A 72,089-nucleotide genomic window follows, 5' to 3' on the forward strand; every position below is an offset into this window, starting at 1 on the left:
TACTTCTCCCCATTCTTCCTCACCTCTCCTCCATAATACATAACTGAGTATTTAAGTTCTAAAGAAGTTGGGTTAAAATAGTCAATTTGAAAATGAAAAACAAAACTATGAGTATAACATTCTGTAAAGACCCAAGAAAACTTTAAATTTAAAAATATAATATCCCCAAGTGTTTTAGGATACAAGGTTAAAGCATTGGAGCTATCATGAGAGTCTTTATTTCATTTTTAAATTTAGGTAGATGCAATATTAAAGATATGGATGTGCATTCAGTGGGGAGAAAATCTTTAAATGATACAATATTAAAACATTTAATATGAATATGATAATTAAATTTAATATCCACACGCCTTTTCTGGAATTTGTTTTGTTTTAAATTTTTGAGCATCTAAATAAAAAAGTATAATATTAAAATAAATTTTATATATTCTCGTTTGAATATTTCTTCTTTGTGATAAAACAAAAATATAGCTCATTTTCTCCATCCCAAGAAAAGAGTATTATTAGTTCGATAATTTAGATGACAAATAGAGAAGTCCAGAGGTTATGGCTCAGGCCACTAATATAATCAGTGGTAAATTCACAATGAGGGGTAAATTCACTGGCACCTTTGTTCAAAAGCCATAGGTCAAGGCTATGAGACTCTCCATCATTTCCCTTCTTTTGAATTATCTAAAGTTTTAAAGGAGAAGTATACAATTATGGTTCAAGGGAGGGTTTAAAATTTATAAAAAGAGACAAAACTGTATGCTGTATTTTCAGAGTTTTGCCAAACTTTTAAATAACTTAAGTATAATTTTTGCTGGGATATCATTGAATATGGTTTATATAACTCTTTTAATTGATATTTTAGCAGTAAAAGTATCAAGTAGAAATGAAATTTTAATGTTGTTTGTAAACACACATAATATCCCTTATAGATTATGGCTGTTTAGTTTCCAAATAATGTAATTATGTTAAACCCTCCATCAGTGCTTCAAAATATGATTTCTTTAAAAGAAAATATGTTCAATATAGTGTCAAAGGAAAAATTATTTTAAATATTTATTAGTAAAATGCAGTGACAAATTCTTCCAAAAATATTTAAGGGCTATCTAAAGAGAGGAATCAAAATAAAACAGTGATTTAAAAGATTGGATGAAAATGACCATTTTCATAAAAACCTGGAATGTCTCTAAAAATTGCTTCTGTGGAATAGGATGCCCAGTTGGTAGAAGACTTGTAGATTACTAGCATCATTTTCCATCATTATTCCCAAAAATCATCATTGGTTCTAGATGGTGAAACATGAAATCACTTAAGGGGCCGTCATTTACAATGTCCGGGATGAAATTAGTAAGTTGAAGATAAGTAACTCAAATAATTATGCAGACACTTTTCTCTTTTTGCAAAACTACAGCATACCTCTTGTTCACATGCAAACATGATCAGCTTCACTTCCACAAGAAGTATATCCAAGAGTCCCAAACTAGACTTCAAATCTGTGTCTATGCCAAAACATGGTATAATTCTCTCCAACGAATATAAACACACCTTTCTTAATGTCGAAGCCAAAGATTTAAAAGGACACATTTAAAATGTATAGGCCCATTCCCTCCAATGGGGCACCATTATCTAAAAGTTCTAGAAATTTCCCAAGAAGAAATTTTAGTTAGGGAATGAGTATTCAACCTCTTGAGCATGTGCTGTATATTTCAGGGTGAACTAACAATTTCTTCCCCTGAGTTACTTTTGATCACTTAAAAGAACTTAATGAAAACTGTCTTAAAATTTTCCTTAAAGGAAACCATGGTCTTAGTCACAAATTTGGTGTCATTCCATTATTGTGCATAGAACACATATCAGTTTCATTTTAATGTATCATGTTGCTCATACTTGGAAATCCCAAAATTTTAATCAGGACATTTTATTTAATCATCTCTATAAATGATTTCTTTTTCCAAATGCCTATTGCAAAAATATATGGCTGTCTCCTGAGAGGTTCTGCCAGGGGCTTACTGATGCAAATGAGGGTGCTCAGCACAGGGACCCCAATGGAGGAGTTAGAGAAAGGACTGAAGGAGCTGAGGGGTTTGCAGCCCCATAGGAAGAACAAAAATATCAACCAACCAGACCCCTAGAGAGCTCTCTGGGACTAAACCACTAGGCCAAGAGTACACATGGAGGGACCCATGGCTCCAGCCGCATATGTAGCAGAGGATGGCACTGTCTGGCATCAGTAGGAGGAGAAGCCCTCCACGTCCTGTGAAGGCTTGTTGAGGTGGGAGTACACAGGTGGGAGTGAGAACATCTTCATAGAAGCAGGGGGAGGGGCAGAGGCAGCATGAGAGAGGACAGAAAGGGGATAACATTTGAAATGTAAATACATAAAATATCCATTTAAAAACATATCAACTCTGTATCAAAATGAAGTTTATACACAGCAAGTATAAGAACATATACTGACCAACATACCCAGTCTTCTCTAAGTGGTTCATGTTTATTCTCAGTCCTCTATGGTAAATGTTTTCATAAAAATTAATCAAATTTTATTTATTAATTGTTATATAGGATAAAATAGTTATATATTATATTTTGCCTTTGAAATATATAATAAAAGAGAGTAGAAACAATCAAAGCATTTAATGCAAAGCCAGAGAGAGTTAGTATTCCTAATATATTTGAGAGTTCATTTAGCCAGATTAAAAAACCAAATTTATCGTATTTGTCTTGTTCTTGTTTCTTTATTTTATATCAGAAATGCAAAACGTTATACTTAGTTATCAAGAAAAGAAATATAATTTATCTCCTGAATTTTATATAATCATTTCTTTAGAATAACTATTCTCTGTTTTAAGAAATTCTTAATCACAAGGTAACTGCTGAATGGTTCACTGCCTAACTTGACTGGTTTTATCTCAATATTAAAAATGATTTTATATTATAAAAATGATTTATGAATTAAGTGTTGTTTTGTTTTGTTTCTCTTTACATCTGCTGCATTTGAGACAGGCTTTCTCTATGCAACCATTTTGTCCCCTCAGCTTTGGAGCCACGCTTCATGTCCTTGCAGATGGTATTATGAACACCAGCATCCTCAGATGTGCATCTTGGAGGAACAGAAGTATTTGTCACAATTAGTAACTTGCATTGAATACTAATAATGTGTTTATTCATATGAGATTAAATTTTAACTTCTAGAAGGAATTCATTTTACTCCATCATTTAAACATTATCAATGTGCAAAGCGTCTCTTTCTCCATTCATCAAACACAAGGACAGCACTACACATAGCAAGATGTGTATTCATATATTCACACAATTCAGCCCCAGCTGCTGAGACTGGACATCTACCCAACACAAAACCCTCACCCTACAAGAGGTTCTTCATGCAAGATGTGCTGAGTCAAACAAGCTATAGAACATGTACATGTAGCTAACCAGTGTTAGCTACAACAAGGCTCACTCCATGAGAGGCAGTCCAGGACCGACACTGACTAGGTGACCAGGAGCCAGATTTGATGACCCAGAGACCTGGGTAGAACCAACCATGAATGGAAAACACAACAATAAAAAAAGACGAAAAATAATTGGTAATGATATTCTTATACTCATAGATTAATGTTTTGTCCAGTTATCATTAGAGAGGCTTCCTTTTGCTGGGAGCATGTACAGAGACCCAGAGCCAAACATTATGAAGAGAGAGAGAATCTAAATTGGAGATATCCTTAATGTCCCTCCTCTCAGAGTTTGGAAATTCCATGGAAAAGGGGGAAGAAAATTGATAGGAATCAGGGGGGATAGAGGATATCAGGAGACCATGATCTATAAAATCAACTAAGCTCATATGGACTCTCAGAGACTAAAGTAGCAAGCAATGAACTTCTATGGGTATACATCCAGTTCTCTGCATATGTTATGGGTAGTTTGGTGGTTTTAGTGGGACTCTGAAGAGTGGGACTGGTGTATCTCTCACTCTAACACTTCCATTTGGTCTTCTATCATCATATTGGATTGCCTTGCCTGAGCTTGATGGCTTTATGGCTTTTACCGATCTTTTTGTGCCTTGGTTTTTGTTTGTTTGTTTGTTTGTTTGTTTGTTTGTTTTCCCTGTTTAGCTGCCATCTCTAGGAGGTCTGCTCTTTCCTGAAGGAAAAATGAGGAGAGTGGATCTGGGGAAGAGAAAACTGGGGTGAGAAGTTAGAGGAGTGGAATGGGAAACTGGTTGGGATGTATTGTATAAGAGAAGAACTTATTTTCAATAAATAAAACAAAATCAGATTCAAGACGATTCGAGGCATTGTAAAGGTGGTGGAGATTCATTGTAAGTGAGGATTTTCTGACTACATTGCATATGTAATTGCTGAAAATCATTTTTGTAATCCAGTCCACATTTTATTTATTACCCTGCCCATGCTGAAAGAAACCACAATAAATCTGCAAGGAAAGAGCTACAGAGATGGCAAGTTTAAAACATAACAACAGCGTTGGAATAACTGCTTTGAGATTTCAAGATTTCCAACCATTGAGCCACTAAAATTAGGAGTTACTTCACATTGCCACTTACATGATTTCATTTGCAGCAGAATCGCTCAAGTGTATATTATGGGTAGGCTCTAGTCTCTGGTAACAGGCAGGGAAAAGGAACTACATAAAGTAAATGCATTACCAGGGAGAGAAGTCTAGCTGTAGAACATACTTTTATGCATATGAACGTGTAACTGTACTTTTAAGTAGTGGTATTTAACGAGCCAAAAAGATAGGGTTTTTTTTTTTTTTTTTTAATGTTAGGAATCTACAGTTTATATTCTCTTCCCAAAATGTTTACTTTGCCCCTTTGTGGCATTTCCTTGACTTTTGTTTCAGCTCTGTGGTTATTAAGCTTGTACTTCTTGTTCTTGTTCTCAGAATATTTCTCAGGTAAACCCACTCAAGAAAACCTATTGTGCTTTCTGATCAAAGAAGAAAGTGATGCTAGGCTATAATAAGCAATTTAATTTTTAATGAGCGTATTCGTGCCCAAGGTCATAACAATCGTGAAAGAAAAAAGTTAAAATAAACTACGGCAACTCACTAATGATAATGTCTGAAATATGACTAAGGCAAGATAATATTTGCCAGGGTGTACTTTCACAAGGCTCTCTGGAGTTCTGTTTCATTGTATACGAAAAAGAAACTTAGCTCAAGTAATATATAGCACATTAAATAAAGAGCAGATTAAAAGAAATAAGGCATCTCTTCTAAAGGAAGTACACCAAGCTGTGGTAAATTTAAATCCTTGAGGTAAAAGATTAAAATGTTTACCAGCAAAACCTGCATTGAGAAAACACTGCCATTTCCCAGTTTGTGTCACTGTTTATGTATATTTTCCAGAATACATTTCAACTTAGGGCAACGAGGATATAGTGTAATCAACTTGGCTTATAATTTGATTAGTGAAAAAGACAGAAAATTTATGTTTATGTTCAACCTACTTTTTTTCCTTTTTTTTTTTTTTCTTCGGAGCTGGGGACCGAACCCAGGGCCTTGCGCTTCCGAGGCAAGCGCTCTACCACTGAGCTAAATCCCCAACCCCTTGTTCAACCTACTTTTATTACTAGAATAAACTAGATAATTTTTTAATTACTTCTTTTTATGATAAAGGTTTTGAGTCTGTGTTTTTGTTGCTATTTTAGGACAAATGTATTAAAGAATGACAATAGACTCTCATTAAAAGTGTTTCTCACAAATGATTTATGCATAATAGATATTTTAAGCTATAGGTTTTTATCAGGTTTCTCTAGAAAACATTTAATTACTGTATTGTGATTAATCATGTGTGATAGGAAATACGTTATTGCATCCTTGAACGGAATAATCTGCTACATTGTCTTTAGGTTTCCACTGACAAATAATGAAACTAAGTAAAAGTGTAGATAATGAAATTAGATCAAAAACAATTTAGCTGATATAATACACATTTTATGCTCCAGAATCTACAAACATAGAAGTCTATGTCTTCTCAGTGTAGATTTATATCTAACAATATTAGTTATGAAAATCTATGGGTCTAATGCTCTTACACTTTAATAACTTGTTATATATTTCATACACAACAAAAAAACTAAAAGCAAATATAGATCATTCACTGGAAACCATCAAATCCTTGTAAAAACCACAAACTACATGGGAAGTGAGATTCTGTTTTTTGTATTGATAATTTTATTATTTTACATTACAAATGTTATCCCTCTTCCCGGTTTCCCCTCTGCAAATACCTTATGCCATCCCTCCCTCCCCCTGTTTCTATGAGGGTGCTCCACCACCCACCCATCCATGCACTCCTACCTCACCACCCTAGTATTCCCCTACACTGGGGCATTGAGCCTTCAGAGGACCAAGGGCCTCCTCTCCCATTGGTAAGGCAATCCTCAGCTACATATTCAGATGAAGCCATGGGTTCCCAAATGTGCAATCTTTGGTTGGTAGTTTAGTCCTTGGGAGCTCTGGAGGGTCTGGTTGGTTGACATTGTTTTTCTTCCTAGTGGGTTGCAAACTCTCCTTCAGCTCCTTCAGTTCTTGCACTGACTTCTCCATTGGCGACTCTTCTCAGTCCGAAGGTTGACTGCAAGCATCCTCATCTGTATTGGCCAGGCTCTGGCAGAGTCTCTGAGGGGATAGCTATACCAGGTTCTGTCAGCAAGTGCTTCTTGACATCAGCAAGAAACAGGGTTTGGTGTCTACAGATGAGATGGATTCCACCAGGAGGGGCAGTCTCTGGATGGAGGGCCTTTCCTCCAATCTCTGCTCCTCCCTTTATTCCGGCACCTCATTTTGGTAGGAAGAATTCTGAATTATTATTTTTGAGGTCGGTGGGTGAACCCATCCCTCAACTGGGGGGCAATGCCTTTACACTGGATAGGGTCTCTACAGGATCGACTTGATATTTGGGGGGTATATTGGCCAGTGTCCTTTCTGTTGGGTCCTAGAAACCTCTTGGTTCCCTAGCATCTGGAACTTTCTAGTGGCTTCCACACATTTCCCCCCTCCCTCCACTGCTACATAACTTTCAAATTCCTGAACCTTTGTTTCTCCTCCCTATCTGGACTGCCCCCTTTCCCTCTGCCCTTTTCTCTCCTCTGCCAGATGTCTCTTTCTACCGTCTGAGATTATTTTCTTACCCCTCTGCAGAGGATTTTAGTATCCACACTTTGGTGTGGTCTTCCTTCATTTTGGGTTTCAAATGGTCTGTGAGTTGTATCATGGGTATTCTGAGTTTTGTTTGTTTGTTTTGTTTTGTTTTGTTTTGTTTCGTTTTGTTTTCTTACACTCCAGATTCTAATCCCTCCTGGTCCAACACCTGAGAGTTCCATATCCAATACCTCCTACCCAGAGCCCACATTCCGTCCCCATCTCCACAAGTATGTCCCCAAACTCCCACCCCATCAGACCTCTAAACTTCCTAGGGCCTCCAGTCTCTTGAGGGTTAGGTGCATATTCTCTGACCGAACCCTGGCCCGGGAGACTTCTGCTGTTTTTGTGTTGGAGGCCTGATCTCAGCTGATGTGTGCTGTCTGGTTGGTGATCAAGTGTCTAAGAGATCTCATGTGTCCAGGTTAATCTAGACTGCTGTTCCTCCTGCAGGCTTGCTCTCCTTTTCAGCTTCCACCAGCTTTTCCCTAACAGCAAGGGTCATCAGCTTCTGTTCAATGGTTGAGTATACATATTTGTATCTGACTCTTTTAGCTGCTTGTTGGGTCTTTTGGAAAGCAGTCATAGTAGGTCCCTTTTTGTGAATACCCCATAGATTCAGTGATGGTGTCAGGTCTTAGGGTCTCCCGTTGAGCTGGAACTCACATTGGGCAGGTCGCTAGACCTTCTTTTCCTCAGGATTTTCTTCATTTCTATCCGTGCATTTCTTTCAGACAGGAAGAATTATGGGTCAGAGCTTTGGTTGTGGGATAGCAACCCCATTCCTCACTTGATACCCTGTCTTTCTGCTGGAGTGGATTCAGTAAGTTCCCTCTCCCCACTGTAGGGCCTTTTATCTAGCCCCCCCACCCCCAACCCCACACTTTGAGTCCTGAGAGTCTCTCACTTCCCAGGTCTCTGGTACATTCTAGAGGATCTTTCCAACCTCCTTCTTCCAGAGGTCATCTGTTTTCATTTTTTTCTGCTGGCCCTCAGAGCTTCAGTCCTTTCCTGATACCCAATGCCAGATCATGTTCCCTCCCCACTTATGGTAGCTTTCTTCTCCCACCCAAGTGGAACTGAGGCATCCTCACTGGGACCCTACAGCTTATTGAACTTTTGAGTTCTGTGGATTCTATCTTGGGTATTCTATACTTTATTTTGGGGATTGTGCAATATCCACCTAGTGAGAACATACTGTGCATGTCCTTTTGGGTCTGAGTTACCTCATTCAGGATGACATTTTCTAGTTCCATCAATTTTCCTGCAAAACGTAGGATATCCTTGTTCTTAACAGCTGAGTAGTATTCAATTTTGTAAATGAACCACATTTTCTACATCCATTCTTCTGTCGTGGAATGTTTGGGATGTTTCCAGCTCCTGGTTATAATACATAAGACTGCTACAACAGGAGAACATGGGTCCCTGTTGCATGGTGGAGCATCTTTGGGGTATATTTCAAGAGTGGTATTGCTGGGTCTTTAAGTAGGTCTATTTCTAATTTTCTGAGGAACCTCCAAATTGATTTCCAGAGTGGTTGTACCAGTTTGCAATCCCACCAGCAAAGGAGGAGTGTTCTTGTTTCTCCACATCCTTCCCAACATGTGTTGTCACCTGAGGGTTTGATCTTAGCCATTCTGACTGATATAAGGTGGAATATATGACTCTTTTTTATTTGCATTTCTCTGATCACTAAGGATTTGAACATTTCTTTAGGTGTTTCTCAGCCACTTGTGATTTCTGTATTGTGAATTCTCATTTAGCTCTACCTCATTTTTTGATTGGGCTGTTTGGTTTTTTGGGTGGTAAGCTTTTTGAGTTATTTATATATTTTGGATAGGAGCCTCTATTAGATATGGGGTTAGTGAAGATTATTTTTTCTCAGTTTGTAGGATGCCAATATGTCTTATTGACTCTGTCCTTTGCCTTACAGAAACCATCCAGTTTCATGAGGTCTGGCTCATCAATTCTTGATTTTAGAGCATGAACTATTGTGGTTCTGTTTAGGAAATTGCTGCCTGTGCCAATGAGTTCAAGGCTCTTTCCCACTTTCTCTTCTATTAGATTGAGACTATCTGGCTTTATGTTGAGGTCCTTGATTCACTTGGACTTGAGCTTTTGCATGGTGAATAATATAGGTCTATTTTCATTTTTCTACATACAGACATCCAGTTAGACAAGAACCATTTATTGAAGATGCTTTCTTTTCTCCATTGTATAGTTTTGGCTCCTTTGTCAAAGTTCAACTCTGTGTAAGTGTGAGGTTTTATTTCTGGTTCTTTAATTCGATTCCATTGATCAACCCTGTCTGTCTCTGTACCAATACCATGCAGTTTTTATCACTATTGCTCTGTAGTATAACTTGAGGTCAGAGATGGTGATTCCCTCAGCCATTCTTTTATTATTATTAATTATTTTTTGCTGTTCTGAGTTTTTTTGCCTGTCCAGATGAATTTGAGAATTGTTCTTGCCAAGTTTTTGAAGAATTGTGTTAGGACTTTGATGGGGATTGCATTGAATCTGTAGATTGCCTTTGGTAGGATGGCCATTTTTACTATGTTAATTCTGCTAAGCCACGAGCATGGGAAATCTCTACATTTTCTGAGATCTTCGATTTCTTTCTTAAGATTCTTGAAATTCTTATCATAAATATGTTTCATTTGTTTGGTTACCCCAAGATATTTTATATTATCATGTGTGTGTGTGTGTGTTTGTGTGTATGTGTGTGTTTGTGTGTGTGTGTGTGTTTGTGTGTGTGTGTGTGTGTGTTTGTGTGTATGTGTGTGTGAGTGAATGCATTGGGTTACCTCACCCAGGATGGTATTATCTAGTTCCATACATTTGCCTATGAATTTCATGAAGTCATTGTTTTTAATAGCTGAGTAGTATTCATTGTGTAAATGTACCACATTTTCTGTATCCATTCCTCTGTTGCAGGACATTTGTTTTGTTTCCAGCTTTTGCCTATTATAAATAAGGCTGCTATGAGCATAGTGGAGCTCTTTGTTGTATGTTGGAGCATCTTTTGGGTATATGCCCAGGAGTGGTATAGCTGGGTCCTCAAAAAGTACAATGTCCAATTTTCTGAGGAAACCCCAGACTGATTTCCAGAGTGGTTATACCAGCTTGCAATCCCCCCAAAAGTGGTAGACTGTTCTTTCTCCACATCCTCACCAGCATATGTTGTCACCTGAGTTTCTGATCTTAGCCATTGTGACTGGTGTGAGGTGAAATCTCAGGGGCGTTTTGATTTGCATTTCCCTGATGACTAAGGATGTTGAAAAATTCTTTAGGTACTTCTCAGCCTTTTGATATTCCTCACTTGATAATTCTTTGTTTAGCTCTGTACCTCAATTTTAATAAGGTCATTTGGCTCTCTGTAGTCTAACTTCTAATATATACATATTAGATATTAGCCCTCTATCAGATATAGGATTAGTAAAGATCTTTTCCCAATATATTGGTTGCTGTTTTGTCCTACTGTCAGTGTTCTTTGCCTTACAGAATCTTTGCAATTTTGTGAGGTCCCATTTGTTGATTCTGGATCTTAGAGCATAAGCCATTGGTGTTCTGTTCTGGAATTTTCCCCTGTGCCCATCTGTTCAAGGTTCTTTACTGGTTTCAATTCTATACTGTTAGATTCAGATTCATTGTATCTGCTATAAGCAGCACATTTTTTTTTTTGATTAGGAGAATTTGAAGGGCTCTTTATACAGCTTATTGGAAGGTGTTTTCTATGAGTTGTAGAACTCCACTCCTATTTTCTCTTAAAGCAAAGGCCATGAACTGTTCTCAAATCCTCTCTTGGGTGTTTGAATTTTGGTCCATCTGTCTTTATAGCCATTAGTGACAGGGTTTCCCTCTGGATGAATTTCTATCAGGTGACTTATCTATATCATCTATAATCAATTTCTCTATTATGAGCTAGAAACCTCAAAACCTTTAAAATGTTCATTTGCTCAGGAAAGAAAATATATGTTCTAGAAATTCTCTTGAGGTCAACTGTGTCACATGACATTAGTTGATCATGGGAACATAACCAGTCTCATTTTGTCCATGCCTCCTGGTAGGATTTGTACACATTAGTATGGAAATGAGAGGATTGAAGAATTCTAAAATATATTTTGTGTTTTAGTTATCTTACACTTGTTAACATTCTAGCTCATTAGAAAAATATACCATAATATTGTGACTTATTTAGGCTGTAAGTAATTAAAACAAAATCTTATTTACTATGCATCTACAAATGTGAGTGTATCTTTCTTTGCATCAGCACTCAAATGTTTGAGTGTGGCTCATACATTTTCATTATGTTTGATTATGAAAAACAACAAAATTAAAATACAAGCAAGTTAGAAGTGAAGATAAACCTACAGGAGGGATTACACGTAATTTTGTCACAATCCATCTGTTAAAATAACATATAATACAGTACTTGAGAAAATAAGCTAATGGACTAATGAATTTTTAGTCATAGACTCAAGGTTTCAATCCATGGCTGCTTGACACTCTTGCTTTGAGTTCATGAAAAGGACATGTATTATGGAAAGAGCACATATCATGGTAAGGATCATCTCATGAATGAAGCTGTTTACCCTATGGATGATAAAATGGAAGGACAGGGTACCCATTAGTCTCTCAATGATATTGCTTACTTCCCTGGATTCCATCCCTTGTTTCTTATTTTATTTTTGTTTTTCAAGATTATAATATATTTAAATCTTTTCCCTTTTCATAAATTCCTTCTTCCCACAAAATCCATTCTTGCTACCAAGTACAATAGGTAAAAAGTAAGGAAATTAGAATATCAGTACTCAAAGTTAAATAGTAAATTACACAAACAAGAATTTGAAAGATTTTTTTTTAAATAAACCCATAGGAAAAGAACACAAGGTAAAGGGAGGATACTATTAGAAGAAAAAAGAAACTTTGATAAATGGGTATAGAACTAGCATGCTAAAAGTTTTTCTCTCTACTTCCTAATAAATGTGCCTTTAGCCTGTGTATTTGGAGATATATAAAACCCAATACCAAGGGTTCAGTTCACAGAAATAATTAGTAATTACTTTATCAAATATAGAAATTTATATTAATAAATAAAGCAATATTGTGTGTTCGTGGTCAAGGTTTTATATCCTCATTGAAGTTTTGCAAAATTTCCAAATTTTATGAAACCTAATACTCTTAAACCATAAGCCTATACATTGGCTTATGGTTTTTAAAATATTTATGTTTATCAAAATAGAACTCCCTATCTGTGTGCTTAAGTGTAACATTGCTAATGAATCAACATTGCGATTCATTCTCCACAGATAATTCAAGGCTCCTTGAAGAGTAAATAAAATTTAATTATCAAAATGTAGCTCATGATTTGAAGTGCTAAGATCAATGCAAAATAAAACTTGTTTTATAAAGCACATAATACACATATCAGCAAAAGAATGACAATGTTTTCTCCTGCATAGTTTTACAGAACGTTTAATCAATTCAGCATTTTCTGGCTTTCTTAAATCATATACATTTATATACATGAGTATCCAAGTACTCAGATATGCTTTTCAATTTTGAATGAATTGTGATGTGTACTTTGTACAACCTCATAATTTTCTGTAGTCTAGTAGTATAATTTCCCAAAGCAATGACTATCAAGACCAAACCTATAATTTTACAAATGGAGAACCTGAAAATCATACACTATTTATAATTGTATATATTTAATAAATTTAGAATGATAGTGACTAATCCTAAGCCACAAGCTATGCTTCCATATTTCAGTTTCTGACACTATTGTGTTTCAAGATATATCAGAAATATGTTAGTGTTTCTTAACAGAAAAGGCAGATGTATCAATGTTAGTGCATGGCTATTTATGGACAGTGATGTGAACACACATAGGTTAACAAAGATAGTCTGCAAAATACTTGAAGAGTACTTTTTAATTCCACATCATTATTTTTCAGTTCTTGTATTTTACCTGAAATTATAGGTATATGTTCTTATCTCATGCATCACAAACAAAAGTGAACCATTTCAAAGATATTGATTAATTTAATGACAACCACAGTGCATTGGTTCACTATTTGATTATTTTAAAAATAAAGCAATCCAGCCTCAAAAACAATAACATTTCATGACAAAGCATTCAAGAAATAATGAGAGACTGAAAGAAATGGAATCCATTGACTTTTTTGACATGTAATTAACAATAATGTTCTTTATTATTGGAAAACTTTCTTTAGTGTTGGGAATATGAATTTTTATGTTTGTTTCTGTAGGATCACAGATTTCTGGAAAAGACCTGTTAGACAAATGTTCTAAGAAATAGCTGTGAACATAAAAAAGATGACAATGCGGGAAGATGGACAGAATTTACGCTGATTTATTTATTTAATGTTCTATATTTGCTTATCATAGGGTTATAAGATATTGTTGGTTTGTTTAAAAGATCAGGAGATGGTGAGAACACTATTGTGATTCTTATATAAATTCTGAGACTTATAAATATTAGTCTCTTCCGTGGAGAAACAGACTGTTTTGGGATTGCCTTGTTGCTTTTATCACATTCCCCTGACATAGCAAGAACGGCATTGAAACTGGAATCTTTTGCGTTAAGTCTACTTCTGTTCCACTTCTTCTGATTCTGTGGGTGTCTTCTTTTTCTGTTTTAATGAAGTTTTCCTTGTAGTCCTGGGATCGAGTAACTCTTTGACCTCAGCCTTCTGAGTATACCCAACTACACTTGTCTAGAAATGGGAAAATTTTAGATGCAACAATTTATGTAATGTTAAGAACAATAAATATGTAAATAACATATGCTAAAATATTTTGTTTTGCATGCAAATTAATACTTTGGAAGAAAATTAATCTCACTGAAGTAAACATCATGTCTCTTAGGTTCCAACTATTCTTAGTTCGAATTGTACCAAAAAACAAAAACAAACAAACAAAATAAAAAAAAAAAACCAAAACCCACAAAAAACAACAGTTTCTCCTCAGATCACATGAATAGTGCTCCTTTTTTTTTTTTTTTTTTTGTTCTTTAATGAAATTGAATTTGAGCCTTTACTATTATATCAGTTAATGGGCGGCTGGCTACTGGTCAGTCTACATATGGTGTGTGTTCGATGAGAAAGTAATCTATTTTCTAGAGGATAAGATTGTTTGTTTGTTTTGTTTTGTTTTGTGGAGCTACACTTTTATTTTTTAAATTTTTTATTAGTTATTTTATTTTATTACATTTCAAATGTTACCCCTTCCCAGTCTCCTCTCCACAAATCCCCTCTCCCCAGCCCTCTCCCCCTGCCACTATGGGGATGATTTCCCATTCACCCACCAACTCCTGCCTCAGCACCTTAGCAATCCCCTACCTTGGGTCACTGAACCTCCATGGGACCAAGGGCCTCGTTCCAGTGATGGTTCCAAGACCATCCTCTGCTACATGTGCAACTGGATCCATGGGTACTTCCATGTCTACTCTTTGGTTGGTGGTTTAGATGCTGGGAATTTTGGGGGTCTGGGTATTTGATACTGTTGTTCTTCCTATTGGGTTACAAACCCCTTCAGCTCCTTCAGTTCTTGCCCTATCTTTTCCACTGGGGGTCACTACACTCAGTCAGATGTTTGACTGCACGCATCCACATCTATATTGGTCAGGCTCTGGCCAAGCCTCTCAGGGTACCATGTTACACAAACATTTAGAGTTGTGACTTATTATAGAAACTAAGGCATACTTTAGTTTTAGTATGTATTATACTATTTATTTATATGTGTATTATGTCTGAATCCAAAATCATTCTTCAGCAAATTTCTATGAAATGAAATACATGCCAAGACTGGAAAATTCCAATACCATTATCACATTGACTAACAAATGAATCATACAAACATCCACTTCTTACTCTCTTTCAGAACTTGCTTTGATATGTAATAATTGTATAAAATTATAAAGTTATAAAATATAAGAAGATAAGCCAATGAATTTTTTATGTTGTAACCCACATATTTCCACAGCATAGTATAATTTTCAATAGATGTGGTTATATCTCCCAACTTAGAATTAAGTTCATGAAGAACTGTTAGAATTCAAACTCTTGACTCTCTTCTCATATCCTTACCTGAATCACTGTGACAAAACCTGCTTGGGACATATATCAGTCCTTTCTATAGGCTGCATCCCTGATAGACAGCAAAGGTAAGTATGGAATATTAATGACAGTCTAATAAGAGAAATTTCATAGGTTTGAGTGGAAGGGTTTGCATATCAAATTTCTGTTAGGGTACTATATAGCTAATGAAGTTCAAGTTCAAGTGAAGCCACTACCTCAAACATCTTACAGACTATTAACCCCACAACAGTATAATGTGGATTATAAAGTTTGGGTTAAATGCTGTAGCTGCATCACAGAGATCCAGAGAAACAAATAAAAGAGATTGAGTGTGTGTGTGTGTGTGTGTGTGTGTGTGTGTTACACTATGTTACACTACAAAAAATACTTTTGTGATAAAAAACCACAGCAGAAATCTAGAGCAAGTTTTAAGTACCAAATAAACATCACATGAAAAATGTAATAGTGGTTGTAGAGAAATGGCTCAGGCGTGAAGAGTGCTTGCTGCTTGTGCAGCAGACTTGTGGTCAGTAATCAGCACCAACATAGCAGTTCACAATCATGTGCAGCTCTGGTTCCAGGAGAGCCAGTGTCCTCCAAGGATACTAAGAAGACATTTATTTATCACACGTACATCCGTGCCGGACAAATCACTAATACACATACAGAAGTAAATAGGATAATACTGCTTTGCTATTAATGAATGTTTTTCCTCCACTCAATAACATGTTTAAAAAATCAACTACGATGATTCTGAAAACAATTGAAAATTTGAGAAGCAAATAGAGAACAAACAATAGTGAGTAACATAATGTGAGGAACATGGTATAAACATAATTATGAACATTGCTAACATTGTATGTTTGACTCTGAAAGATTATTGAACAGTTTTTTGTGTATTTTCAAGAAAACTAATTAACACCTATTAAACAAAGTCCAGTAAATGGTATTAAATTCCAACAAACATCATTTTCTGTGTTGACATAAAAGTTTGTATGTGCAAACATGTACACATAGGCATGTTGTCCAGATGTCTACTTGTGTACCTGAGTATGTATGCCTGTGATCATGTGTATCAATCCATATGCAGCCACCAACCCAGTCACGATTGCTTTTACTAAGAAGTGCTTGCTGACAGGAGCCTGATATGAATGTCTCCTAGAGGTTCTGCCAAAGCCTCACTGACACAGGTTAAGATGCTTGCAGCTAACCATCAGACTCAGCACTGGGATCCCAATGGAGGAGTTGGAGAAAGGACTGAAGGAGCTGAAGGGGTTTGCAACTCCATAGGAAGAACAACAATATCAGAAACCCCAGAGCTTCCAGTGACTAAATCACCAACCAAAGGGTACACAGGGATGGACCTGTGGCTCCAGCTGCATATGTCGCAGAGGATGGCATTGACTGGTATCAATAAGAAGGCCTTGGTCCTGTGTACAATCATTTCTCCAGTGTAGGGCAATGCCAGAGCGTTGATGTGCAAGTGTGAGTGGGAGGGGGAGCATCCTCATAGAAGCAGGAGAAGGGGCATGGGAGAGGGGAAACTGGGAAAGGGATAATATTTGAAATGTAAATACATAAACTACCCCCTGAGAAAAGAGGAGACGAAGACAAAGACGAAGACAAAGGAGAAGGAGAAGGAGAAGGAGAAGGAGAAGGAGAAGGAGAAGGAGAAGGAGAAGGAGAAGGAGAAGAAGAAGAAGAAGAAGAAGAAGAAGAAGAAGAAGAAGAAGAAGAAGAAGAAAGAAGAAGAAGAAGAAGAAGAAGAAGAAGAAGAAGAAGAAAAGATTTGGAATGCAAAGCAACATGGTGCATGTACTAGAAAAAAAATTCTTGCGCACTGAACCATCTCCCCAGCCCTGAACAAATATGCAGTGATTAATAAATCATTAGATATCTTAAAATATTGCTATTCTGTCCTAATTTGAATTGCTAATTTAATCTAAAACCTTATATTTCAAATTCTCTGTTGATATAATTAGATATTTAAGTTATGGATTTTGATACCTTTTTATTTTTGGAAAAAAATCACTCATATTTTCTTGAAATTGCCTGCTTTACCAAAGCTGTCTTCAAACTAGTGATCTTATGATCTGTAACTTTAGACATCATGGATTATCCATGTATTGAATATGGCAATAAGGTGTATAAAATATCAGAAACAGTCTCCATGAGTAAAAAGAATATTGACCTATGAGTGATGCCCTACCATTCATTTCACTAAACTGAATGCAATTTAAACTTCAAATTCTACAAGGCAAAACACAAAAGCTCCTTGAGCATTCAATTAAAGCCTCTAAATTTTTAATACAAGTCACATATCTACTTTTTAGAGGCACTTATAACATGCATGTAATTTATGATGCCCTACAAAGTTTACCAAATAGATATGGTCATCAGTAGATGATTGAAAGACTGGCATTTTATAGAACACAGAGAAAAACTTTAGTCTTTGGAGTTTGGTATTCCCTTTAGACTTTGTAATGCTAAGAAGACCTTAATAACAGCTTTTATTATATCTACAACAAACATGAACAGTATTTCCTGTAATTTAATCATAGCAATTGTGATGATTACCACTTAAGAGTTTCGATGTTCAACCTTCTTTAACTTTTGTCCATGTAAATTTCCCTGTTTCACGCCTCTGCATTACGTTCACACTATAATGCCCTCACCAAATTTTTCTCCTCCAAGTGTATCTTAAGATTCTTATTGCTGCTGTTCTTTGTGAAGAGCATCGAGGGCTCTTGTCTGCCTTGATGCTCCATCCTTGTTCAGAGTGCTTATCTGCTTTGCACAGGTGTTCCCAGTGCAAGTCTGAGCTCCCAACATGAGGCTCAGCAGGTATTTGAATACTCAATTGAATCTCTTTGTCTTCTGGGTCTATATGGAAGAAAGCTCCAAATTTCTAATTTTATTTATGAAACACACAATTAAAATGTCTGGCTATGCCCCACTAGTTGTTATTTATTTTTCCACAGTGAACTGGAGCGAGTTATTTGAACTCATGAGACAAATTCCAGTCTATCTCTACCAGGAAAATAAGTTACTGGTACATAGACGTCAATGTCTGTGTCACCCATTCTTCCTATCAAATAAAAAATTTAGTATAATTATAGGTAAAATTAGTCAGGTACGAAGAGGGAAATTTTAGCTTAATAAATAGGAGGTTATTTTATGTTTCACAATATCGCAATATGAAATATTTCAAAGGCTCAAATACTATAATCCTCAGAGTTGAGTAAGTTTTAAGCATCATATAATAATTGTGCTTGTGGTAAGATAAATGTAGACAAGAGATTAAATAGAATAAATATTAATGTTAAAGTCTATAAGCATGAAAACACTGCTTGGACTGAAAGAAAATCATTTGATTTTATTTCAAAACTGGGAGAAGTTACATAACTTTTCTTTAGTTTTTGAAACTATTTTTATATATTAACATCTGTTCCTGAACCATAGGATGTTGAACCATCCCTGTATCTCTGGAATAAAACCTACTTGATCATGGTAGATGATGTTTTTGATGCGTTCTTGGAGTCATTTGAGAGTATCTTACTGAGTAGTTTTGCATCCATATTCATAAGAAAAATTAGTCTGATGTTCCCTTGCTTTGTTGAGTCTTTGTATGGTTTAAGTCTTTGGATCCCTTGTGTGGCATCAATGGAAGATAGAGTTCTTAGTCCTGCTGGGACTTGATGTGGTTGTTACTCAATGAGTTTAGAGTAAGGGGAACTTGCCTTAGTTCTGCTGGGACTTGACTTGGTTGATGTCCATTGAGGTAGAGGAATTCCCCTTCTGTGAGAAGAAGGAAAGTGGGAGTGACTGTAAGGGGATGGGTGGATATGACTGAAAGGAGAGAAGAGAGATATTTGTGTTCAAGCTATAGAGTGATTAAATGAATTAATAAGAAAAATCTGTAAGAATGTAGATTATCATGTTGAAAGTATTTTATAGATATAGGGAAAGAAAACAGAATTAGGATAGAATTAAAGAATGGTTATACATTCATATGTTATTTATAACTTTCAAATATTCTAGAGTATATGTCACAAACAATAAGCTAATTTTATTTAACTTGTGCCGCCATTATCTTGAATTTTTCTATATTAAAATGTTGGACAAAACATAACTTGTCTCATTAAGCAATATTGCTTGCATTTGAGTAGATTCTGTCTATGTTGGTTATAATTTCTATTTTTACCTGCTCCCTCTTTTTCCTACCTTCAGGTTGCCTTGTCTGATACTTTCAAACTGATTTCCAAGAGCAATTATGACTACGCTGTACCTTACTCATGAACAAAATGTGAGAGCTTTTCTTGCCAAATACTCATCAAATTAAATTCCTGGCCATTGATGCAATTGGACAAATCTAAGACAATTACTGCCATGTGGAACAGTGTGTGCTAATTACCTGTGGAGTGTGCTTTATGTCTCTCTCAATCAGTCACTCTGAAAAAAAGAATAATACGACACTGATTGGCTTATACTGACCTCAACCAATGTTTGGCAACTTTAGTACCACTATAACCTCAGAGCTCAACTAGATAGACTATAAAAGTCATGTTGGAATATATAGATTTTGTCAAAGAAGCAGAAAAAGGGAAAGGTGCCACCTTATCAGCCATAGAATGTATTTAGCAAGGGTAAATCCTCAATACATTGAATTCATTCATCTTCTGGTCAGTCTGCTAAAAGTAAAATCCTGCAGGCAGAAACATTATCACTGTCAAAATTTAGAACTGTAAAATTTCAAGTTATACGCCAACATTACTTATTCCAAAAGAATAGACACAAGGCTTATGAGACATATCAGTGGGAAAGAGAGTTTGACATGCAAATATAAGGCGCTGATTTTGAATACTCGGACCACATGTAAAAGATTAGGTACAGACACATGGACTATAACCTAGTGCTTGGAGTGGGAGTACCAGAGAGACAGGAATATCACTCAGGGTCACTAGCAAGTCAGTCTAGAAGAAAATGGTGAGTTCCAGGTTGATGATAGGCACTGTTGCTAGGGAATTATCTTTAGATCATAAAGTAGAACACCTAACTTCTCCACTAGCCTCAACAAATATGTGTACAAACAGGAGAATATTTGTACAAATCTCCCTGCCCCTTGTAATGAGAACTTTGTTTTATAAACCCTCAAGGGTTGGTATGATACTCATTTAGTTTAAGAACTTTTTGGTTATGTCCTTGTTCCCACACACTCTTAATACTATGAAAATTTCCCATGTCGATATGATTCTGTTAATAAAATTCATTTTCACACATTCCATTATGTATAATCAATCACTTAACAGCAAAGTACAGCATTATGAGTGTTATATTCATCATTACATATGATAGATCCTCAGATATAAGTGAGCTCTACTGGAATTCTGAGTTTGAAAATTATCCATGAACTATCTCAGTACATCAGTATATTAACAGAATTAATCTGTGACATCTGGGTATTGTGGAAGATTGTTACCTCTTATCCTTAACGTTGGATAGTATTTCAATCCCATGTTTGCCGAGACCAATTAAGATTATCTTCTAATTTCCTTGAATGAAATAAAAACATCTTATTTTTGCTAAAGTCGATGGGTTTAGTTTTGGGTTTGTGCCATAAAGAAGATTCTATGAATGAACTAAAACTTTCTTCTTTTATTTGGTTTCATTTTAACTTTGATGTCAATATTATCATTTTAAAATAAATTTTGTACTTAATACTACACAACAATCTAATTATTTTTGCTGTGGATATTCTGTCCCATTATCAACAAAAGAAATGTCTATTCTTTACCAATTTAATGATTTTAGTACCATTTGATAAGAGTAATGGAAATTATCTATATCTGGGATACCAGCACTACTTCTCAGATCCTGGTGACTTTGTGGTCATCATTATGATTGTAGATTACTGCAACTATACTGTACATTTAAAATATGATCCTTGTTACTTTCATTTGTTATTATTTTTAACAGCTGAGGAATAGTGCATTGCATACATTTACCTTACTTTTTAAAACCCATATTGAGGGGTATCTAGTTTATTTTCATTTTTGTTTTACTATTACAAATAAAGTTGCTATGAACATAGTTGGTAAAGTGTTCTTGTGGTGTTGGGGAGCTTCTTTAGGGTATATAGCCAGGAGTGGTATATTTGGGTTCTGAGCTAGAATGATTCACAATTTTCTGGGAAACTTCCATATTTATTTTCAAAATGGATATACAAGTTTGCATTTCCATCAGCAAGGGAGGAGTGTTCCCCTGGCTTCACATTCTTGCCAGCATGTACTGTCTTTTGAGTTTTTGATCTTTAGCATTCTGACAGGTATAAGGTAGAATATCAGAATAATTTTTATTTGCATTTCCCTGATGACAAAGGATGTTGAACATTTCTTGAAATGCCTCTCAGCCATTTGGATACCTCTGTTGAGAATGTTCTGTACATATCTGTACCTCATTTTTCATTAGATTATTTGATTTGTTAATATCTATTTTCTTGAGTACTTTATATATTATAGATATTAACCCTCTGTCATATGTGGAGTTGATGAAATGTTTTCCCATTCTATGGGATTCCATTTTGTCCTATTAACAGTCTCCTTTGCCTTATAGGAGACCTAGTTTCATGAAGTCTCATTTATTAATCGTTCATCTTAGTGACTGTGGTATTCGTGTTCTGTTCAGAAGTTGTCACATGAGCTGAGGTCTTCAAGGCCATTCCCATCTTCTCTTCTCACATGGTTATTTTATCTTGTATTATTTTGAGGTCTTTCATTTACTTGAACTTGAGTTTTGTGCAGGGTAATAGATATGGATCTACTTGTATTTTTCTACATGTAGACATACAGAAAGACTAGTACAATAAGATGCTTTCTTTTGTATATTGCATATTTCTGTGTCCTTAGTTGTTTGAATTTATACCTGAGTATGTTATTCAATTCTATTGTTCAACGTGTTGAACTCCAGTTTTACTCCAGTAACATGAGATTTTATTACTACAGTGCTGTAGGGGAGCTCGAAAGAGAAAATCATCCTGAGTGAGATAACCCAGACCCAGAAAGATACTAGAAACCTAGAGCATCTAGAAGAATAACCTTAGCAAAGACTCCTAATAATGGGGGACAAGGGGCCTGAGCTGTCCATATTCTGTACCTAGGCAAGGTGTCATGTGGAAGTATTGGAAAGCCTACTCAGCTGCAAACCTTCGTCCTACCATTTGTTCTGCCTACAGAATATTCTAGGATGGGAAACAGGCAGACACTTCATCAAGGAGATCAGAGCTATTTCATCTAGCAACTGATGGAAGCAGATGCAGAATCACAAAGCCAAACATCAAGTAAGGCTTCAGAAGTCCTATGAAAGAATGGAGGAAAAATCAGAGGATCCAAGGGGTCAGAGACATGGCCCACAGGATCAACTAAACAGGACTCAAGGGACTCAAAGAATAGGGATCCTGTATGGGTCTGATCTAGGTTCTCTGCATATAAGTCATGGTTGTGAAGGATAGTGTTCTTCTGGGAATCCTAACAGTGAGTCAAGATTCATCTCTGACTCTTTCACCTGCTTATAGGATCCTACGGGATTGACTCCACCAGCTTCGATGTGGCGTTTGATGATTATTGGGGAATATTAAGACAAAACATTCAATTTCAAAAATTTCAATTGTTTGAAACCAGCCAAAATCACAGGGAATTTCACTCCCCTCGATACCTCCCCACTAACACATTGACCAAATGATTATTTTCCTTAGACATACTTGCTTGCATTTTCAGTGTGTGCTGATGTTTAGCATCATGGATTAGGAGAATATTTCACATATGTTAAGTTCTGTGCATATCTAGGTACCTCACTAGAAAAGGATTCCTGAATTCTTTAACCTAGTTGCTTCCAGATACTGCCTCAGGTTCCTTTGCCATCAAGACATATCTTTGATTTCTTTTATTGAAATAGATAATAACCTCAGCTGCCTTATCTTTTATTATCTTTTATCCTTTTTTCTTTCATTATGGCCTCTAGCTCTGACCTTCCACAATTAATCATTCCATTCCTACCTCCTCTCCCATCTCCAAGAGGATGTCCTGACCCTCTCCTTACCCCCTACCCAGCCAAGCCTCCCCACTCCATAGGGACTAAAGTCTCTTGAGGGTTAGTTGCATCTTCTCTCAAGAGTCCAGTCACCCCCACCTTCCCTGCCCCTCACCCCCGGGCAGTCCTCTACTGTATATGTGTTGGGGGCCTCATATCAGCTGGTTGGTGGCTGAGCATCTGAGAGATCTCCGGGATCCAGGTTAGTTGAAACTGCTGGTGTTCTTATTGGGTCACCCTCCTCCTCAGCTTCTTCAAGTTTTCCTTAATTCAACTGCAGGGGTCAGCAGCTTCTGTCCATTGATTGGGTGAAAACGTCTCCATCTGATTCTTTCAGCTGTGTGTTGAGTCTTTCATAGGGCAGTCATTATGGCCCCTTTTACGAGCGTGCACCATGGCATTAATAATAATGTAGGCTAGGGGCCTGCCCTTGAGCTGGAATCCAATATGTACTTGTTTCTGGACCTCCTTTTCCTCAGTCTCTTCTCCATTTTTGTCCCTGAAGTTCTTTTAGACAGGAACAATTCTGGGTTGGAGTTTTGGACTGTGGGATGGCAACCATATCCCTACACTTTCTCCTGAAGGTGGACTCTACAATTTCCTTCTCTCCATGGTTGGATTGGGCATTTCATCTAATGTCCCTCCCTTTGAGTCTTGACAGCCTTTCACCTCCCAGGTCTCTGATAAATTCTAGAAGGTTCCCCTCTCTCTTACCTCCCATGGTTACCTGTTTCCATTCATTTAGCTGGCCCTCAGGGCTTCACTCCTATTTCCCCACCACCAGTACCTGATCAAGTTCCCCTTTTCCTCTCTCCTCCCTTCTCCCATCCAGGTCCTTCCCTCCCTCTGCTCCCTGTGATTGCTTTCTTCTCCAACCCAAGTGGGATGGAAGCATCCTCACTTGTGCCCTTTGGCTTGTTAACCTTCTTGAGTCATGTGATTTGTGTCCTGGGTATTCTGTACTTTATTTGGATAATATCCACTTACTATTAAGTACATACAATTCATGAACTTTTGTGTCTGAGTTACCTGACTAAGAATAGTATTGTCTAGTTCCATCCATTTGCCTGCAAATAATGTTCTCATTCTTCGTAGCTGAATAACATTGTGTTGTATAATTGAACCACATTTTCAGTATCCATTTTTGTGTTTTGGAGCATCAGCTTCTGGCTATCGCAAATATAAGCATAGTGGGACATGAGCCCCTGTGGAATGGTGGGACATATTTTGGGTTCTCAGGTAGTTTTATTTCCAATTTTCTGAAGCACCTCCAGACTGATTTCCAGAGTGCTTGTTCCAGTTTGCAATCCTACCAGCAATGAAGGAGTGTTTCTCTTTCTCCACATTCTCACCAATATGTGCTGTCACTTGGGTTTTTCATCTTCGTGGCTACCTTATTTAACGGAGCTTAAAGTCCTCAATATTTATCCACACTGTTGATGCTTCATATATGTTTCCTGCATCTATTCACCTGCCAACTGTGGAGCTGGCCTGTTTAAACACTCTTAATACTGTGAATGAAAGTGTCAGGACACTATAACATTCTCATTTCAATTAGCTTTGATACAGATCTAGAATTTGAATTTCTAGGTCACCGGCCAACGGACCTTAATTTATTTTCAAGGAAATGTCATACTGTTTTCCGTGCTGGCTACATGATCATGCACTGATGGACTATAAGGGATCTAGGGTTCAGTGACACAATGTAACAACTAAAGACAACAGTACAGCATGTGGGCTTCACATTATATTATAAAGAAACCTACCTTTGTATACTTGTTCATAAACAAGTATAAATATACTTCATTGTATTTACACATTGGCACACTAACACTGACACTCTAACTAAGAGATCTAAGCAAGGTTCTAGAAGTATAGGGCATGTTCAACAACTCAGATATGATGATCTCCTCATAGATAATTGCACAAATGCTTCAAAGCTTTAATTATATCTGAGAGAAAACTAATAGAAATAAAATTGTAATATTGCTATGTGTTAAGTCTAGATCAGTAAAGATGCACTTGTTTGGTGGAGTCTCTGATATTGTAGGGTATTGAAGAGATAGATATGTGATGGATATGAAAATATATTTAAATATGAAGACATTAACCTCTTATAAGGATCGTTGAGGCAAAACATAATATGGAATTTGTAAATTTTAATTGTAAACTACTGGTGCCTTTCTGTTCTGATGTCATAGTTATATAGTTATATAGTCATAATGTGAACTGAATTGTTCATATTAACAAGTAACTTCAAATAGTCCTTTATAGGTATATCCACATGTGGATTTTTCAATAAAAAGAGAGCTCCCCTGCATGCTACCATTAGAAAAGGTTTCTTTCCATTATCTATGTTACAGAAATACTGACTGAAGGTTGTGTCTATGTTTCCAACTATCCTGAGAAATGAACCTTACACCAAGAGGAAGAGCAACATTTCAAATATACCTACATTGTAAGCTGTTTGTTTCTTTTTACATAAATTTGAAGATAAATATCTTGACAGTCACCAGAGAGAAACAGCAAGTTGTAGACTGAGAGTGTGATTTATACAGGAATTTAAATTTATTTGCAAAAAAATATAAAACAAAACAAAAGCAGAAGCAAAACTAGAAAGTAAATGTAATATGGAAGTTACTTTACCCCTTCAGTATGTTTTCTCACATATTTGTTGGAAATCACCAGGAATATTTGTTGAGCTTTAAAATGTACAAAAATGTTTCCAGTATCCGTTTTTTGCTTAGATGTCTTTAAATTTTAACATTTATGCAATATTTACTGTTGCAATTTCTCTGGATACTTGAAACAAGTTTCTCCTCCACGCATTCATGCCTTCTACCCATACCCCTTTCCCTTTTCTCATTCTGAAATAGTTTATTTTGTAAAAATAAACATGATGTAATTTGAACCTCAAGTTATAAATATCAATTGCCTTCGAATCAAATACTAACCTAAAATACACCGCCATATTACAATTTCATTGGATTTCAATTTGTCATAGGTCTACAAGTTATGGTTATATATTTTTTTATTTCATTAATAGAGCAATCATTATTTTGCCCCTAAAATATAACTTCTTTTCTAAAACGAAGTGTTCACTTGTGAAGATAGAAAAAAAGAACTTATCTTAGTGAGAGGAATAAAGAAACAAACCAACCAAAAACCTTTATTTCTCTTGCTAGAACGTTACCTACAGTGTAACACCTAACAGCACTTGCAAACTAAGCAAAATAAACTCAAAATTATTTGTACCTTGTACATTATTTTTATTTCTTTTGCCTTTGTGAACTTATTTTTCCAGTAAAATACAAATATATTTTCCGTGAAAAAAATCAAATATGTTTAAAATTTGGCAAATTTGTCAGATCTAGTTCTTTCTTGCCATTTCTTAGAAACTAGAATTCTATTTGATTGAATAGATTCATGCACCCAAAGAGACAGACGGAAACACAAAGGAAAAGTAAACAACAGTATCAACAAATGCCCTTTATAACTCTCACTCACAGTAATCTCTGTAGCCAATCTCTCGTGTTTGTATATGTGTAATCTGTACCTCAGTGTTATGGTATGTGTCTGTGTCCCAGCATATACCTTAAGGGCTCATGGAGCAGAATTCGCTATAGATGTCAAACACTTGGATAAAGTATAGGAGTTGTTTATAAGCATACATGCGAGGAATTCTTCATTATAATAATACACCACGTAAAATTATATGTGCTTTTCTTTGTCTTACATGTCATCTAGAGGAATTTAATGCCTCAAGAAAAAATGTGCCTGAGAAGAGGGTGGAAACTTATAATCTTCCTTAAATGTTCTGTAAGGTGTCTTTTTCCAATTTAACAAACAAATAATACCATCTATTGTGTTCTCTGTCAGAAGATTCAAGACAGAAGATGAAAAGGATAACTATCAGCTCCGATTTACTGATGTTATTTGGGATGCCTGGTATCACTTTATTCAAGATTGAGTTAGACCCTGGTCTTTTGTTCCATTGCTATAACTGACATGTAGTATTAGCAGAACTCTGCTTTACTCCCTTCCACGGGGACGTATTAGCTCAACATGCATTTTAGTTCAAAGCCTTGAAACAGGCTTCTCCTAAAATATATAATCCTATTGAAGCTATGACTTTCCTATTTCAGTCCCACATGATATAAGACCACAACTCAGTTATATATACACCTTAAACCTGACAGTTCCAGCTCTAATTCCGGATAAGATAGAGTAAGTACACTCGATCCAGCTCTGTCCACTAGAGCCATAAACCCTGGATGAAGCTCACAAAATAGCCATCAAAGGGGTAATAGAGAGAACTGGGAGAAACAAGATTTTCAACTACCACTCACCAAATGATGAATTTATCATTTTTTTTTACTTCCTGTGCTATCACTTGGTTGAAATCAGAGTATCAAATGATCATAAGCGAATAGGGCACAAACAGAATTGCACACTAAGAGACATAGTTCAGAATAAAGGCTGTGTGGGTGTGATTCCTTAATGCTGAAAAATCGTGTAGAACCCACCTCACATGCATCCACCTTTTCTGTGTTCATTTCTCTTTTATGACTCAGATACTAAACAATTATATCTAGAATTTGACATTGGAACTGACAGCATTTTCAGGAGATTAGAATGACCACTAGGTTTCTTGTCCCTCACCTCAGAAAAGTCACAAAATAATGGGGACTTTTGATGGACAAACGCTCTGTTTTGCCTTGCCTGATGACAGACACAGACATACAGCTGGAGATACAGAAGGAAATAGGAAACATAATGGGCTAACCAAACCTCCAGCTTTCTGTCCTAGGGAGAGTTCATAGAGCGAGAACATGCTAAGGAATCACTGGTATAGGGAGAAATGACAAAAGACAGTTACATTCAATCCTGTTATGACGTCCTTAGCTCACTGATCTTTATCTTGGGAGATGTGATGCAATCCAGCAGGCCAATGACTAAGTAATAAGTATTGAACCTACTAATCAGTGAGGCACACATAAGAGACACACAAACAGAACCCCATTATTTAAAAATTGACATAACATAGAACCACAGAGAATGACTGGAAAATATAGTATGCTAAAGATACACACACACACACACACACATATATATGTGCATACATACACATATATCTTATGCTTATGGAAATAACAATAGAATGAAGATTGTGCATGTAATGAAGAACTTTAATAATAAATTTCAGGAAGGTGTTTTCTCTCAATTGGTTTTCTTAGCATTTTGGTTTTTAGCAAATTGGTTTTTCTTAGCATCTTTATGTCTGTGTATTCCAAAAAATTGGAGAAAATCACAGTGTTATCCAGGTTTAATACAGAATAAGGTAACAAGAGGTGATAAATTGGTGTGTATATCAGGGGAGTTATTACAGTGAGTTATAGGAGGGTAGGATTATAAAGTGAGATGGAGATCAGAGAGAAAGCTAGAAAAGGGAGTGTGGAAGGGATAACTAACACTACAAACCTTTTGAAAAGGCTATATATGAAATCTACTACTGTATAAATTTTCTAAAATATATTCATAGCTCTGAAATCCTAAGCAACATGAGAAGGGTTCACTGAATGGCAACAAACATCTGATATGCTCATGACCAAGGAAACTTCAACTCTACCTAAAAACAAAGATTACAAACTCCCATTATGAAGTAAAACCTATCTGCAACAATGAATGTAAATATTGCAACAGTTTATTTCCTACTTCCTTGTGGGATGTGTGTGGGGGGTGTGGGGGATGTGGAGGTGTGCGTGCATGAGTACGTGTGTGTGTGTGTGTGTGTGTGTGTGTGCGTCTGTGTGTGTGTGTGTGTGTGTATCCCACACAGTATAAATGGTATCTCCCGAAGCTTCTAGGATACTGAGTACACATAGTCTTATAACTGTAAGGAAATAATAACTTCTCAGTCATATTAAGAGGAAAATGTATAATACATTATACTCATCCTAATCTCAACTTCTTTCCTAAATCATGACTAAATATAATAAAAGTGATCTAAAGTTAGAAGCTATAATTTTTGGATGTAAAAATGGTAAAAAAAAAAATTTGCTTCCTGATCATACAACAATTAATGTGGTTGTCAAATTCATTTTGTAAGCAATAAAATATACAGTTTGTACTTCATACCATAAACATTGTGTTGACGATATGGAAAAAGCAATAACACATAGCAATAAATAAATTGCCTTGGAAAACTGCATGCAAAATTTTACAATAAAACACCAATTTCCTACAATAAACTAACTTAACATTGCAATGGAGGTGTAAGGCTTGCAGAAAGCTAAGAAGGCAGCTTTGCTGCGAGAGGTCTTAATATACATTATTTGGTATTTCCCTCTTGTGACAGAAGTGGATGGCACAGACATGCTGTGTAAGGAGTCAGCAACAACAGGTAAACACTCCATTTCAAAAGATAGAACAAAATTGTTCGTCATTTTGATGCGGCTGTAAAAAAGGTCAGAGAGATTGAAAACTTTCACAAATTATGATTTCGCTTTGAGAGGAATGACAAATGTCAAATTGAGCCTTACATACACTCAGTGGACACGTTCACATTTTTCTATAACACCATATGTCATCATTTTGTTTAGGTACAATTTCACATTTTATTGCTACACCTAGTAAATATTTATATTTGCATCTATGTGTACCATCCTCCATGGTAAGACTCAAAATTCCTGTGTTAAAACTCGGTATATTGAGAATACCTCTATATGTGATTATGAGAGCATATCATATTATTAGCATATAGATTTACTCTCTTACATCATGGCTTAAAACACAACACTAGTTTTTAGTTATAGTTAGAATAACTTTGGGTTTTTTTTTCATCTTTATTAACTTGGGTATTTCTTATTTACATTTCGATTGTTATTCCTTTTCCCGGTTTCCAGGCCAAAATCCCCCTAGCCCCTCCTCCTCACCTTCTATATGGGTGTTCCCCTCCCCATCTTCCCTCCATTACCTCCCTCTCCCCAACAATCACGTTCCCTGGGGGTTCAGTCTTGGCAGGACTAAGGGCTTCCCATTCCACTGGTGCTCTTACTAGGCTATTCATTGCTACCTATGAGGTTGGAGCCCAGGGTCAGTCCATGTATAGTCTTTAGGTAGTGGCTTAGTCCCTGGAAGCTCTGGTTGGTTGGCATTGTTGTTCATATGGAATCTCAAGCCCCTTCAAGCTCTTTCAGTCCTTTCTAAGATTCCTTCAACAGGGGTCCCGTTCTCAGTTCAGTGGTTTCCTGCTGGCATTCGCCTATGTATTTGCTGTATTCTGTCTGTGTCTCTCAGGAGAGATCTACATCCGGTTCCTGTCGGCCTGCACTTCTTTGCTTCATCCATCTTATCAAGTTTGGTGGCTGTATATGTATGGGCAACATGTGGGGCAGGCTATGAATGGGTGTTCCTTCTGCCTCTGTTCTAAACTTTGCCTCCCTATTTCCTCCCAAGGTTATGCTTGTTCCCCTTTTAAAGAAGGAGTGAAGCATTCGCATTTTGGTCATCCTTGAGTTTCATGTGTTCTGTGCATCTAGGGTAATTCGAGCATTTGGGCTAATATCCACTTATCAAAGAGTGTATACCATGTGTGTTTTTCTGTGATTGGGTTACCTCACTCAGGATATTTCCCAGTTCCATCCATTTGCCTATGAATTTTATAAAGTCATTGTTTTTGATAGCTGAGTAATATTCCATTGTGTAGATGTACAACATTTTCTGTATCCATTCCTCTGTTGAAGGGCATCTGGATTCTTTCCAGCTCCTGGCTATTAGAATTAAGGCTGCTATGAACATAGTGGAGCATGTGTCGTTGTTATATGTTGGAGCATCTTTTGGGTATATGCCCAAGAGAGGTATAGCTAGGTCCTCAGGCAGTTCAATGTCCAATTTTCTGAGGAACCTCCAGACTGATTTCCAGAATGGTTGTACCAGTCTGCAATCCCACCAACAATGGAGGAGTGTTCCTCTTTCTCCACATCTTTGCCAGCATTTGCTGTCACCTGAGTTTTTGGTCTTAGCCATTCTCACTGGTGTGAGGTGAAATCTCAGGGTTGTTTTGATTTGCATTTCCCTTATGACTAAAGATGTTGAACATTTCTTTAGGTGTTTCTCAGCCATTTGGCATTCCTCAGCTGTGAATTCTTTGTTTAGCTCTGAACCCCATTTTTAATAGGGCTATTTGCCTCCCTGCGGTCTAACTTCTTGAGTTCTTTGTATATTTTGGATATAAGCCTTCTATCAGTTGTATGATTCGTAAAGTTCTTTTCCCAATCTGTTGGTTGCCATTTTGTCCTAACAACACTGTCCTTTGCCTTACAGAAGCTTTGCAATTGTATGAAATCCCATTTGTTTATCTTAGAGCATAAGCCATTGGTGTTCTGCTCAGGAAATTTTCTCCAGTGCCCATGTGTTCGAGATGCTTCCCCACTGTTTCTTCTATTAGTTTGATTGTATCTGGTTTGATGTGGAGGTCCTTGATCCACTTGGACTTAAGCTTTGTACAGGGTGATAAGCATGGATCGAAGGATCCTTGTTATAATTGTACCTAAATCCCTCTTTCTATCTCATAGCCTATCCTGTACTGACCAATTTTGTGTATCAACTTAAGACAAGTTAAAGTCATCAGAGATTAAGGAGCCTCCTTTGAGGAAGTGCCTCCATTTGTTCCATCTGTAAGGCATTTTCTGTAGTGTTCATTGGTGAGAGGGTCCATTGTGGGTGCTGCCACCCCTGGGTTGGTTGTCTGGGGTTCTATAAGAAAGTAAGCTAAGAAAGCCAGGAGAATCTAGACAGTAAGCAGCACCTCTCCATGGCCTCTGCATGAGCTCCTGCCTATAAGTTCCTGCCCTGTGTGACTTCCTTTGTTGATGAACAGCAATTTGAAAGCCGAATAAACCTTGTCCTCCCCAACTGGCTTCTTGGTATTGATGTTTTGTGCAGGAATAGAAACCCTGACTAAGACATTCCCCAACTTTTGATTTGGTACTATTGTTTTCTCACACCATTAAAAATCAAAGACAATCTCTATTCAAATGTCATTGAAAATGTTGTAAAAAAGAATAGTATACCTTTGGGGACCTACCTGCTCTTCTTCTTGGTATTCAGATTCATCTAGGTCCTTGTGTATTTCAGAATTATATCCTCTGTTTTCCTGAGTAGCTTCCTACAATGTGTTGTTTCAACAATTGTCTAAGCATTTACTTGTTACTGAAAATCTGGGGTGCCTGTCTACTCAGCTATTAAAGAAATAATGCCATACTAAATGGAATTGGATAGATGGGGAGGTGAAAGATCTGGTAAGAGTGGTAGGAAGAGAATCTGTGATAAATATGTTTAATTCAATCATTATTTTATAAGAACTCTGATCTGAATGCCTCACTAGAGAATTAAAAAAAAGAAAAAAAAACTCTAGAGGATCAAACTTCAAAATATAACCAAACTTCAAAAAATTAACAGGACAACCAAACCAAAAAGAAACATAAAACTAACATGTAAGTCTTGGTAAAAGTTGATACACATGATTTCAGGCATACTACTCGAAGAATATTATTTTGGATTAATCAGGGTTAGTCTTAATTTTTGTGCTTATTTATATTTTTGAGCATCCTAAGTATTCAATAATGTACTTACCATTTTATAATTGAGACGTCTGTATTTTTTTCTAAATCATTCAGAGAAAATAATACTAGGCAAATATAAATATAAAAATACCATGAGCCTTTAAATGCTCAGTAAATTTTGGGTTAATATAACAGTATTGTTTACAATATTCCACATCGATGTTATTTAAATTAAATTTAACCACTTTATACTTTGTTTAAAACTGTTTCTCTATTTTTCTAGGAAGTATTTCTGACAAAGTATGACTTGTTCTTTTTCAACTTATAAGGCTGTTTGTGAAGAATAGAAGAATTTACTTACAAATTTTAGCAGACACAGAAGCTATTTCTCATTGGCCATATAGCAGCTCTTCAGTATGTTTTAATTCATTAAAAGACAGAATAAGTTTATATCCTTATATGTCTTTTATGCATTTATTTTACATATATAAAGAAGTGTTGTAATGAGGAGAAGTCTAGAGCACTCTGTATGTGTGACAACCTCATTTGACTGATAAATTGTTGAGATTAGTTTTCTAATTCATTACAGTCAATTCTTTTGAAAATTGTAATAGATATTTCAGTGAATTAGAGGATTAATCTAGCAATCTGACAAACAAGCTAACCTGATAGTTTGAAGCTTTCCAGAGTATAATGTGATTTTAAATGAAAAGAGATCATATCCCAAGAGCAACAAATTGAGATACCCTCCATAACTTAATTTTGAATGGTAATCACATTAATGAAATAAGATTTTTAAAGTATTTTAAATCCATACATTCTTAAAAGAATTGATTAAGTATCTCTTGCAGCAGGGGTTGCTTTAAGCCTCTAAATTTCACAAAATACTCATTTTAATAATTGCTTATTAGTGACAAAGAACTAAGTCCTTCTTGATTTATTTTAAATCCACTTTAATGGAATCCTGTGTTCTTTTTAAAATCCTACAGAGGTAGGTGTGTGTGTGTGTGTGTGTGTGTGTGTGTGTGTGTGTGTGTGTGTGTGTATCTACGTGTCTATTCCTGCGTGGGTTGTCTGTATAGTGTATCTTGTAAAAAATCAAGGGGCATCTTTTCAAGTCCATGTAGAGGACACAAATCACAAAAGAAAGTTAATGCTCTGACTTTCAGTTTCATGCACTTTACACAGCATCACTTAGGTTTGTTGATGTTGATGTTGTGGTTGTTGTTGTTGTTGTTGGTGGTGGTGGTGGTGGTGCTGCTGCTGCTGCTGCTGCTTTAGAAAAACACCAACGCATTTCTTATTCAAGAAAGGAAAAATAGAAATCACAGTGGAATATAAAAATTAGCAACTTGAAGCTTATAGAAAGAAGCACATAAGTGTGTGCTTTCTGGGCAGGGGAAGAGGGACACATGAAAGAGGACCCAGGTTATTTAGGATTTCTAAGCTACTTGAAGTCTTAACATGTTTTGATGGGCTCTACAAAAGCCCCATTGTGTGAATTTAGTTTTACATAATAGTTCCATGCATATGCATTTGTGATAAACTCAAAATTCTATATCATAATCAATGATTTACTTATTAATCTTTTTAAAATCGCAAGTGTAAGAATTTTCCCTCTCTCTAAACGAATTCAGCATTCTGTACAAGACAGGCACCCCCTGGTGGATGCTGCGTGCTTGCCTAGTAAAATGCTTCAGAGCTAATGCACGAATCTCAAAACTTGTCCTGAGTTCCTTACTTTGTAATATCATACTACCAATTACTGTTTTGCTAGAGATTTTTAAGATAAGAAACTATACCTGAGGTTCATTTCTCTGGAACTGTGTAAGGACAATCTCAGCAGCCTCAGATAAAAGACAGGATTAAAAGGGTGTATAAATTTATCCAAAGTCATAAAAAGAGAAACCCGATACAAAAACCAACACATTTATAATATGAAAACAACTGATTAATATTTCTTTATTATTATTATTATTATTATTATTATTATTATTATTATTATTTATTAGCTAGTTTTCTTTACATTTATTTGAGGAAATCTTTTAACTTATACTAAATTTAATAAGAAAAGTTATTACACTTTCCCTGTATTTCTAGATGTGTGAAACATTAAGACGGCAAAACAATTCATATGTGTTATGTGGAAGACCTGGAGTGTATACAAAGAAAAGTTAATTCCAGAAGCCAAGTAATGCTACCAACTTTAGATGCTTGGATATTTATAGGTAGCATTATTTTAAAATATTATTTATTCTTTCTCATTGATAAAATTGCACGCTAAAAAGAAAGTTAAAATAGGTAGTAAGAAACCATAATTTTATATTTTTATGTGATGATGTTTAAACTCTAGAACAAAATTAATCACACAGAATACCCAAGATAGAGTCCACAGAACTCAAAAAGTTCAACAAGCTGAAGGGCCCAAATGAGGACGCAGAATCCCACTTGGGTGGGAGAAGAAAGCAACCACAAGGGGGGAAGGATGGAGGGTCCTAGGAGGGAAAGAGGACAGGGTGGCAGGGAGATGGGAACATGATCTGGTATTGGGTGGGGGAAAAGGACTGGAGCCCTGAGGACCAGCAGAAAGATTGGAAACAGTCAACCTTAGAAGAAAGGAGGTAAGGGGACACTCCAGAATGTACCTGAAACCTGGGAAGTGAGAGACTCTCAGAACTCAAAGATAGATGAAATATCCTACAATGGGGAGAGAGAACTTGCTGAGCCCACCTCCAGCAGAACGACAGGGCATCAAGTGAGGGATAGGGTTGCTATCCCACAGTCAAAGCTCTGACCCATAATTCCACCTGTCTGAAAGAACTGCACATATGGAAATGGAGAAGAGCCTGAGGAAAAGAAGGTCCAGTGACAGGCCCAAATTGGGATGCAGCTCAAGGGGAGGCCCCAAGGCCTGACACCATTACTGAAGCTATGGAGCACTCACAAAAAGGGACCTATCATGACTGCCTTCTAAAAGACCAATAAACAGAAGGTGCTGATCTCTCTGGTTGAATGAGGGAAAAATTGAAAGAAGATGAGGAGGAGGGCAACCATGTAGGAGGACCAGCAGTCTCATTTAACCTGGACCCCTGAGATCTCTCAGACACTGGACCAGCAACCAGGCAGCACACACCAGCTGATATGAAACCCCCAAAACATATATACAGCAGAGGTCTCCCGGGTCTGGGTTCACTCAGACAAGATGAACCTAACACTCAAGAGATTGGAGACCCCAGGAATTTAAAGGTCTGGTGGGGCCAGTGAGGTGAGGACATTCTCCTGAAGACAGGGGCTGGGAGGAGGTATGGGATGTGGAAGAGTCAGAATGTGGACTGAGAGGGAATAAAATCTGGATTGTAAAAAAAAAAAAAAAAAAAAAAAAAAAGAAATAAACAACAACAATAATAATAATAGAAATAGTTAGAAATCATCAAAACTATTATGTTAAAAGACTTGACAAAATTTTGTCATGAGAATGTGTTTGAACATATACATATATATATATATATATGCAGATAGATAGATAGATAGATAGATAGATAGATAGATAGATAGATAGATAGATAGATAGATAGTTAGATAGATATTCTTAAGTCTCTTGAAAGTAATACCTGACTAGTTTTACAGGACAACTGGGTGTCAGTACTATTCTTGCTGATCTTCTCAGTTCTCAAGTTTACCATTGAATGTGCTACCTAGAATAGTTTTCTAGTTCCTTGGAAGTGAAATCTAGACATCCCCCAAGTCCAACTTTTAAGACGCTCATTCTGTCGATATTCTTAGTAACAAAGCATCATTGTGGTTTTTTGGAGGTGTGCTATTTGCATAGTACTTTATAGAAAACAGTTCTATCATGTATGTGTTTTAAAAGCTAAATATGTTTAAATGACATTTAAAAGTGTTTAAAAGATTGTACTTGTTTATCTTAAATAACACTTAGAAATAGGAAAAGAAAAATCCTGTGCCTATGTTGCACTGAAGATTAGATATTTTCTCCTTAAGTAAGTATAAGAAACCTATACATTGCCAAAGATATCAGGAAAAGGGTGTTAAATATAGAGTCAAGAACAGAGAAGAACATTGAATTAAAAAAAAAGTCAAAGCTGACAAATAAACTCTAGACCATCTGATTTCCGTACTAAGCCATAATAATAATATATTCAAATTGGCACTTTCAAAACTCTAAAGGTTGTGTTTTGCCTGCTATTTTCATTACTTTATTTATTCACTTTACACACTGATCTCTGCCCTACCTCCATCCTCTCCTCCCAGTCACATCCTCACAAATTCATCTTATCATTATCCCTTTTGCTTCTCCCCAGAGAAGGGGAAGATCCCCTTGGGTTCCAGCCCGCCTGCAGTACTCCTATGGTAGAGTGAGCAATCTTTTGTATATATGCCCAGGAGAGGTATAGCTGGGTCTTTAGGTGGAACTAGTCTCAATATTCTGAGAAATTGATTCCCAAATTGGTTATACAGTTTCACTCCTGCCAGCAATGAAGGCATTTTACCTTTGCTCCATATCTTTGCCCACAGGTGCTGTCATTTGAGATTTTAATCTTAGTCATTCTGACCAGTGTCACTTTAATTTGCATTTCCCTGATGACTAAGGACTTAAACATTTCTTTAAGTTCTTCTCTGCCATGAGATATTTCTGTGATGAAAATTCTTGTTTTAGCCCTCTGCCCCATTTTTTAAAATTGTGTTACTTGATTTGCTGCTGTCTTGAGCTCTTTATATATTTTGAATAACAGCCTTCTGTCTAATGTAGGGTTTATGAACAACCTTTCCCATTCTGCAGGCTGCCATTTTGTCCTTTAAATGGTATATGTAGCCTCTCAAAAGATTTTTAGTTGCATTAAGAACCATTTATTAATTGTTGATCTTAGTAAATGAGTTATTTGCAACTGAAATCAAAATTCCAACATAATTCTTTACAACTTGGAAATGCAATTCTCAACTTCATATGAAAAAACAAAACAAAACACAAGACAAAAAAAAACAAACAACTACAACAAAAAATAGGATAACTAACCAATCATGTGCAATAAAGGAACTTCTGGAGGTATCGTCCATTCTTGATTTCACAGTGTACCACGGATTAACTGCAATGACATGGTATTGACATTAGTACAGACTGGTTGATCAATGAAACAGAAATAAAGATCCAAATATAACCCCACACATTTATGGACACTTGATTTCTGGCAAAGAAACCAAAATCATTCAATGGAAAAAAAAGCTTCTTCAGCAAATGATGCTGGTCTAAACGGATGTCAGTGTGTAGAAAAAAAATGCAAGTAGCCTCATAACTATCACTCTGAACAAAAGTGAAGTCCAAGTGGATAAAAGACATCAACATAAAACTGGACACACTAAATCTAACGGAAGAGAAATTGGGGAACTGCCTTAAACACATCAATGCAGAAAACAAATTTCTGAAGAGAACACCAATAACCCAGGCATTAAGGTTCTGTTTTTAAAGAGTTTTAAAGGCCAATGTCCATAAATGCATATTTCTCATTTTTCTTGGTATATTTAGAAGTGGTTTTCCTCAATATTGTTTGAAATAAATATGGAGTTTTGACTTTTATCACAATTAAGAAATCTCTGCTACAAGAATGCTAGGCAAAATATCTGCACATAGATAGATATAGAAAAAGGTAGCTGCCTAGTTACTGCAAAGCAGAAGGAAATGACTCAAATAGAGTTACTTCAGACATGGAAAATATATGTTAGAAGAAACAAATACAGACTCAAAAGAAGATAAACAAAGAGTAAACAGAAGAGAGAAATCAAAAAGATGTATTTCAGACCTGGAAATTAAGCAAAGACATAAAAAATAAAGGCTATAGAAACAAAGAATGTCCTGAAATACAAAAGATGTTTATTGATTTATATTTTGGGAGTACAGGTCTATGCTACATAAGTAAATCTTATATTGTATGTGAATCATATGCATGTATGTTGATCTGTATTTTCATGGAGATGAGGTTTTATTTTAAATGCATTTTATGTTAACAAACAATGAGCTTTAGTGTACACCTACTAAGACCTGGGCAGTTAACACTGTCAATAAATTTTGAACTATCTTATCACACCAAAAGTAAATATGATAAATATGACAGACACATCTTTAAATTACCAAATAAAGAAGTAAACTTAACATCATGAATTTTAAAATGTTTTTGGTTTCAAAAGCATTATCAAGAAAGCATAAACAAACAAACAGAAAAAAAATTTGCTGTCTGTATATCTAATGGATAACTGGTGTCTAGACTATAAAAAAAAACAACAAAGAAATAAATACATTCAATTCTCGACAGGGAATTAAACAGGGAGTTCTCCTAGGAAGAAACACAAATGGGGGAGAAACATTTAAAATATATTTATCATCCACGGAAACCAGAGAAATGCCAATTATATCTGTGTTGAAATTTCACCTTATCAAATCACAATTACTATGAACCCTACCCAAAAAAAAGTAGAAAGAAAGGAAATGAATGCTGATATGGTTATGGGGAAAGGGAATAATTCTTTTATTGTCAATGGGAGGGAAAACTGATATAGCTATTTTTGAAATCAGTGTGGTAGTTTTTCAAAAAGCCTAAAAATAGATCTATGATATGACCCAGCTATAACATACTGGGCATATATCCAAAGAACTCTATATCGTACTACAGGGATTATTGTTCAACTATGTTCATTTCTAATTTTCAAAATATTAAAATATTCAAAATATGTGGGAAAACAAAAATCACTATTAAGTAATGAACAATAAAACTATAAGATATATTACAATAGAATATTTTTTGTAATTAAGAAGAACATGACTATGAAATTCATGAGTCAATGCCTATAGCTATAAATATTTATTCTGATTGAGGAAACCCAGATTAGGAAAGACAAGCATTGAATGGTCTCTTTCACATGTGGATGCTAGCTTTGAATATTTAGACACATATATTTAAATTGGAATGTCCATAGAACGGAAGGAGCTAGAACAATTCCTCATAGATTAATTCATCTCTCAACCTTATCAGAGAAGGTTTTTGTTTGCTTGGTTTGTTTGTTTATTTATTTATTTTTTGTAGTAGATGTTCATTAAAGGATCATAAACATACAAGTGGTACAGAATAAGGGATAATAAAGTGCTGTTTCCTAGCTAGAGTGCCTACCTCACACACCATTCTTATAAAAATGGTGGCGATAGATCTTTGGCATGGCTTCAAAAGAAGGGTGATAGGATACAGGTAATATGACAGAGAAAGAAGAATAATGGAGTACAAAGTATTGAATTTGGGAGGGATGAGAGGGCAGGGTAGAGTAGTATATGTGATAGAAATAAAGAATACCAAAGACCTTTAAAATGGTAAATGGAAAACTGCTATTATAGATGTTTCCTAAAATATATACATGTATAATTAAATATATAAATAAAGTCACCCAGTAAAAAGGGACTATGTTTACCCTAGATAGTTGGGAGCATCCAAATAAAGAGCTATGCTAGGAATGAATCACTTCTTCACTTCCAAACACTGTAGGCTATTATCCCTTCTCTTGGTCATCATTTCATACATGATGATAAGACTTTATTGTTAAAAACATCAATTGATCATGTTGATAGACATGGAGAAATCAAGCTTTTGCCAGCCTGAGAGGATATCCATTTTGGCAAGGTTTTATAAATTAGAAGATTCGCTGTGTTTTAACAGGGGAGAAAAGAAATGAAAAGTCTTACTTAGCTATGAACTATGATGGCAATGATAATCTCTACCGTGGCAAACTGCATCTATTACAGTAATAATGACAAGAAGGTTAAAGAAGTGATACCCATTCCTTGATTAGATTTTAAGTCTGTTTCATGAGATGGAACTCAAGCATAGTATCCAGGTATAGGTCATGGATGAAAGTCTATGTTAGTTGTTGCATATCTTTCAAGATAGAATATTCCACCCTAAAACAAAAGGATATATCTTCTTCTCACCACCTCATGGTACCTTCTCCAAAACTGACCATATAATCAGTCACAAAACAGGCCTCAACAGATACAGAAAGATAGAAATAGTCCATGCATCCTATCAGAACACCTAGGACTAAGGCTGGTCTTCAATAACAACAATAATTAAAGAACACCAACATATACATGGAAGTTGAACAACGCTCTACTCAATGATAAATTGGTCAAGGAAGAAATAAAAAAGAAATTAAAGACTTCTTAGAATTTAATGAAAATGAAGGTAGAACATACACAAACTTATGAGAAACAATAAAAGCTGTGCTGAGAGGAAAACTCATAGCGCTGAGTGCCTACAAAAAGAAACTGGAGAGAACATACATCAGCAGCTTGACTGCACACCTAAAAGCTCTAGAACAAAAAGAAGCAAATACACCCAGGAGGAGTAGAAGGCAGGAAATAATCAAACTCAGAGCTGAATTCAACCAAGTAGAAATAAAGGACTATACAAAGAATCAACAGAACCAAAAGCTGGTTCATTGAGAAAATCAACAAAGTAGACAAACCCTTTGCCAGACTAAGCAGAGGGCACAGAGAGTGTATCCAAAAAATCAAAATCAGAAAGGAAAAGGGAGTTATAACAACAGAATCTGAGTAAATTCAAAAAATCATCAGAGCCTACTACAAAAGCCTATATTCAACAAAACTGGAAAATCTGGAGGAAATGGACAATTTTCTAGACAAACACCAGGTACCAAAGTTAAATCAGGAACAGATAAACCATCTAAAGAACCTCAGAGCTCCTAAAGAAATAGAAGCAGTAATTAAGTCTCCCAACCAAAAAGAGCCCAGGACCAGATGGGTTTAGTGCAGAATTCTATCAGATCGTCACAGAAGACCTCATAGCAATACTGTCCAAACTATTCCACAAAATTGAAACAGATGGAGCGCTACCAAATTGGTCCTATGCAGTCACAATTATTCTTATACCTAAACCACACAAAGACTGAACAAAGAAAGAGAACTTCAGACCACTTTCCCTTATCAATATTGAAGCAAAAATACTTAATAAAATCCGAGCAAACTGAAACCAAGAATACATCAAAGTGATCATCCATCATGATCAAATAGGCTTCATCCCAGAGAAGCAGGGATGGTTCAATATACAGAAATCCATTAATGTAATCCACTATATAAACAAACTGAAAGATAAAAAGCACAAGATCATTTCTTTAAATGCAGAAAGCATTTGACAAAATTCAACACCCCTTCATGATAAAAGTCCTGGAAAGAATAGGAATTCAAGGCCCATACCTAAACATTAAAAAAGCCATATACAGCAAACCAGTAGCTAACATTAAACTAAATGGAGAGAAACTTGAAGCAATCCCACTAAAATCAGGGACTAGGCAAGCCTGCCCACTCTATCCCTACTTAATCAATATAGTTCTCAATGTCCTAGACAGAGCAATCAGACAAGGAAAGGAGGTCAAAGAGATACACATTGGAAAGTAAGAAGTCAAAATAGCATTATTTGCAGAAGATATGTTGGTATATTTAAGTGATTTCAAAAGTTCCACCAGAGAACTACTATGCCAGATAAGCACCTTCAGCAAAGTGGTTGGGTATAAAATTAACTCAAATAAATCAGTAGTCTTCCTTTACTCAAAGGATTAAACAGGCTGAGAAAGAAATTAGGGAAATGAAACTCTTCACTCTTCACAGTATTCCCAAATAATATAAAATACCTCGGTGTACCCTTAACCAGTGAAAGATCTGTAAGAAAAGAAAAGAAAAAGAAAAAAGAAATGTCAACATCTTTAGTCATTAGTGAAATGCAAATCAAAACATTACTGTGTTTCCTCCTCACATTGTCAGAATGGTTAAAATTAAAAAAACAAAAAAAACAAACAAACAAACAAAAAAAAACTTAGGTGACAGGAGATGCTGGCGAGGATGTGGAGAAAGAACACTCCTTTATTGTTGCGATTGCAAACTTGTACAACCACTCTGGAAATCAGTCTGGAGTTTCCTCAGAAAATTGGACAGTGAACTACCTGAGGATCCAGCTATACCTCTCCTGGGAATATTCCCAAAAGATGCTTCAACATACAACAAATACACACATTCCACTATGTATATAGCAGCCTAATTTATAGTAGCCAGAAGCTGACGTGAAGCCAGATGCCCTTCAACAGAGGAATGGATACAGAAAATGTGGTACATCTACACAATGGAGTACTACTCGGCTATCAAAAACAACGACTTTATGAAATCCATAGGCAAATGGAATGAACTAGAAAATATCATCCTCTGTGAGGTAACCCAATCACAGAAAATCACACTTGGTATGAACTCACTGATAGATGCATATTAGCACAAAAGCTCGAATTACCCAAGATGCAATCAACAGAGGATATGAAGCTCAAGAAAAAGGATGACCAAAATGTGCATGCTTCACTCCTTCTTAAAAGGGGAAACAAAAATATTCATAGGAGAGTATATGGATGCAAAGTTTAGAGCAGAGACTGAAGGAAAGGACATTCAGAGCCTGCCCTACATGTGGCCCATACATATATAGCCACCAAAACTAGGTAAGATTGATGAAGCTAAGAAGTGCATGCTGATGGGAACCAGATATAGATCTCTCCTGAGAGACACAGCTAGAACATGTCAAATACAGATGTGAATGCTAGCAGCAAACCACTGAACTGAGAATGAATGGATCCCTTGTTGATAGAATTAGAGAAAGGATTGCAAGAGCTGAAGGGGCTTGCAACCCCGTAAGAACAACAATGCCAACCAACCTGAGCTTCCAGGGACTAAACCACTACCAAAAGACTATACATGGACTGACCCATGGCTCCAACTCTATATGTAGCAGAGGATGGCCTTGCTTGGCATCAATGGAAGGAGAAGCCCTTGGTTCTGCCATTGTTGGACCCCCAGTGTATGGTATTTTCCGTGTGAGGGAGCAGTAAGCGGGGGTAAGTGGGGAAGGGAACACCTTTGTAGAAGAAGGGGAGAGGGAGAGGATAGGGAGTTGATGGACAGAAAACCAGGAAAGTGAATAAGATTGAAATGTAAATAAAGTAATATTCAATAAAAATTGGCAGCAAACTAACAAAATATACATTTAATATCCAGGTAATTATATTATTTTTTCCTTCTGTAAGTTACTTACAATTCTGAGTCTACAAACTTTTGTCATGGACATCACACTGTTAACATTCTACCACTATAACATTAGACAAGGGTGACCATGTGCCTAACTTTTCTGATATTGCACTGTTGTCAAACTGCTTATTCTCATCTTCTGCTCATATACTGTCATCTGTAGGCTAACGGTGGTGGCTCATTTTCCAATTATGGCTGTTTTTCCTCCAAAGGTGTTGGCTCTGTTTATTCATTTACTATATGGTTTATTTAACATCATCTTAATTTGAGTGTTCTATTCCATATCTATCACTATGAATACTTAATTCCTATCCACAATAAACTTTTGTACCATGGACACCAAAGATTAAGTCAAGACAAGGTTGGACGTTGTTTACTGGAAGGATAAAATTTATGGACAGAACAAGACTAAGTGATGTTTACTCACCTAAAATATTTTCATATGGCTCCTATAAACAAAGTCTCCATTCAAGCTAAATATATGCTTACTTGATTCCACCTAAGATGATCAATTATTCAAGGGCTATTCCTGTGTTAGTGTGAGGAATCTTTTCCGTCATGACTTACACTGTAAGGCTTCTTCCTGCTACCACTGATGCTACTATCTGCAGCAGCTCAGCTGAAGCTTCGTGCTCCATCCCATAATTATAAATTCACCTCAAGCAAATCCCTACTATATGACATCTGTCCAGCAATTAAGGCAAGATTTAGTCCAGATGGAAGCTGATAAGTGTGTGAGTGGAGACATGTCGAATTTGACTGTTTCTCTGAAGCCTCTGGAAATATTACGTATGTTGGCACAGTCATGGCAGCAAGACTTATATGTTCCTGGACAATAAATGATGTGACACATGAAAAACTTATGACACTGTTCACCCACTGGGACTGTACAATTAACTACAATGTTACACTGTTCTGCTTGGGATCCACAGTTCTCATAGAACTATTTTACCTATTTCATTTAATCTTCATAAAGAAAGAACATTTAAATATCAATTTTTTAGTGAGATTTTAACATATAATGTAGACCTTAGTTGCATCTGGCCAGCTAATACAAGTTTAACAGAAGGTCAAGAAATGTGTCACTGAAGAATATTTAAAATGACCTAAAAGAATGTTACTTGTTTCTGAGATGGAAGAGAGAAGCTGTTGAAAGTCATGAGGAGGGTGAACATCTTCAGAACACGTTCACTGAAAGAAGTTAGGAGAAGAAAACAGAGTAAATACAGAAGCATGAAGATGGCAGAAAGCAAAAGATAGAATATGTAACTAAAAAGATGACATTGGTAGCGAATTATGAAAAAAAATTTCTCTGATTCAACCTGCTTGCACATAGCAGCAGTCCTAGAGTGGACTGGAGCAGGGATGTAGGAAAGGAACTACATGCCATTAGATACAGAATAACCTGTGCCTGTTCATCTTTCATCCACAAGTCACAGGAGTGGGATATTACAATGATTAGCTTAAATTTACATATTACACATTTTCTTTTTTAAATAAAATTGTTTCTTTCTTTCTGATTATATAAATAATTCATGCTTTTTAAAATACGTCAGGCACTGGAGGAAAATGGAAAAGGAAAGTCAAAATGCTTGAGATTTTCAATCACTAGAAAAGAAAAGCAACATTCATTTTTGGATGAGATACAAAATAAATATATGTCTATTCACATATATTACTTTGTATTTTTTCCTTTAGCAACTTTTCTTTTCTGTTATAACTTTACCATCATTTGTCTGTGTTTCTTTGTATGCTTTGAGGGGTTTCCTTCCTGTTTTCCCTGATTCATATGCATCATGCATTTTTCAGACAATCAAGTAAAGACTTTTGTGTAGGTAGCTTCCTTTTCATTTCAAGTTTTTCCTATACACATTTCTTTGCAATTTGAATTTTACCTAAAATTGGATTTAATACTGTCTTTAGGCAACCAATAAATATTAACTCAATCGTGCCAGGACTGATGATTCATAAGGTGAATATTTCATAATTGTGTTAGTAATATCCATCATTTGTGTAACAACTCATTTGGTCATCAGCCATCACAAACACTTGATATTCATGACCTTTACATAATTCACTGTATTCTCAAAGTTTTATCATGCACAATATAGATCTCCTGAAATTTTGTAAGCATTCATATGACATTGTGAGGACTGATGTGTAATATCTTTCTGAAAGTTAATATGCTAGCAACTTAATCAGTAAATTCATACGTTGACATTCATCGAGGAGGGCCTTTGGGGAGACATTAGTGTTAGATGTGTTTTTTAGAGAATTACCCAGGAGTACATCATAGACATCAGACACACACAGAGAAAGAATGGCATTATTGGGACTCCAAACTTAGACATAATGGGATGTCTTTCAAGATGTTTTGATGCATCAAGTAGAGCCTCATTACATGCAGACTTTATGCTTGTGCCATGGTGTTGGGCTGCTTTGATATATGTGACAGATAAGACTCTGTTCTTCACAAAATACCTGATGTCTAGTATGCAATTCTAAGGAAAGAAGAGGGAGTAAGATAAAATATTATGACCCCAGAGATTTTAACATCTTGATTATCTATTGCCCTTCTTTTCTCCCTGACTGCATTTTAGTCCTGCCACTGTAAATTTGTATGCACTAACTGTTCTTTACTGTTTTTTAACCTAGGTTTATTGATTTTCTTGGGGGTTCACAAAATGCACCCCAATCACATTCATTTCCAAGTCTTTCCATGTCTGCCCAATGACCTCCCTACACCAAAAACCATAATTAGAAAAAAGAGGGGGAAAAAGACACTTTATTTACTCACTGGAGTATGGTCAAATTTGCAGTGGCCTGAACAAAAAATATCATCCTGAAAGAGGTAACTCAGACCCAAAAGGGTATTCATAGTATGCTCTCACTAATAAGTGATATTAGCAAAAAAAAAAAAAAATACAGAATACCCAAGATACAGTCCACAGAACTCAAAAGGTCAACAAGCTGAAAGGCCCCAAGTGAGCGAAAACCAGTTCCACTTGGGAGGGTGAAGAAAGCAACCACAGTGGGGAGGAAGGGTTGGACAGAGGAGAGAAAGGGGATGGGTTGTAGGGAGAGGGGTATATGATCCGGTATTGGGTGGCGGAAAAGGGCTGAGTTCTGAGGGCCAGCAGAAAGATTGGAAACAGCGACCTCGGGAGGAAGGAGGAAGGAGGTTGGAAGGATCCTCTAGAATATACCAGAGACCTGGGAAGAGAGAGACACTCGGGACTCGAGGGCAGGCGACCCTAGATGAAGTGTCCTACAGTGGGGAGAGGGAACTGGTAGAGCCCAGCCTCTGCAGAAAGAAAGAGCATCAAGTGACAGATGGGTTGCTATCCCACAGTTAAAACTCTGACCCACAATTCTTCTTGTCTGAAAGAAATACAGGAATGGAAATGGAGAAGAGACTGAAGAAAAGAAGGTCCAGCGACAGATCCAAAGTGGGATCCAGCTCAAGGGCTGGCCCCAAGGCCTGACACCATTACTGAGGCTATGGGGTGTTCACAAAAAAGGAACCTATCATGACTGTGGTCCAAAAGACCCAACAAACAGCTCAAAGAGTTAGATCCAGATATATGCACCCAACCAATGGACAGAAGCTGCTGAGCCCTGTGTTGAATTAGGGAAAAGCTGGAAGAAGCTGGTGAGGAGGGTAACCCTGTAAAATAACCTACAGTGTCAATTAACCTGGACCCCCGAGATCTCTGACACTGGATCACCAACTCGGTAGCATACACCAGCTGAGATGAGGACTCCAAAACATATACAGTGGAGGACTGTTGGGTCTGGGTTCAGTCAGAGAAGATGCACCTAACACTCATGTGACTGGAGACCCCAGGAAGTTTAGAGGTTTGGTGAGGTAGGTGGGGTGGGGATATCCTTGTGGAGACTGAATCGCTAGCCTGGAGGAAGTAAGGGATATGAAACTATCAGGGGTAGGTCAGGAAGGGAATAAAACCTGGAGTGTAAAAACAAATAAATATTTTTTAATAAATAAATGAAATGTACATTGTAAGCCAACAATCAGGAAAATAAATGTAATAAAGATACTAAATTATTTATAAATTTATAAAATAAAAAATAAAATAAAAAATACTAAATTATTTTGTAACTTTCTAACAAATTACAATAAAAGTAACATATATTAAAAATTAAAAGAAGAAAAAGAAAGTCCTTCGTCTCCAAGACCACTTGCAAAAACTACTTTGGCATCTCTGTCACGTTTAAGAATTATCTCCAGTGTCTTCAAGTCTAGGCCGTTCCTTTAGAAGGGGGTGTGAGGTGTGGGGATGGTCAAAGTAGCCGCCCATGTTCATCTTCCCTGTTGGTTAGCAATGGTAAATATCACTGCACAAGTACATTTCTTGCTCCTTAGAGCCATCAGCACAGATCCTGGGGACCCACATGTTTCTGGTGACCACAAACGCAAGCAGAGCCCCCAGCTGCAGTAGGACCATGGACCCAGACAAGGCCCTCAGAGGCAACCCGTATCAAGGGCATCATCACCTTATTCTCAGGTGGCCGTACAGGCATTCATATCAATATGACCCTCAGCATCCTCTTTCCACAGTCAAAATTCATAGTTCAATTGAGACTTTCCGTTGTACGTTTTAATATATTTTTATTATCATCTTTATATTTTTGTTTTCTAAAATTTTTTTCATCAAGAATTTTAATTTAATTTTGTACATAAACATCCCTTTCCAACAGGACTGCTTCAGAGAACAATTCATATGCTTCCAAGAGCGCTGTGCTGTGACGTGCATTATTGATTTCCCTTTGACATAAACACAATGCAATTTACATATATTTGAATAATAACATAGAGTACCCTAAAGGATATTATAGAAACTGTTTCTTTGTGCAAAAAGTGAATAAATTGTATGCACTGCAAATAGTTTCCAACATATACATTTTTCTATTATTTTAATAGAACATTTCTCCCTACAATGTTACATTTCATATATTTGACACTCCATTTTTATTGTAATCAAAATTTTCCTGTCACGCCTTATTGCATTCACTGTCTTAGGCTATTCCCTTCATCCCCTAAAATCCTCCAAGATGTTTGTGATCTTGTTTTAATCTCGTATTTATTATTTATTCTGGACTGGATATTGTCATGCTGATATTTTTGAGAAAAAAATTGTCACTGGTACCAACTATAACTATCAAGTTAAAAAGTTGAAATCCATCCTTTGATATGATTTTAAGTCGTTCTTTCTACTTACCTTTTTCTACACTATTGGTCTCTCCTCTGCTCTTAACTGCTTATTATTTCCACTAGTATAATTTACAATATAGTATAGAATACAAGACAGAAAAAGTTTATTTCATAGCCAATTGTGGTACCCTCAAGAGTGTGAAATGTAGAGTGGAACAACAACAATGCTGTTTCTGTTTTCATTAGGCAGGTTTTGTAATATTTTAAACTCTTTAGAAAACCAACAGTTTTACCATTACTACTCTTAGCTTTTTGTTTCTTTCTTTTAACTTTCATTCTATGCTTTTTATGGTTTTTGTTTTGTATTTTTCCTTTGAGATAAGAGAAAATTCTCATGAAGTTGGGAGTTGCTAAATGTCTGCAAGGAGTTGAGGAAATGGCAAATTCATGATCAAAACGTATTGTATGAAAGGAAAAGTAATTTTAAAAGAAAATGTATCATTCAGTGAAAGAAAAGTTATACCTTAAAAAAATCTAGGTCCAATATTTCCAGGAAATTTAGAACTTTTAAAAGACAAACTATGATAAATATATCTAGAAGAAGGACCAAAAGAATCATCATTAATTTTAACAAATTCATAGAAGAAAATTTTCCTAAAGAATGAGATGCTCATGAATGAAAAGGAAACATGCAGAACACCAAATAGACAGGACTGGAAAGAAACCTCTCTTGCCTAGTTAAATTCAAAACAGGAAAAGTGCAGAACAACGAAATCACATGAAAGTTGCAAGAGGAGAGGATCAGGTGCATGCGAAGCCAGTCACATTAGAATAACACCTGATATTTCAGTGGAGACTTGGCAATCACCAGTAAGAACAGCAGATAACTTAGAAAGCATTCAAGTTCATTTTTCATCTGTTTGACACAACTTAGTGTACTCTGAGAGGAAGTAACCTCAATAAAGAAAATGTCGTCACCAGTTTGCGCAATATGCATATCTGTGACATATATTCTTGACTAATAATTGATGTAGGAGAGAATAGCCCAAGGTCAGCTATAATTTTCATAGTCATAGTCCTAGTGTGTATAAGAAATGTAGTTGATTTTCAAGGAATTTTGTGACATAATTTAGAACTCTAAATATATTTCCCTAATGTAAAACTTTTTTCTTTCTTTTTAAAAATGTATGGCAGGATTTCTATGTAAAACGAGCTATGCTGGAACTTACTGTATAGAGAAGACTGATCATTGTCTCATAGAGATGTGCCTCTGCTTCCCAAGTACTTAGATGAAAATTGTGTGCTGACATTGCTTTAATTTCATTAACAGTAATATAAGTGCTGATATTCCCTTTCTTTACTTACTTATGCCCAAAATTGAAGTTTCTATTTTGCTCTTTGTATAGGTGTGTCAGCAATCAATATTTGGTGCCATTGATTTTTCTTTGGTGTATGTTTGGTATTTCTTGCAGCAGAGATTATGCTATTCCTACTTAGATTTAGAAAATAAATTTTGTTTGCACATTTAGTATAGAATATCTTCATAAACTCACCCACCAAGTTTTGCCATTAAATTTCTGTCACAAACTTTGCACTGTTTTTCTTACAGTAATAAGCAAAAACTGGCATATCACTATTGACTAAAATTAATAACATTTTTGGTTGATTTTTGCGTAACACCTGCTGTCCTGACACTCATGTTGTAGAACACACTAACCCTGAATGCAGATATTCACCTGCCTCTGCCTTCCAAGAGCTAGAACTGCAGATATGGGCAACACAACATTGTAACTTGAATATAATATTATTTTATTCAAAAGTGTCCTTCAGGTGATCGGATCTTACAAATAATTCTATTTCTCTTGCTTTTAATTTCTATTATTCTTTTAGACTTCAAGTTTAGTTTTCTTTTGTTTCTTTAACTTTTTCAGGTAGTGTTTTGCATTGCTGTCTCACTTTTCTCTTTTGTTTATCCAAAGTTGTGAATTTTTAAGTATTACTTAAACTGCATTACATAATATTCATACATTTCATTGTTAAGTGAGTAATTTTGTATTTTATTTCTTTTAAGCATGCTTATGACCAAGTTAAATGTAATAGCATCCCAACATTGGCGTTTTATAATTATTTCTTGCTAATAGCTCAGAATTAACTGATTGCTGTAAATTGTGATGTTTATTTTTAGAATTCCATGGATTTTCATATAATATATGATTTTACTCTGTTGGAATTTGTGAAACTGACTTTATTAACTGTGGTTTTGATGACTATTGTAAGTCTGCATCTACAGAATGAGTTATCTACATGTTTTAAATGTAGCCTTCTTTGAATATCAGTAGGTTGATTAATTTTGCCACTAAAAGTGGCACATTTATGAAATAGTTAGAGACATGTTAAATACCTGATATGTCAGCAGACCTTCCATATTTATTTCTTATTCACTGTTGAGAATCTTTTTGGTGGGCAATGTTTTAATTATATAACAATCGTTTTATCTTTTGGGGTGTTAAAATAGCCAAATAAATGAACTTATACTATGTTTTGAGTAATTGTTCAAATACTTAGAAGATACTATTACATCATTTAGTAGAACACATAATTATTTAAAGCTTTTACATATGCACATAATATGCTTTGATCAAATGCATTTTCTTTCTCTGCTCTCCAACTCTATTTATTCCCTCTAACATTTTTCTCTCTGAAATTCATGCTCTCTCTCTCTCTCTCTCTCTCTCTCTCTGTGTGTGTGTGTGTGTGTGTGTGTGTTGGGGGGGTGGGGTGGGTGGGTGTGTGTGTTGCCACTGAATCTGTTTAATACATTATATATGTATAAATGCACTACCATCTACTGGAGCTTAGTTTCCCTTCCAGATATCATTTTAAAAAAGAGTAAGACTTGAGTACCTGGTATTAGCACATGTTGAGAAGGAGCATGTGAATGCATTCTTAAGTTAGGTAGGATATGTAAAGAATTGACAAAAACAAAAAACCTGAGTGCTGACAACACCCTTTGTAAAGAGGAGCCTTTCTGAAATAACAAAGAAAAGCTGACCCCTTCTGATGGATTGAATCACTTACCTGTCCCATGCCTCCGAATTTCATCTGTGAAGGGACCATGGGAGAAGTGAGAAAACGACATAATGTCACTCCTTGTTGATGGCATGAATGGCAAAGGAGATAACTGGAAGCTGAGGTTCTTTATATATCACTGACATTTATCACATTGATCTCCTTCTACCATTAGAAGGAGAAATCTGTTATGATTAATATAAACAGTTACTGTTATGTGAATTTCCCTATGTTTCTGGAACTTTCTCTCCCCAAACTATCACTTATGCACTGATAGTACGACTCATAATACGAGTATTATATAAATTTTTCCTTGCTAAGGAATTTACGGTTTTGAAAATCTAATTAGCTTTACAGAAATAAGTGGATTTTACTACACCTCACTCAAATCTGTCTATATTATCAATTTCAGGTATAGCTCATAGAACACTGCATTTTGTTAGGGGCCAAAGGCCTAATGTCTTTTTCAATGTCACTTCTGCTGGATGTGAATTTGTTGTTTGGTCAAATTAGAACATATTATCTGATAATACAAATTCTAAAACTAGATGTAATTTCTCTGAGTTCAAGAATATAGGTCTGGCCCATAAGTGTAGAAATCAGTCCTTTAATTTCATGATATTTGTTGTTGTTTTCTCCAGGATTCTCATAGAAAGTGTTGCCTCTTTTGGGGTCTTTTTGTATTCTGTATTCTCTAGTACAGAACCATTCACAGGGAGAAATATCAATGGTACTTTTATATTCTAAGTTAAACTTGACATCTGGCCATTAACACTGTAGTATTCTGATAACTTTGGGACAAACTTTAAAATCATATTAATTGCTTTGTTTTGTTTATTTTCTTTTTTCTGGTTTCCAGGTTTGGTTGGTACCCATGAGAAGTCAACCCTTTTCTGAAAAGAGAAGGATTGGAGGACAAGGAGGGGTTTGGGATGTAAGAAGGGAGGGGAAGCTGCTGCAGTCAGGATGTAATGTATGAGAGAAGAATAAATAAATAAATTAAAATGTAAATAAATTATATTATGTATGAATATAAATTCTAGTTTATAGCTGGAAACATATATGCTGTTATACAATTAGAGAAGAGTAACTCTTTTAGGAAACTTGCCTCTTAAACACACTAAAAGCTGATAATATGGTATACGGGTCAATGTAGTGGAATCAAGAGTAACATGGGCCACCACTCCTGTTGTTTAATTTATAAAACTGAGTAATGAACTCTTTATGAGATAAATGTAAATAAACTATATTTTGTCTTGAGATATACCATGGAGTGGGAGAACAAAGACTGTTTGAATTATGATTAACTGAAAAGTATGATGAACTATTCTGTAAGATATATATTTAATTATTTTGTTTTTAATATGGTTTCATTTAAAGCATTGGGAAATAATACAGACGCTTTGGTTTTTATGTCACACTTAAAATAATGAAACAATATGAACCAAGTAAACATCTTTTCCTCTAGTGTTTCTTGATTTACTTACTGAGGCAAGATCTCTTCAACCCAGGACGTGTTCATTCCTTTAATCTCAATAGCGAGCATACACCTGGAGATCCCCTTTTAGTTTCCTGAAGTTTGGGATAATAGGCAGGCAGGCTGCCCTATCTACCCAGCTTTTATATGGGTACTGGAAATCTAAGCTCTGGTCTTTATATTCTTATGTCAAATATTTTGGTCCCTGAGCTGTCTCCCTGGCCTCTGAAAAATTATGTTTTAACTTTCAACTTGCTTAGAGAGATGCCTCAAATGTTAGTAAAGAGGACTTCTGAGTGTGTGACTGATAGCATTTCCAGCAGAGCGTAACTAAAGAAGATATGAAAGCAAATGGTATCACACGAAATTGGGTGTCTCACATAAAGTAAAAGAAGAGTAAGCCCTTTACCACAGAGATTCTCCGAGTCATAGCTACCATGATGTAAGAGCTTTTGCCATGTGCTCCTTCCATCAGTATATCCTGCCTTATCTTCACCATAACACAATAGTAACAATCAACCATAGATGAAAAACATAAAACCAGGAGCCAAAATTATTCTGCCCTCTTTTAAATTCTTTATCTCAGGTATTTTTCATGGTGACTGAAATCTTCACAACCCAGAAAATTAGTTAAGATCAAGATGCTAATACTGAACGTGTACAGTGTTAAATACATTCAAGACATCCCAACAATACAATAATGCAAATAAAACCCAGTGAAAGACCCAGATTAGATAAATATTCTTCAAAGAAGATAGAGCAAAGAGTAATAAGAACATGAAAAGTTTCTACACTTCCTTTCTACACGGAAATGCAAATCATAATCACATAACCATGAGGAGATGTTACCTCACACGAATGTAGCTTTGAGAAAGAGAACAGAGTAGGCACAAGTACATGGGAAGATGTAGGGAAGATGGAATACTCACTCAGTGATGACAGGAATGTAAATGGCAATCTGCTTTGGAAAAAAAGTTACAGTTCCTCAGACATTAAACATGTACTTAGTATCTGTGTGGTAGCCACCACTTCCTGTGAATTTGTATACCTGGGTCAAGCTTGTGGAACTGTGTCAGGAAATTGTGGAAACTTCAGGGCTATTCCTATGCAGCAAGCAGATCTCCACGGCTGGTCCTTCAAGTCAATACCCATGTAAGGGTAAGGGTCAAAGTCAATCTCTCTGTGTGCTGATCTAATAGACAAGTGGGGAAACACCATCTTTAAGCCCTTGTCTCCATGAGTTCCATCATGCTTTTCCTGAATCTTCTCTGGAGATACTTTGGTCAGCTATTCCATCCTAGTACCAAGGAAAACCACTAATATACATATATATATATATATATATATATATATATATATATATCACACACATACACACACACACAGGCACACACACACACAGGCACACACACACACACACACACACACACACAAGAGAAAAAAGACATACCCACTTAAATTTTTCACAGTAGAATTCTGTCAACGAGGGTGCTGAGGATACCTGGAAGAGAATGGGGGACAAGAGACGCGAAGAAGGACACCAAGACAAGAGCCTGATCAAGGTGACAATTTTATTTTTTCCCAAAGCTGAATTTATACCATAACAGGGGTAACAGAGAGAGGGAGGAAGTGTGAAACATTTACGCAGGCCAAGGACACAATATCTGTGTGGTCAGGGAATCGGCTGATGTTGACAGGATGTCAGAAAGGTCACAGGTTTGTCGTATCTATTAGTCAGCAGGATGTTGGTTTTCAGAAAGTTTATAGGTCATCACATTGGGCATCTTGACGTCAGATGTATTTCTCAGCAAGGTCAGAGCTTTATCATATCATTATTCATCCTGACCACCAGATTTGTATTAGTCTTCTGCAGCTGGCTGGGGATTTTCCATGAACCCAGTCATACTTAATTCTAACCATAATAATAACACCAATAATGGAGGGTTTCAAGGGCATCACTCCCAACAGAATTCCCATTTATTTTAGATTTTAATCATAATATGGACTTTAATTTTTATTGAAAATAGGTTTTTTTCATATAGCACATTCTTAACAGTCAAAGGGATAAATAAGCCTAATATCCATCAATTAATATCCATGAGTGAAAAAATATGGTATATTCATAGTGTGGGATACTATTCAGCCATTTAAAATGATGATTTAGTATATATTGCAGCATAGATGAAGTTTGGAAACATTATCCCAAGTGAGAAAAGATCCAAAGAATACATAAGATGGTGCTTATATAACATGTCCAGGGCCAATGTATCTTTAGAGATAGAAAGTAAAATGTAGTATGTTTATGAGTGGTAGACAAGAAGGCAACGCGAATGAATGCAAGTAGGTATGCAGTTTCTTTAGGGTGATAATAAAAATGATCTTTTTTAAAATTTTTATTATTTTTAACACTCCATATTTTATTCCCCTTCTGGTCCAACCTCTGACTTTTCCCCATTACATACCTCCTCCCCAACCCCCTGTCTAGATGAGTATGTCCAGACCCTCCCCGCCCCCCACCCCCTACCCCACCAGACCTCTAAACTCCCTGGGACCTGCAGTCTCTTGAGGGTTAGGTGCGTCTTCTCTGACTGGAAGTCCTCTGCTGTATATGTGTTGGTGGCCTCATATCGGCTGGTATGTGCTGTCTGGTTGGTGGTCCAGTGTCTGAGAGATCTCAGGGGTCCAGGTTAGTTGAGACTGCTGGTCCTCCTACAAGGTTGCTGTCCTCCTCAGCTTCTTCCAGCTTTTCCCTAATTCAACCACAGGGATCAGCAGCTTCTGTCCAAATATCTGCATCTGAACTTTTCAAAAAATAAAAAAGCAGCAATTGTTGGGATCATTGCTAAGCAGGCAAAATATTTCGAGAACAACTCTGACAAAATGAGATGTGAACCTATGTACAAAGGTGGGAGTAGAGAGTTGAGTTAGCATCAGAAAATTGTCCTCGAACTCTCTTATGCAGGCTGTTGTACAAACAATACACCCTCCCCACAGACACAAATATCTCGCATCTCTCCCTATCTCTCTATCTATCTCTTTTTCTCTCTGTGTCTTCCATTTCCTTCACATAGACAATAATAATAATAATAATGATAATAATAATAATAAAACAATAGATAAATTTCAATAGTTTTCAGATACTCTTAGATGATTTTCACCTTGATTACCAGTTTCTGCTTCTGCACGGCTATTGGAAGCATTGTTATACCCTAGAATTTATGTCACAAATATAATTTTACAAATGCAGCATATTGTTAAAAGAAGCAGTAGTTTGAGATTGATGATAGCTCCAAAGTGGCAATAAGTCTGTATTATACAAATCTGATAGAAATTGAACCGTTTTAACACCTACACTAGGATTCACTGAATCAGAGTAAATTGCAAAAGAATGAATGGTGAATGAATTTTAGACAATTTACAGGCATTCATTTCTATTCTTCAATGTTTCAATAGTGTCATCAAACATTTTAATAATCTGTACTTTTATAAGAATAACATACTTAATATTTTGGTCAGAAACTCTATAGAATTGAGTCAGAAAAATAGATAGTAACCTGAATAGAAATTTATATTGCTAAGTTGGTAACAAATTCTATGCAAAGGAAATTGTTTACTTTGTTAAGAAGAAAGTGTCTCATGGACTCTATGCTCTGTCTCCATGTGAACCATCTGTTACTAGTAACACTTCCTTAGGTGTCCCACTTAATCTTATGATCTTGTAAGATGATCTCTTGCTTTTGTGAGAAAAACCGATTTAGTCCATAGTCTGAAAGAATAATTCTCAAGAGTAGCCTTTCCTGACCTTACTGTATTTACACTTCTTGACTTCTGCACTCTCTTTCTATTTGTTGACTATGAACCCACAGGATAAATCTCTACCTGCTCTGTTACTACCGTGTCTTCATTATCTAGGACAGCACTTCTTACTTTCATGTGCTTAATAAATATTTTAAAGGAGTGAATGATCGTTGAATACTGAAGAACAATTTGAATCACAATGATAAAAGGAAAAGAAGAGGATGGTTTTGTAATGACACAATGAAAGCAGATAGGAAAAATAAGAGTTTGCCTTTGACACCATCCTTTTATTCTCTTTTAATTGCAAATTTTGAATGAATTGAAGGTTCACAAAACACTTAGCAGGGAAATTCTATGCTACTTATGTTGACACACAAAAATGAAAGCTCATATGTTGTCCATAGCAGTTACAAGGAAAGTTGCAAAACTCTATTCAAATACAATTGAATACCTTAGAGCAAGTAATTGTGTCTATTTGTTCCAGTTTGAACACTGTATTCATTGTAAGACCCATTACCTACAATGAGACAAACCAGTACTTTTGTATTTATTTTCCTGTTTAACACATGCAGCTATCCAATTAAAATGTACTATTTTAAGTAGAATACCTGGCATGAATATAGCAGTGTTTATTTTTATGAAAAGTTGTCTCCAATGTTCTTCCTTCTCATCACAAAGGAGGTAAGGTTTGGAGCTAGCATTCTTACTTATATTAAAAGCACTCCATGTAGATCTATAATGTGCAAAAAATAGTTACTTCTGAAGAATGTATTATAGCCTCCAGGAAAAATGATAATTTGTTTTTTAAGTGGAATACTATGATGTCAATAGAAAAAAGTTATAGTTATTGTTAGAAAGCACATTAACACACACATATATATAATTATTATTATGATTTCTATTAATATTTTAAGCTTTTAAAGAGAAAATTATTTATGAGCACAGTGAATATCCTAAGCAACCAAATATATTACTGTTTTGTTTTGTTTTGTTTTATATAAATTAAATTGCCTGTATATTTAAAATACATTTCCTTATTCAACTATTAACTCTAATTCTTCTGTAATTTTATGAAGATCTTAATTTACAAACACAGTAAATTAATGATGATCTATTCTTGACAGTCTGATTATGAAGAATGTCTTCTGCTAAGATTTGCATATGTGACTTTGCCTTTGCAAAGCATATTAACATAGATTTTTACTCTAGATGTAGATAATAGTTTTCCTTCTTTTGTACATTGGATTGTTTTACTTACATTTCAAATGTTATCCTCTTTCCTGGTTTCCTATCCATAAACACCCATCCCATAACTCTTCTCCTTCTACTATGAAGGTGATCCCCAACCCATCCACCTACCCCTTCCCTCCTCCCGGCCTGGACATTCACTTCTACTGGGGGGATCAAACCTTAGTAGGACAAATGGATTCTTCTCTCCTTGGTGCCCAACAAGGCCATCCTCTGCTACATATGTAGCTGGAACCATGGGTCTGTTCATGTGTAGTCTTTGGATGGTGGTTTACTCTCTAGGAACTCTGGTTGGTTGTACTGTAGTTCTTATGGGGTTGCAAACACCTTCATCTCCTACAATCCTTTTTCTAACTCCTCTAATGGGGACCCTGTTCTCAGTTCAATGGTTGGCTGTTAGCATCGCCTCTGTATATATCATGCTCTGGCAGAACCTCTCAAGAGACAGCTGTATCAGGCTCCTGTCAGCATGCACTTCTTGGCATCAGCAATATTGTCTGGGTTAGGTGGCTCTCTCTCTATATATGGGCTGGATCCCTAGATGGGGCAGGCTCTGGATGGCATTTCTGTCAGTCTCTGCTCCAAACTTTGTCTCCTTATCTCCTCCTATGAAAATTTTTGTTCCTCCTTTTAAGAAGGACTGAAATATCCACACTTTGGTAGTGCTTCTTCTTGAGCTTCATGTGGACTTGGATTGTTCCTTGGAAAATTCAAATTTTGGGGCTAATATCCACTTATCAGTGTGTGCATACCATGTGTGGGTTCTTTTTTGTTTGTTTATTTTTGTGATTGGGTTACCTTACCTAAAATGATATTTTCTAGTTTCATTCATTTGCCTATGAATTTCACGAAGTCATTGTTTTTGATAACTGACTATTATGTAAATGTACCACATTTTCTGTATCCATTCCTCTGTTGAAGAACATTTGGGTTGTTTCCAGCTTCTGGCTATTTTAATTAAGGCTGCTATGAACATAGTTGAGCATGTGTCCTTATTTTATGTTAAAGCAACTTTTGCGTATATGCCCAAGAGTGCTATAGCTGAGGACTGAGGTAGTAGTCCAATTTTCTGTGGAACCTCTAGACTGATTTCCAGAGTGGTTGTATCAGCTATCAATCCCAACAACAATGGAGGAGTGTTCTTCTTTTTCCATATGCTCTCCAGCATCTGCTGTCACCTGAGTTTTTTATCTAAGCCATTGTTATTGGTGTGAGGTGGAATCTCAGGGTTGTTTTGACTTGCATTTCTCTGATGACTAAGGATGTTGAACATTTCTTTAGGTGCTTTTCAGTCATTTCATATTCCTCAGCTGAGAATTCTTTGTTTAGCTCTGCACCCATTTTTAAAAGGGTTATTTTACTCTCTGGAGTCTAACTTCTTGAGTCCTTTGTTTACATTGGATGTTAGCTCTCTGTCAGAGGTCCCTTGCCTTACAGAAACTGTAATTTTATGAAGTCCCATTTGTCAATTCTCTGTCTTAGAGCATAAGCCATTGGTGTTCTGTTCAGGAAATTTCCTGCAGTGCCCATGTGTTAAAGGCTCTTACCCACTTTTTCTTCTATTAATTTGAGTGTATCTGGTTTGATGTGGAGTTCCTTGATGCACTTGCACTTAAGCTTTGTACAGGGCTATACGAATGGATCAGTTTGCATTCTTCTACATGCTGACCTCCAGTTGAACCAGCATCATTTGTTGAAAATGCTATCTTTTTTCCACTGGATGGTTTTAGCTCCTTTTGTCGAAGATCTAGTGACCACAGGTGTGTGGGTTCATTTCTGGTTCTTCAATTCTATTCCATTGACCTACCTGTCTGTCTCTGTACCAATACCATATTTGTTTTGTTTTTGTTTTTGTTTTTGTTTTTTAATCACTGTTGTTCTGTAATGCAGACTGATGTCAGGGATGGTGATTCCCCAGACTTTCTCTTATTGTTGAGGACAGTTTTCACTATCCTGGGTCTTTTTTGTTATTCCAAATGAATTTGCAAATTGCTCTTTCTAACTCTGAAGAATTGAGTTGTATTTTGATGAGGATTGCATGGAATCTGTGGATTGCTTTTGGTAAAATGACTATTTTTAGTCTATTAATCCTGCTAATCCATGAGCATGGGGGATCTTTCCATCTTCTGAGGACTTCTTCAATTTCTTTTTTCAGAAACTCGAAGTTCTTGTCATACAGATCTTTCACTTGCATGGTTAAAGTTACACCGAGGTATTTTATATTATTTGTGACTATTGTGAAGGGTATCTTTCCCTGCTTCCTTTCTCAGCCTGCTTATCCTCTGAGTAGAAGAAGACTACTGATTTGTTTGAGTTAATTTTATTCCCAGCTCCTTTGCTGAAGTTGTTTATCAGGTTTAATAGTTCTCTGGTGGAATTTTGGGGTCACTTAAGTACACTATATATCATTTGCAAACAGTGATATTTTGACTTCTTCCTTTCCAATTTGTATCCCTATGACCTCCTTTCATTGTCTAATTGCTCTGGCTAGGACTTCAAGTCCTATATTAAGTAAGTAGGGAGAGAGTGGGCAGCCTTGTCTAGTCCCTGATTATATGAGATTGCTTCAAGTTTCTACCCATTTAGTTTTGTGTTGACTATTTGTTTGCTGTATATTGTTTTATTATGTTTAGGTATGGGCCTTGAATTCTTTATATTTCCAAGACTTTTATCATGAAAGGTTGTTGAATTTTGTCAAATGATTTCTGAGCGTGTAATGAAGTGATCATTTGGTCTTTTTCTTTGAGGTTGTTTATATAGTGGATTACATTGATGGATTTTTGTATATTGAACCATCCCTGCATCCCTGGGATGAAGCCCACTTGATCATGATGAATGATCATTTTAATGTGTTCTTGGATTCGGTTTGCAAGAATTTTATTGAATATTTTTGAGTTGATATTCATAAGCGAAATTGGTCTTAAGTTCTCTTTCTTTGTTGGGTCTTTGTGTGGTTTAGGTATAAGTGTAATTGTGGCTTCATAGTAGGAATTGTGTAGTGTTACTTCTGTTTCTACTTTGTGAAATAGTTTGGACAGCATTGGTATTAGGTCTTCTATGATGGTCTGATAGAGTTCTCCATTAAACCCATTTGGTTCTGTGCTTTTTTTTGGTTGGGAGACTTTTAATAACTGCTCCTATTTCGTTAGGAATTATGAGACTTTTAGATGGCTTATCTGATCCTGGTTTAATGTTGGTACCTGGTATCTTTGTAGAAAATTGTGCATTTCATCCAGATTTTCCAGTGTTGTTGAATATGGGCTTTTGTAGTAGGATCTGGTGATCTTCTGAATTTCCTCAGTTTCTGTTATGTCTCTCTTTTCATTTCTGATTTTGTTAATTTGGATATTGTCTCTGTGCCCGCTGGTTAGTCTAATTACATGTTTATCTATCTTATTGATCTTCTTAAATAACCAGGTGCTGTTTTTTTAAATTCTTTGTATAGTTCTTTTTGTTTCTATTTGGTTTATTTCAGCCCTGGGTTTGATTATTTCCTGCTTTCTACTCCTCTTTGGTGTATTTGCCTCTTTTTGTTCTAGAGCTTTAAGTACTCTATTTTCTTTTAAATATCACTCCATTTCATTCTTTTCTGCTTGTTTTCCTCAAGGAAGATAGGGCATTCTAGTCTTTCTGAAATTTAATATGGCTTTGTCTTTTATTAATATTTTATGACTATGTTTTATTTTTAAATTTTTAACAGGTGTTTTCTTTCATTTTAACTTTATTTAAATACATTTACTTATTTACTTTACGTATTTTGTCCTTTTTGTCTTTTGAAATTTTTGTAGCATATATTAGATATGGCTGTTGTCATTGGTACAGTTTTGTTGAACCGAGAGGGAAAGGTTATAAAAATTTACTCTCAACTTTGCCCTTTTCTTCCAGTCAATCATTATGAATAATGTGAAAGTATTGGGGGTATTTTTATTCGTTTTGTAAATCTCTATTTTATTAATTTTAAGCCTGTTATATTTCATTTGAATGATTTTATTTTTCTGCCTTTATATGTACATTTCTTATTAATTACCTACTAATTCAATGAGGATTCTTTTCAACTAAGCATTATTTAATCTCTAAAATTTCAGACAGCCTTGGTTGTATGTCTCAGGAGTCAAACCTATGGGTATCAAATAATCACAATGTTCAATTTCATCAACTAATTAATTAATCCTAATATTAATTAAACTAAACCTTAATCCTATTAGTTTCTATAGCTTGGTTCTGAAACATTCAAATTTTATCAAACTGTATTGATCCATTATTGCCAATAGTTCATTCTTTTCATCTGATAACATTTAGCCAGATGCTATATCATGGACTTTTCCTAGATGTTCATAAGTATTTTCCTACAATTAATCTTGAGGTTTTGTTCCAAGAAAATGACTAAATTAATTGAAACTTTTAATTGTTTCAGTTTACTCAAATTGTTCAGTTTCATTCTATTTTTCCTGTAGTGTTTCCCATCCTAGAGATTCCCCAGTCTCGGAACCTTCCCCAGCACACTGTGAGGCATAAAATCTCCGAGCTTGGCTCATGGGGCCTTGTCCAGTTCCTGAGCATTTTACTCTCTGGTACACTACAGAAAAGTCTTTTATGTGCTCTGTATCTGATGTAGATAGTTTCTTACTCTTTTTTCTCAATCTTGACATAGTTTACAATACACCTGGCACTTATCTCAACTTCTGGTTCCCAATTTCATCTCTATAGTGCTTTGAAATGTTCTTTAGCCTGGTGCTGTGTCTTACAAACTCTAAGTGTATTTGCTTCTCTGGTCTAATATTTTCAGCTTTAGAGCAAGTTTGGCTTATGGTATCCTCCTTCTGTGTCACATAGATTGAAAATGCTGTAAATTTGGGAGTCTATATCTCTTTTGTCATTTCCTCATTATTTCTGAACTGACTTGAGCCTAGAGTTTTGTTCATATTGGTTTTTTAAATTAATGTGGGTCAGTGAGTAGCTGAAAGTAGAGAAGAACTCCAAGAGATAGATAAGACTTTGAAAATACTTTCCACACATAATATTTGAAGTCATGAAACTAATTTATATCATTAGGGAATGATATGCGTCAGAGTATGAAAGAAGTTCAAGAAAATAAGATGTGGATATTTATTTCCTTTTCTTATTGGATATATTTTTTATTTACATTTCACAAGTTATTCCCTTTCCCAATTTCCTGTCCATAAGTCTCTCATCCCCCCCTCCCCCATTAGGGTGTCTCCCCATCTATTCCCCCTTACTAACCCCCAGTATTCCCTTGCACTGGGAGTTCAACCTTGGCAGCACCAAGGGCTTTTCCTTCCACTGGTGCCCAACAAGGTTATCCTTTGCTAACTATGCAGATGGAGCCGTGGGTCAGTCCATGTATAGTCTTTGGGTATTGGTTTAGTCTCTGAAAGCTCTGTAGATTGAAGGTAGTTAGTTAATTTTATGTATTATTCTTCATTTTTAATTGTTTGATAAATCTTCCATCAGTTACAATTTTTCTCTGCTTAATTTAAAGGTCCATTTCCTATTCTATTAATTTATTCTTTCCTTTTTATCTGCATCTCTTTTTCTGATATACTACTATACTATTGTCCCTGGGTTACAAACAGCTCCCATCATTAAAGCCTTTGTAACATATTCACTGCTAGTCTTTATTCTTTTCCACAAGTATCTGCCATGTAGTAGTTTCAGTAAGCAAGAATCCTTCTGTCTGTATTCCATTCAGACTCATAAACATTGAGACAGACAGACAATGAGGGAGAGAGAGGCAGAGAGGAGGAGAAAGAGAAAGCCAGAGAGACAGAGAGACAGAGGGAGAGGAGAAATTTATGTGTGTTCACACGAATGTTCATGAATGCTACAGAAATCCATATCAAGTTTCTCCCTCTTTTACCTTCCATGATTATTAATGAGGTTATATCTCTCACTAAACCTAGAGTTCATCAATTGTCTAATCTAGCAAGAGAGTGAACACCAGAGAACTTCCTGTCTCTTCATCCCCACCTATATGTTCAAGATTATATTGAACTGGAATTTTATGTGAGTAGTAGATAAATTTTTTTTATTTTTTTGTTAAAATTTTATTTATTTACATTTCAAAAGTTATCCTCTTTCCCAGTTTATTGTCAAAAAAAAAAAAAAACCCTATCCCACCCTGCCTCCTCCTTCTTCTCTGAGGGTGTTCCTCCACCCATCTACCCCTCTCCCTGCCTCCCTGCCTAACATTTTCCTACACTAGGGGAGCCAGCCTTGGCAAGACCACGGGTTTCTCATCCCATTGATGCCCAACAAGGCCATCCTCTGCTACATATGCAGCTGGAGCCATGGGTTTTTCCATGTATACTCTTTGGATGGTGGTTTAGTCCCTGGGAGCTCTTGTTGTTTGGTATTGTTCTTATGGGGTTGCTAACCCCTTCAGCTCCTTCACTCTTTTCTCTAACTCCTCCAACAGGGACCCCGTTCTCAGTTCTTTGTTGGTTACAAGAGAGTCCACCTCTGTATTTGTCATGCTCTGGCAGAGTCCATCAGGAGAGAGCTATATCAGGCTCCTGTCAATATGCATCTCTTGACATCTCCAATATTGTCTGTGTTTGGTGGTTGTATGGATATGGGCTGGATCCCCAGATGGGGAACAGTCTCTGAATTGCCATTTCTTCAGTCTCTGCTCCAAATTTTCTCTCCATATCTCTACCTATGAATTTTTTGTTTGTCCCTTCTAAGAAAAACTGAAGCATCCAGACTTTGTCCTTCTTGATCTTCATAGGGTCTATGGATTAAATCTTGGTCATATAGCCAAAAGATGCTTCAACATATAACAAAGACACATGCTCCACTATGTTCTTAGCAGCCTTATTTATAATAACCAGAGGCTGGAAAAAAAACAGATGTCCTTCAACAGAAGAATTATACAGAAAATGTGGTATATTTACACAATGAAGTACTACTCAGCTATTAAAAACAATGACATCATGAAATTCATAGGCAAATGGATGGAACTAGAAAATATCATCCTTAGTGAAGTAACCCAATCACAAAAAGGCATACATGGTATGCACTCACTGATAAGTGGATATTAGCCCAAAGCTAGGACTACCCATGATATAGTCCAAAGTCAGATTTTCCTATTTGGGCACTGTGTACCTCAGAGATTAAGCCTCTGACCAATGGAAACACTCCCATTCTATAATTGCCTTGGACCATCTTACATCCACTCTGTACTAGATAAAATCTTTATTTTCAGTGATCAAAGGAATCATATAACGAGTAACTGATCCCTGTGATTTCCCTTTTCTTTCTGTCGACTATTTTTGCAGTTGTGCTATGGATCAAGTATTACCAAGTATTTATTAAGCATCTTTTCTTGTATGCTTGTATCAGATATTGCACAAGACTAACCATTCTAGGATTTTCACCTCTTCAAAATATTTCTTCCTCACAGATATGACTGTTGTGTTGCTTGTGCCCAGGGCCTTGTAACTAGACGTTTTACACATGCTTGTAGATTTGAGTGCACTATTCTCTAGCATTCAAGTTTGCAAGGAAAATCAAACTCTAGTTTGTTCTTCTCATGTCAGAAATCTGGAAAGTTTACTTCATGCTTACATTAATATTCTTTATGTCCTTATCCTTCAGGAGGCCCAGAGGATGTGCCAAGTATGGGTCTTTTTTTCATCAATACAGCCTGGAACTCAGTGAGCCCTCTCTGTCTGCAGATGTGACTCCTTTGTCATCGCAGATGAATTATCTTCTATTATGTAATTATTGCCTTTCTTCCATCTGTTCCACTTTATCTTCTGGAATGCCTATCATTTTTACGATGAGTTTCTAGCACCTACAATCCCTTTATTGTCCTTCAGTATTTCTGTCACTTTGTAATTTTGTCCTTGATCTTCGAAGACTGACTTGGGATTAAAATGTGATTATCTCTCTTCAAATTGACTGAGAGAATGACTTGCATGCCTTTGTTGTGCTTATGTATGTGCCTGTGTTTAGTTATGTCCGTAAATGTCTGTTGTTTCTTAGTTTCCTCAAGTGTTCTGCTTTTTAATTTTAACTTTTTACCTCATGGCTTTAGGAGCTGAATTTCTAGGGCAATATATTTTGAATTTTGTAAATTTCTTTCTTGGTTTACTAGACCAGGAGGCAGGTATAATAATAGTCCACATTGTCCTAAGCAGAAAAAAAAAAAGATTGACACCATAATTCAAGGAATCTATGACTATGTAGCTTTAATAGATAAGCAATTTTGCAAATGCATTTAATAAACAAGAGCTAGGAAATCCATATAGATGAGATGCAGGTAATAGTCTGATGGCTATATATGACAAAGGCATAGGGAGAAAAGGTGATTTCTGGACACAGTCACACAGAAAAAAAGAAAGAGAAGGGGGCAGGAATATAATGGAGAAGAAAAGAGGAGACTTAATGGCTCAGAAGTTAAGAGAACTGAGTACTCTACCAGAGGTCCTGAGTTCAATTCCCAACAACTGCATGGTAGCTCACAACCATCTGTAATGGGATGTGATGCCCTCTTCTGGTGTGTCGGAAGACAGCTAGAGTGTATTCATATAAATAAAATAAAGAAATTTAAAAAAAAAGAATGAGAAGATGTAAAAACGTTGCATGGTTACTTTTAGAGGAATCATTGTGAATGAACAAATAGAATGTACTGTCAAGAAACTGGAAATAACCAGGAATATAAAGTCTACCAAGGATCTTCACCACTGATTAGACTACAGTGTGTCTACTTCTGTTTTGACACCTGTACTTCTTAAGTGCTGAAGAAGAAATCTATTATGTTCTAGGCTACTTAGTTTGTCATAGTGTATTATGACAGCTATAGGATAACTCACATAGATTTTCATGGTGTAAGGCTATATTCCTTTACAAAACACTGGGGCTCCAGTCTACTCTGGGGATCAAAGGACACAACTTTCTTAAGAAATGTTGTGATGTGCTCTAGGTAGACCAGCACTCTGTGAGGATGGGGATATTCTGCTCTTTACTGATTCCTGTAGGGACTGGATCAAGGCAATAGAGAGGAATCCATGTCATTTTCAGATGGATCTGAAGATTTTATTAAAGTACATTCTTAACATAGTTATTAAAACTAGGAGTCAATACCAAGAAAAGTAATCAGAGAATTAGTGGGACACACTTAAGTACAAGTCTGGTCTTCTGCAGAAGGAGTTGCAATTAGGTTTTACTTAAGTTTAATCAGGTTGGATGTATATGATATAGGTAGCTCTTTAGTTGCATCTCTGAAAATTCCTAAGAACTCTCACACTCCCATCTCATGTTGACTAACTATTCCTGAGCCTAGAACATTCCAAAAATCTGACAAAAAAAAGATTTTTTTAAAAAATGAAAATTACAACAAACAAGCAAAGGACTAATAAGATGAAAAATGCCAAAACAATAAGTATCAGAAAACAAACATAGAATGGAGACTTGCTTTAGGATGTGGTTGACATATTCAATGATAGTCCATGGGAGACATGGCTTTTTCTTTCCCAATGAGTATTAGGAAACGTGACATGTTAACATGAGGGTAGTATGGGTTATGGAATGCTTTATAAACTCTTCCAAGAACCCACAAACTACCAGGCTTTGACCTAGATTTATAATTCATTTCAGTGCTCTTTTCTGTTTGGGGGAAGACAAATTCCATCATGCCTTTCTCTTTGGACCAAATAATAAACCAGACCTCATTTAGTATACTTACATATTCTAGAAACCCATAATAAACAAATGGATTGGTGTGGAATTAGAAGGTGTGTGGTGTTTGCTTAAATCAGTTAAACAAAGTATAGTTACAAACTGATGAAATAATACATTAAAAATGGCAAATCATGGGTTTGAATTTGAAGATAGAATAACTAGATATCCATAGAAAAATGCTAAATTCAGAAGTTAAAGGGCCATTTTACATAAGTAAGAGAATTTACTGAGAAAAAAAGGAGATTCAATATGACATTTTAACATTTCCTATTATATTGATAAAATGGAAACATTTGACAATAAAAAGGAAACATCAGAAAATAATAAGTACATAACTTCGAGGAACAGACCAGAGTTTATACCTGAAATACAATTAGAAATAGCATCCTGTCGGTCTAGTTTGCTTTGTATTACTGTGATAAACATTATAATCAAAGGTAGATTTGGGAGGAAAGGGTTCATTTGGCTTAAATGTCCTGGCCACAGTCCACCACTTATGCTCTTTTTGTACTTTCTCTATAAGCTCACCTTCAGCTGCTGCAGTGGTTTGAAGAAGAAATGTCCTCAATGGACTTTGATATTTGTATGCTTTGCTCCAAGATGATGGCACTGTCTAAAAGTTTCAGAAGTGGGTCCTCGTTAAAGAACGTCCCTGGAGGTAAGCTTAAACCGTTTAAAAGCTATTGGCATCCCCAGTGGGTTATCTCTGCTTTCTGCTTCCATGATGAGATACAAAGCACTAAAATTCTGCTCGCACCATCCAGTTTGTAACTTCTTGCTTCTGCTCCAGCATTTCAGACTATACGCCTCTGGATACGCCGCCATACATTCATCCTTTTATAAGTTGCCTTTTACACAGTGTTCCAGGACAGACGGCAAAAGAAAGGTAGTTAATACATCCACTTGCCTAGGGGTGGCACCACCTATCCTGAGTTGGGTTCGCTTATGTCAGTATTCATGGAAATACTGAGAACAGACTTATCTACACGCAAATACAGGAGAGTCAATTCCTTGATTGAGGCTTGTGCTTCCCGATGATCCTGGTTTGTGTCAAGCTGACAAAGCACTAATCAACACACAAATAACCAACACAAACTATAATATGATGGTAATAAATGATAATGAAACTAGTTTTATTTTTCAAATAAATTAAATGGAAATAAATTAAAATGTATATATGATTCACAGATGTTGAGGGGTCACTCCCAATACTTATGTTTCTTTTCTTAGTATGAATACGAAAGCATGCAAGAATTCTGTGATTTGTAATTTTAGTTTTCAAACCCTTTATTTAAAGAGTAAAATCTCAATTAATGGTGACATAATCAATGAAAATTTCTGGAAATTATGTTGCTTTAAGTGTTTACTGTAATTTATTTTCTGATAGAGCACAGTAAGCACTGTGCTAATATGTTTTGGGGAAATTAATAATTGAAAAAGAACTATGCCAATGAATTTTTATCAAGATTTAATTGATTACACATGGTACTTCTAAAGCATAAATAACAATACAAACTCTGTTGTAGATACCCTTCTGTTCATGAAAAAGCAGATACAAATATCAATTAATCTAAATATAAATTAGAATCTATTGAAAATGCAGCGATATACTATAGTGAATACTATGTTTTTCAATATGCCTACAAATTATTTTTCCTAAATTAAGCCCAAACTGTTCAGGTATTCCTAGGTACTCAGACATAATTAGGAATTCTCGTGAATTCACTATCTTCCCCTTCCGTCCCTATCTTTGTCAGTTCTTCTTTTGTTCCTCTCTCCCTTTGTTTCTTCTTCATTTATTTACAGTAAGTAAAAATAATCACAGGACCCAGAAGATTATTTTATTGCACAGTAGACATTGAGGATCTACGTAGTAGTTTAGTAGTGGTGGAAAGGAAGTGAATGAATGAGTCTCCCATTTTCCCACACATCTCCTTGATAGGCAAATGTCTGCATTACATGCAGAGCGCTTCTGTCATTGATATGCTTACCATTTTCTCGCAAATGACCTTGAAGCTTAATGAAATTCACATAAAAGGTTTTACTATGCACGTTTAAAGAAGTAGTTAAAAAGATTCAGATAGCTTTATAAAGTTGAATTTCATTTCATTTTATTTTTTTTAAATCCTCTGTTCTTGTCTATTGAGAAAGTAAACTGCTCCAATTCAAAGCAGTTTACAAGCAACTTTCATGGTCTTTGTTGTCACCTGGCAACATCCTGGAGATTGACAAGTGGAGCATTGGTCTTTGAGGACTGATTTCTAAGGATGTTAAGAGCATGAACTCCATTCTTTTTAAATATTTTCTTAAGCACTAGCTTCAAAACAGAGTAAACCATTGATCTAACCATTTAGTATAGAAGGTCTCAGTGCATGACAATGGGGAACATTACAGAAATGTACATTAGAAACTGTACTGTTTTCATTTGACGTGAGTCTAGGTGCAAAGCTACAGCACAATGTGTGGTTCTGTTGAGCAATGTATATCTACATGCATCACTGGTGTTTAAGGCAAAAGAGCTCCCAAAATAGCATAAAATAGAGAAGTCTAAATGGCAGGTATTAAATTTCTTAAGGTACCAGACTTTGGGTAGGCTTTCAGAGCAATTACACACTTTTTTTTATTTCCCTATATTAATATGGAACAGTATAGCTTTGGGGGCGGGGTATCAGAAGTTTTTGGCAAATCAGCATGTATAAAATCATTGTCTCTGCTTTTTGGCCACCTTCCCCAGAGGTAGACTGTTTGTACAGCCAACTCCAATTCCTGTATTTATCAAGAACTACAACAACTCTTTATGAAAATAATAATAATCATACATATGCAGAAAATTGTTGCAGGGAGACACTTGAACTTGGTTCTTTATCTTCTCCTGAAGGTGAAACATTTACATGAAGAGATGTGCATTCAAATGCTATTTATGGCACAGTGTGCAGGATCTTAAGATATTTTAATGTCCTTAATCTACTAATGCTGACATAGGTATTAAAATTCGTAAGTTTGCTTGCCTTTAGAACTAATAAAATAGGCATTCTATAGAAAAATGAAGAATTTTAACACTTTGAAACTTAAGACATACACTTATCAGTGTGTGACTTGCTTATTAACATTTTTCCATATGTGCAAATTGTTTTTTTCATCTTTACTAAATTGGGTATTTCTTATTTACATTTCAAATGTTATTCCCTTTCCCGGTTTCCAGGCCAACATCCCCCTAGCCTCTCCCCTCCCCTTCTATATGGGTGTTCCCCTCCCCATCCTCCCCCCATTACTGCCTTCCCCCCCCAGCAATCACATTCACTGGGGGATCAGTCTTGGCAGGACCAAGGGCTTCCCCTTCCTCTGGTGCTCTTACTAGGCTATTCATTGCTACCTATGAGGTTGGAGCCCAGGGTCAGTCCATGTATAGTCTTTGGGTAGTGGCTTAGTCCCTGGAAGCTCTGGTTTGTTGGCATTGTTGTTCATATGGGGTCACGAGCCCCTTCAGCTCTTTCAGCCCTTTCTCTGATTCTTTCAACAGGGGCAAATTGTTTTTTAATTCTTGTACTGAAAGAGAAACCTCACAGAATTCGACAAAAAA

Source organism: Rattus rattus, chromosome 13, assembly GCF_011064425.1.
Source record: "Rattus rattus isolate New Zealand chromosome 13, Rrattus_CSIRO_v1, whole genome shotgun sequence".
Lineage (NCBI taxonomy): Eukaryota > Metazoa > Chordata > Mammalia > Rodentia > Muridae > Rattus > Rattus rattus.